Consider the following 60,948-nt stretch of genomic DNA (forward strand, 5'->3'; position numbering starts at 1 on the left):
GCCAAGGCACGCCGGGCGCAATTGTGAATTGCGCTAGGCGCGAGACCCTGGTAGGTCTCTGCCTTCCCCACGCTGGGCGCGGGTTAGGCTTCGCTGGGCGCACGAGACTCCTTGAGTCTCTGCCAGACAGGCGCTAAGCGCAATTTGGAATTGCGCCAGACGCGGGAGAGCCTTGGTGCTCTCGGGTTGAGTCGCGCTGGGCGCAACCTCGAGTGCGCCGGGCGCGCAAGGAGATGATAATCTATAGGATGTTGACTGTTGAGTTGTGCCGAAATTGTTAATCAATGATGTTATATGCTGAACCAAGCGAATTTGATAAATATGTTGTGATGATTATGGGATTAAGCTGAGATAAATATGTTAGTTGTATTAGAGGTGTATTGTTGAGCTGGAATCAATGGATTAATAAGAGAAATTATATAGTATAGCGGAATTATAGACCGTTGGGCTGAACTGTAGAAAGTAATAATTGTGTTGAATTGCTGTGCTGTGCTGTGCTGTACTGTGCTGAGATATGCTGGGTTGGGTGATATTATAGCCGCTAAGTCGGTGCTGTTGTTAGCCACACATGTGGTGCTGATTCTAACCGCTAAGGTGGTGCTGTTGTTGCCGCTTTGCGGTGCTGTTATAGCCACTAGAGTGGTGCTGTTGTTACCGCTTTGCGGTGCCGTTATAGCCACTAGAGTGGTGCTGTTGTTGCTGCTAAGCAGTGCTGATATTGCCGCATTGCGGTGCTGATATTGTTGAGTGGTATAAGCTGTACAAGTGTGCTGATAACTGTATCTGTTGTTATTTATATTGACATTTATATAATTGTATGCTGAATTTTAATTTCACTAGCTTACCCTTTTGTTGTTTTCCATGTTTTTGGACTGCGATGATCATACTGTGTATGGGAGCAGGGCAGGAATAGATGTGCGTCTTGTGGTGAGGTTGGTGGACCTTGCAGCTGTTTGCTTGGCGATGTTGTTTTGCTTGTGGCTACGTGGGATAGTAGCATTTGGTTGTATTTTTTCTTTAGTACACTTTAACTCTAGTCAGACTGGAACCTTGTATATCTATATATTCTAGATCCTATATTCATATACTTGTTCTATCTGTCTGGTGTTTCTAGTGTGCTATGCCGGGCGTAGTGACCAGTCGGGTCGTTACACTTTAGTGGTATCAGAGCAGTTCGAGTCTAGTGGACACTCTTTGGGGGTGGTCCCTTTAGGCTTTTTGCTGTGTTAGCTCTGTGCTGTGTTGTTTTGCTGTGATGTCTGCTGTGCTGAAAATTGCTGTGCTGAAATTGTTGTGGTGATTTGTTGTGCTGTTGATTTTGTGTGGTTTAGTTATTGTTTACTAAAGATGTTGTTACCTTTGTAGAAGATGACTAGGACAAATGAGCAGATAGCCCGTGCCCTAGAGATGTTGGCCATGGCTATGCAACAACAAAATGCCTATTTTGCTAGGATGGAGACTGAGAGAGCTGCAGCTGGTGCAGCAAGACCTGCAGGGTCACAGGAGAGCCGGGATCTTGCTGAGTTCCGGAAGTGTAATCCTCCACAGTTTGCAGGAGATGCGGATCCAGAAGTGGCTGACCGCTGGATCCGTGAATTAGAGAAGATCTTTACAGTACTGGGATGTCCTCCAGAGAGGAGGTTAGCATACGCTGTATACATGCTTGTTGGGGAGGCTGAGCATTGGTGGAGAGGCACCTATCAGATGCTTGCTGCTAGGGGAGTTACAGTTGATTGGGAGTGCTTCCGGACAGTGTTTATGGAGAAGTTCTTCCCAGAAAGCGTGAGGCATGCCAAGGAGGCAGAGTTTATGCGATTGCATCAGGGTGGGATGACAGTATCAGAGTATGCGATAAAATTCGAGCACCTAGCCCGTTTTTATTCGCAGGGTATGCCTGAGGCTTGGAAATGCAGGAAATTTGCAGATGGATTGAAATATGAGCTGAAGAGGATGGTGGTGCCTATGGCCATCACGGAGTTCCCAGCCTTAGTGGAGAAGGCGAAGGTAGTTGAGCAGTTGGAAGGTGGCAACCGTGCGGTGAGGACTATTGGGGGACCATCTGGGTCCAAGAAGGGTGAGAGTCAGATGAAACCATATGACAGGCCCCAACCACAGCAAGGGGGTTCTGTTTCTAGGCGATCTTCCAGTGCTGCTAGTGGAGGTAGACAGAGTGGAGGTGCTACTCTGAGATGTTTTAGGTGTGCTGGGCCCCACTTTATCAGGGACTGTCCGCACACGGAGAGCCGTTGCTTCAGATGTCATCAGATGGGCCACGAATCGGCAAATTGTCCTACGAGGGATAGACCAGAGAGGAGCACTCCGAGGAGTAATGTACAGAGGGCTGATACTCAGAGGAGTAGTGCACAGAGAGCTGATACACAGAGGGGTGACAGACCTACTACTGCTGGTAGGGTATTTGCTTTGACGGGTGCTGAGGCTTCGACTTCTTCTGATCTTGTGAAGGGGAAGGGCAAGGCCGCTGGTAAGGATGTGATGATTCTATTTGACTCTGGTGCTACGCATTCATTTATATCATATGCATGTGCTGCTTTGTTGGGTGTGCCTGTGTGTGAGTTGGGGTTGAGACTACTTGTGTCGACGCCCGCTTCTACTTCTGTGATTGCTTCTGAATTATGCGTGGGTTGTCCAGTTGTGGTGAATGAGAAGAAGTACAAGGTGAACTTGATTTGTTTACCTTTGGTGGATATTGACGTAATCTTAGGGATGGATTGGTTGTCTGCCAATCGCATCCTTATAGACTGTGCCAATAGGCAGTTAATCTTTCCTCAAGAGGAGGATGAGCTGTTGATCTCAGCTATCCAAGCTGAGTCCTTGCTGAGGGATGGGGCAGAGTGTTGTCTTCTGCTTGCTACCACGAGTGTGGAGACCGAGAGGATCTTAGCTGGTATCGATGTGGTGAGGGAGTATGCCGAGGTGTTCCCTAACGAGGTGCCTGGGTTGCCTCCTGTTAGGGAGATGGAGTTCAGCATTGACTTGGTTCCAAGTGCGGGACCAGTGTCAGTAGCTCCCTATAGGATGGCTCCTGCTGAGCTGGCTGAGCTGAAAGGTCAGTTGGAGGACTTATTGGAAAAGCAGTTGGTGCGACCGAGTGTTTCGCCGTGGGGTGCCCCTGTGTTGTTGGTAAAGAAGAAGGATGGGGGTAGTCGACTGTGTGTTGATTACCGGCAGCTGAACAAATTGACCATTAAGAACAAATATCCACTTCCCCGGATAGATGACTTAATGGATCAACTGAGGGGCGCGTCGGTGTTTTCTAAGATTGACTTGAGGTCAGGATATCACCAGATTAGGGTGAAGGAGGGTGACATACCGAAGACTGCTTTCAGGACTAGGTATGGTCACTATGAATATGTTGTGATGCCGTTCGGTGTGACCAACGCCCCCGCAGTGTTCATGGACTACATGAACAGGATCTTCCGGCCGTTCTTGGATAAATTCGTGGTAGTGTTTATTGATGATATCTTAATCTATTCAAGGACCCCGGAGGAACATGGAGAGCACTTGAGGACAGTGTTGGAGATTTTGAAAGCGAAGCAATTGTATGCTAAGCTTTCAAAATGTGAGTTCTGGTTGGATGAGGTGAAGTTCTTGGGCCACGTGATTTCAGCTGAGGGGATTGCTGTTGATCCGACTAAGGTGGAGTCGGTATTGCAGTGGGAGTGCCCGAGGACTGTCACGGATATACGGAGCTTTGTGGGCTTAGCGGGTTACTATCGGAGGTTCATTGAAGGGTTCTCTAGGATAGTAGCGCCTCTGACCCAGTTGACGAGGAAGGAGCAGCCGTTTATTTGGACAGATGCCTGTGAGCGGAGCTTTGAGGAGTTGAAGAGAAGGTTGACTACTTCTCCTGTGTTGGTGTTACCGGATTCTGGTGAGCCTTTTGACGTGTACTGTGATGCTTCTCATCAGGGTCTGGGGTGTGTGCTGATGCAAAACGGGAGAGTGGTGGCATATGCTTCAAGGCAACTGAAGATTCATGAGAGGAACTATCCCACTCATGACTTAGAGTTAGCAGCTGTGGTGTTTGCCTTGAAAATTTGGAGGCATTATTTATATGGTGCTCGGTTCAACGTTTTTAGTGATCACAAGAGTCTGAAGTACTTATTTGATCAGAAAGAGCTGAACATGAGGCAGAGGCGGTGGATGGAGTTTCTGAAGGATTATGATTTTCAGTTGATGTATCATCCGGGCAAGGCCAATGTGGTGGCAGATGCACTAAGTAGGAAATCCCTCCACATGTCGAGCATGATGGTGAGGGAGCTGGAGCTGGTTGAGAAGTTCAGAGATTTGAATCTCTGTGTGAAGTTAGCTCAGGATCACATTAGTTGTGGGGCAGTTACCATAACTAATGAGTTCTTGAGGCAGGTTGGACTCAAGCAGTTGCAGGATGAGGAATTGGTGAGACTTCTTGGTTTATTGGGCACCGAGAAAGCTGCTGGTTTTGAGCTGGGAGAAGATGGGATCTTGAGGTTTAGGGGCAGGATTTGCCTACCTCAGGATGCTGAGCTGAAGAGAGCTGTGCTGGAGGAGGGCCACAAAAGTAGACTTAGCATACACCCAGGTATGACTAAGATGTACCAAGACCTCAAGAAGACTTTCTGGTGGTCTGGTATGAAGAGGGAGATAGCTGAGTATGTGGCGGCCTGTTTGACCTGTCAGAAGGCAAAGGTTGAGCATCAGAAGCCGAGTGGGTTAATACAACTGATGGAAATTCCAGAATGGAAGTGGGATAGCATTACTATGGATTTCATTGTGGGGTTGCCTAGGTCGGCTAGGAATAGTGATGCTATCTGGGTAATTGTTGATCGGTTGACCAAGTGTGCGCATTTCTTGCCTGTCAACATGAAGTGGTCCTTGGAGAAGCTGACACAGTTATATGTGAGGGAGATAGTACGGTTGCACGGGGTGCCTTCCAGTATTATTTCTGACCGAGATCCGAGGTTCACTTCCAGATTCTGGCAGAGTCTACACCAAGCTTTAGGCACAAAGCTGAAGCTGAGTTCTGCTTATCATCCGCAGACGGATGGTCAGTCGGAGAGGACAATCCAGTCCTTGGAGGATCTGCTGAGGGCTTGTGTGTTAGATCACTTGGGTAGTTGGGAGGAAGTATTACCGCTTGTGGAGTTTACTTACAACAACAGTTTCCATGCTAGTATTGGGATGGCGCCGTTTGAAGCCTTATATGGCAGGAGATGTAGGACTCCTCTGTGCTGGTATCAGGATGGTGAGTCAGTGGTTGTGGGACCGGAGTTGATCCTACAGACTACTAAGAAGGTGAAGATGATTCAGGAGAAAATGAGGACTGCCCAGAGTAGGCAGAAATCATATGCTGACAAAAGGAGTAAGCCTTTGGAGTTTGCTGAGGGGGAACATGTGTTTCTGAAGATGACTCCGACTTCTGGTTTGGGTAGAGCGTTGAAGGCTCGGAAGTTAACACCAAGATTCGTGGGTCCCTATCAGATAATACAGCGTGTGGGTCCGGTTGCTTATCGGTTGGCTTTGCCACCGTCTCTTTCAAACCTACACGATGTGTTTCATGTATCCCAGCTGAGGAAGTATGTGCATGATTCGAATCATGTGGTGGAGCTGGACGATGTACAAGTGAAGCCGAACCTGACTTTTGAGAAGTTTCCAGTAGCTGTGGTGGATCATAAGCTGAAGGAGCTGAGGGGCAAGTCCATTGCTCTGGTAAAGGTACTATGGGATGCAACTACCGGTGAGGCTACTTGGGAGGTTGAGCAGCAGTGCCGAGAGCGTTACCCGTTTCTATTCCCAAGTAAGCCTGTTTTCGGGGACGAAAACTCTTGTTGTTTGGGAGATTGTGAGACCCTACCCTTAGCTGACCATACTCCCCTCCCAACTCTCACTCTAACTCTCCCTTTCACTCTCTTTTCTCCCTCCATTCTCATTTTGGCTGATTTCACTTTGGTTTCTTGGATTCAAGGTGGTGGTGTGGAGTGATTAAGGTTGTTAGCTGAACATTTGGGGGTTCCTCTTCTTCTCCAACTTTTCTCTCTTCTCCGTTCCTCAATCGTCTCTTCCTGGAAGCTCGGATTTCTTCACCGAGGTAAGGGAAGTTAGTATTTTGGCTGCATTTTTGGCTGGAAAATGGGTTTAGGAACTCATTTGGCTGCTGGTGATTGATTTTGTGTTTGGCTGAGTTGCTGGAAAAATTGGGGTTTTGGGGTTTTATGGTTTTGAGTCAAAATTTGAGATTTTCTTTGATCTGTTGTTGCATGCGCATAAAGCTGGTACTTTCGAGCTCCTTGATGAAAATGTGGCACTTTGAACCGTTTGCATGTGAGTTTTCTGTGAAATTTTGCAGGTTTTGGAAATTTTTCGAACTTGGGAGAGTTACTGATGAGTTCGCGCTGAGCGCTGTTCTTCGCGCCGGGCGCGCGACCACCAGGAGACTCTGTTTAGGCAAGCCCGCCGGGCGCAAGGCTGTGTGCGCTGGGCGAGCTTGCAAATGGGGGTCTCTGGTTGGCCCGCGCCGGGCGTGACTCGAGCTGCGCTGGGCGCGATATCAAGAGTAACATGTTTTTGGGATACTTGGACTGCGCTAGGCGCACTTTTGGACTCGCTGGGCGCGGAGGCTCCTTGGGAGTCTCTGCCAAGGCACGCCGGGCGCAATTGTGAATTGCGCTGGGCGCGAGACCCTGGTAGGTCTCTGCCTTCCCCACGCTGGGCGCGGGTTAGGCTCCGCTGGGCGCACGAGACTCCTTGAGTCTCTGCCAGACAGGCGCTAAGCGCAATTTGGAATTGCGCCAGGCGCGGGAGAGCCTTGGTGCTCTCGGGTTGAGTCGCGCTGGGCGCAACCTCGAGTGCGCCGGGCGCGCAAGGAGATGATAATCTATAGGATGTTGACTGTTGAGTTGTGCCGAAATTGTTAATCAATGATGTTATATGCTGAACCAAGCGAATTTGATAAATATGTTGTGATGATTAGGGGATTAAGCTGAGATAAATATGTTAGTTGTATTAGAGGTGTATTGTTGAGCTGGAATCAATGGATTAATAAGAGAAATTATATAGTATAGCGGAATTATAGACCGTTGGGCTGAATTGTAGAAAGTAATAATTGTGTTGAATTGCTGTGCTGTGCTGTGCTGTACTGTGCTGAGATATGCTGGGTTGGGTGATATTATAGCCGCTAAGTCGGTGCTGTTGTTAGCCACACATGTGGTGCTGATTCTAACCGCTAAGGCGGTGCTGTTGTTGCCGCTTTGCGGTGCTGTTATAGCCACTAGAGTGGTGCTGTTGTTGCCGCTTTGCGGTGCCGTTATAGCCACTAGAGTGGTGCTGTTGTTGCTGCTAAGCAGTGCTGATATTGCCGCATTGCGGTGCTGATATTGTTGAGTGGTATAAGCTGTACAAGTGTGCTGATAATTGTATCTGTTGTTATTTATATTGACATTTATATAATTGTATGCTGAATTTTAATTTCACTAGCTTACCCTTTTGTTGTTTTCCATGTTTTTGGACTGCGATGATCATACTGTGTATGGGAGCAGGGCAGGAATAGATGTGCGTCTTGTGGTGAGGTTGGTGGACCTTGCAGCTGTTTGCTTGGCGATGTTGTTTTGCTTGTGGCTACGTGGGATAGTAGCATTTGGTTGTATTTTTTCTTTAGTACACTTTAACTCTAGTCAGACTGGAACCTTGTATATCTATATATTCTAGATCCTATATTCATATACTTGTTCTATCTGTCTGGTGTTTCTAGTGTGCTATGCCGGGCGTAGTGACCAGTCGGGTCGTTACAAACATAATGATTAGGTTATTAAAAATATACATGTAAAAAAAAGGTTATTAAGAATATATGATTTGGAAGAAGAATCATAGGTGATTCATAGCATATGCATATAAGTTAAATAAGCTATTAACGACGTTGTAGATGGTGGACAACATCAAGTAGTCCACTTTTTGTCTCTTAAAGGTTTCTGTACTTGTTGATTTTTTACTTTTTCACTCCGTTTTCTCCTTTTTTTTACCCCTTTATGTTGACCCTCTGATCTTTGATTGTAGGTGGTTAACTGTAACTTCAAGAAGAGAAAAAGAAATAGTTGCATCTTGAAAATGTCAATTTTGTCTTTAATAAGTAAAAGTTTAGGAGTTTTTTTAGTATTCAACATTGTGTACAAAAATCACTGCTCCATCATTTATTATTAGGATTCATTAAACTAGTTTCTCATTAATTTTGAAATAAACATTTGTCTAACAATAACTCCATTTTTTTTCACATTTTTGTGAGTGCAGATAAATAAATAAAAAAATCATTTGAGAAAGCCAATTTTGTCACTCCCTCACCTCAAGGTCCATTAAGCTTTAGAGATTTTGTTAAGGATTTATCTTTGTGCACATATTGGTGGTGCTTTATTTCTCATATTTGGTTTTGAAAAATTTAGAAGATTGAAGACCGACCCTCGTTTGCTTCATCTTACAAATTCATTTACTCATCATTAACATTTTTCAAAATAAAAATAAAAATTACTACGCAGTTCAATTCTACAGTTAAGAAACACAACTTTTAATTTAGGGAAGAAACTACTCACCCACCTTAAATTATTTATCTTAAATACTAATCATTCATCAATGAATTTTTTTTAATAATTAGTTTTCAAGTATAATAAAAATAGGTTAAAAACCTATTTTAGTCCCTTATAATAATTGTTTGTTTCAATTTAGTCCCACTTTTATTTTTGGTCTCAATTTAGTCCCTAATAAATTAATTGGTTGCAATGTCGGACTTCCGTCCAAATTATTTAGACGGAGTTAACTGTTGGTCACGTGGATATTACGTGGATGCCACATGGAAGCCACTAGGATATCAAATCTTTGTCATGCATCTAGAACCAAAATGGCCCGTTCTGAAACTGAAACGACCCGTTCTGGTTTCACTCTTCGTGCGTTAATTTTGCATCCGGAACGACCCGTTCTGGATGCAAAAATAACGTAGGAAAAGTGAAACCAGAACGGGCCGTTCTAGTTTCAGAATGGGCCGTTCTGGTTCTAGAATGTCACACATGCAGTTAATGATTATATCCATAAATTTTAGATCGTGATGACAATACTTATTCATATATTTGTAATATTAAAGTTTTTATATATAATTTATTTAAGTATAAATATATGTTATAGTTATTTTTTACAAGTTTTTATATCTACAATTATGATTAAGGATGAAAATAAACTAGGTCAGATTATGTTATATTATAATTTAACATATTTAAACCTAATTTTTGTTAAAAATATATGTTATAAATATTATATATTTATCTGTCATAGATATTTTTTAAAATTTTTGATTACATAACAATCTTAAAAATTTACTTAATAATAATTTAACACTAATAAAAACATATAAATAAATATGTTAAATCTTATAAAAATTAAGTTTAATTTATTTATCATATAAAGATGTTTTTAATATGTGATATAAATTTTTACAAGGCTTAAATATGGTTTTAGTCCCTCAAATTTAGGGTAAATCTATTTTTGATCCCTCAAATTTAAAATTGTTGTTTTTAGTTCCTGTAATTTCAAAAACTCTTAATTTAATCCTTATATTCAAATTTTGTTAAGAAATTTATCAAACATTATTGCATAAAATCTACCTATTGGTGTTCCTATTTGTGAAAATATCACATTAAATCCAGCTGATATTACATAACTGTCTTAATTAGTCACTTTCAAATATGTTATTGGTGACCTAAGGGACTAAAACAAGGTTTTTGAAAATTACAGGAACTAAAAATAACAATTTAAAATTTGAGGGACCAAAAATAAATTTATCTTAAATTTGAGGGACTAAAAACATATTTAAGCCTTTTTACAATTTTAATTTTTTTTTTATCAACATAAACAATAAATAGAAAATACAAAAGTTTGACAAATATCAGATAAATGAATAACTCCTTGAAATTTATATTTTATACATACGATAATTTAAATATATATATATTAGAATATAATTTTAATTTTTTAAAATATATTATTTTTTAGATAAAAAAAATTGTGTATGTGTAAATGGTTTGCTTTTAATTTTTGAACTACACTGGTGCACTATGTTGGTTGGCATTCTACGGCTCGTTCTGAATCCAGAATGACCCATTTTGGATTTCAGAATGGCCCGTTCTGCTGCACGTGTTGGGGTTAAATAATGCATCTGGAACGGAACGTTCCAGATGCAAAATTTACACGCCATGAATGCAACCGGAACGGGCCGTTCCGGTTCCAGATGCATGACAAAATTTGACGTCCACGTGTCATGTACGTAACTTTCACGTGGCATCTACATAACTTCCACGTGGCATCCACGTGACCAATAGTTAACTCCGTCTAAATAATTTGGACGGAAGTCCGACATTGCAACTAATTAATTTATTAGGGACCAAATTGAGACAAAAATAAAAGTGGGACTAAATTGAAACAAACAATTATTATAAATGACTAAAATACTAGTTTAGCCATAAAAATAAGAGTTTAAAAAAAGAAAGAAAAAAGAGAAAAAAAGTCTTTATTTGACTTTTAAATTTTAAATTACATGATATTTTAATATATAAAAAGTGATATATAAAAATAAAACTAATATATATATATATATATTAGCTTAGATGAATGAATTAATCCACAAATAGGTCTTGATACCACCACGTACATTTATATCACATTCACATGTGCTTCAATATTAACGTTATAATAAATGAATTTAATAATTATATAAATCATATGAAAAAATCAATTAACATTAACTATAATACATTTCACGATAAATGAATTTATGATATATAAATTATTGCCATTTTTACATAATAAGATAATTTTGATTAATATAACGTAAATTATATTATGAAAGAATTATAAATCTAAATAAAATGCTATAAAAATGTTGTTGTAAATTATATTATTAAAAATTAACATTTATGATATATAAATTATTATTAGTTTTGCTTTTTATTATATATATATATATATATATATATTTTTTTTTTGATAGCTACTTAGAAATTTTTATTTTGAATTATAAATCTAAATAAAATGCTATAAAAATGTTAATTAATTTATTAAATTTAGATTAATCTATCCTTTTAACCTCTTCATTTTTATCAATCCACAGTTATGGTCATTTATTTTAAAATAAAGATATTTTAATTTCTCTAATTTTAAAAATTAAAATTTTAGTTTTACCATTAATTTGATATTTTTTGATTATTAAATGTTAACTTTAATGTTAACTAACTTGTCACTACTTAATTGACATAATATTTAAATGCATGACATATAGAGATAAAAATTAAAAAATAATATACAAAAAAGATATTTGTGTGTAAATATTTGAATGAGTAATTAGTATTTTTTATTAATAAATTTATTTTATATTTTTGTTTTTTTTATTTCTTAATGTTTATATTACTAAATGTTACATCACTTAAGTATGAATAAATATTAAAATTATATCAACTTGATAAAAGGACAAAAAAAATTGTATTTTTAAAATAAAAGAATTAAATATCTCTATTTTAGAGTTGAGATATTAAAATTGTATATTGACGAAAATAGAATGACCATAAGTATATTTTATCCTTAAATTAATTAATGTTATTATTTTTATAATCAAAGAATCAAAATGTTATATAAATAATTATTTAATGAATATTAATAAATTTAAAACTATACTATTAATTACATAACTAAATTTTGTTTTGATTCATAAAATATGTTATTATAGTAATTAAGATAATCACATTAAAATCTGGCAAGTGAAAGTGTGAAATAATTATTGAGAATAATTAGAAAGTTACCCTTTTTCCTACTAAAGTGTAACATATTTTCTCTTATTGATAAAATATACTAAATAAGAATAATAAAAGATAATTTCATTTTTTAGGTATGCTATTGTTATGAAGTATTCATAATCATAAATAATTATTAATTTTTGTTGAAGATCGTGAGATACATAAAATTAAAGTAAGAGATTATTAATAAAAAAAATTAAAAATTAGTTAAGATAAAATTGATATTAATGTATTTAGTTGCAAAAATGGTAAAGTTTGAAGATCAATTATAATAAAATTTAAGTTCACGGTGTCTATTCTTTAAACAAAACAAAGTTTAAGGAACAATTGAAGTAATATTAAAGTTTGTTCCATCTATTTTGCTATCAAATTTTTCTAAAATTATTAAAAGAATATTTTAGTTAATCAAGTAAATTTTATAAAATATTCCAAAGGTTTTTAATAATTAAAAATGTTTTTAATTAAATAATAAATGTTTGTAAAATTATTTTGTATAATATTTATTGTATAATATGTGTTTTAAGTTATAAGGCTTTATGTATCTTTGTTTTATGTATTATGTGGTATTTTATTTTATATGTGTTTTAGTTAAAATAGAAGGGAGGTAAGTTTTTAAAAGAGAGGTTTTCATGAGGGGTTAATGTTAATTTTTCTTTTCACGCTTCTTATTTTTCTTATGCTTCTTCTCTGTGCTATGAAGACCTGCTTGTGGATTCAGAAAGAGATCACTCAAGAGATTTACATTCATCTATAAGTGCTCATTGAGGTAAGGGAGATGAGTATTCTCTTTTTGGACATGAAATGTATGTTGGATAACAAGATTGACTTCAATCTCTTTCTCTATTATATGCATTATATGAGAGAGCAATCTCAATTTCTGACCTTAACTCATGTTTCTAGTTCCCATATGATTTTCCAACATTCTAATTATTATTGTTGACGTACATGTATGTTAAATTGTGTATATTAACAATTTTTATGGATTTTGGATTACTTATGGGTTCTCATGGGAACTCAAGGAACGTATATATTGAGTTAATATAGGATAATTGAGATGAGTATGTGGGAATGTGAAATTGATGTTGTATTTAAGTAATTAATAGTATAATAGAGTATTATTAAGTTTTAACCTCGATTTTTATCAATTGATTTGAAATTTTAGAGTTTTGGATTTATAATGTACAATTTTCGCACATCTTAAAATTTCTCACGAATTAAAATTTTTTGTAAATAATGTTATTTACGGATCGTTATCTACGAAAAATTTCGTAAGTAACGTTATCTACAGAATTACTTACGAAAAATTTTGTAGATAACGTTACCTTCGAAAAATTCCGTAAATAACGTTTTGTAGATAACGTTACTTACAAAAATTTTCGTAGATAACATTATCTACGACCTTATTATTTACGGATTTTTTTTTCATAGATAATCCATTGATAATTGATACTTATTTACGGATTTTTATGCTTATTTACAAATTTTTCTGTATATAATCTTAATTTTTCTTAATAGTGTGAGCATGTCTACAGTCACGAAGGCAATGTAGAATGTCTTCCTCATGATAGAGGCAACAAGGACAGGTTGGAGAACTTCCTAAATGCCGATTGAACCTGAGATTATTTGTAGGCAAAGCACCTCTAAGCACAAGCCAAAGAAATAGTTTGACTTTCTCTGGGATAGCAAGCTTCCAAAGAATTTTTCACCTTCCACTGTCAAACATGTCCAAATTGTCACATAACAACCACTTATATGTGGAGGCTACAGAATAAGTGCCACTCCCATTCACCCTCCAACACCAATTATCATGAATGTTTGGAATAACCTGAGGATGAACAGAGGCAATGCGCAGTCTCACATCAATGGGCAAAGTTGTATACAGTGAATTCAGATTCCACTCACCATGGGAAATAATATCCTTCAAAGTAAGGTGAACATCAGAACAATGAATCAAGCCAAGGTGAGTGGACAGAGGACCCATCCCCAACCAATCAACAAACCAAACAGAGCTATCACCATTGTCAATCCTAAAACAAAAACCTTCTTGAATAGAGTGCATGGTTTTGACCTATGATGCACCGATACGATACGCGTATCGGATACGACACGTATCCGATACGGCGATACGATTATTTAAAAATATATAGGATACGATACTTGTAAGATACGTGTCATCATATGTATTAATGTTCATACAATATAATAAATGTATACTTGTAATTTTGATCAAAATTCATAAATATTAAATATATAATTACTCTTTTACAAATCCAAATTAAAAACATACTTATTGTACATTACTAAAAGTAAATAAATTATAAATCATTTCATCATAAATTACTTTTTATTATTTACAAATAGAAATAATATTACCAATTTCATTCCTTTCTTAAAATTATCTACATAGAAGACAATTTTCATTTACAGTTCATCAAAGACCAATAGTTCTATGTTTCTATATTAAACATGTTTATATATCTTATTTAGCTATAATGGATATTTCATAATTTTTCAAAAATTTGAACACTTTATTAATATGTATCATTAATAAATATCAGTGAAGTATATGAAAGTATCAAAATTGAATAAAATTTTTATAATATTTTTAAAGGCAAGAATACTTCATTGACAAGTATCGGTGAAGTATCCAAGAGTATCGTGTCGGATACGTATCGGATACGGATACGTGAAACAAATTGAAGTATCCGTGCTTCATAGGTTTTGACAATACTTCTCCAGATACAGGAGTCTCCAGGCCCAATCTTAACATTGAACATAGACTTTCCATTCAGATATTTATTTCTAAAGATTTGCACCCAAAAGCTTTTATCATCTGATAACATTCTCCAAACTAATTTTCCCAAAAGAGCTGTATTCATTAGAGGATCTCTAATAGAGGTTGCTTATAAGCAACCCCTGTAACACATCATGTCACATCAGCTTTTTTTTTATTTTATTGATTGTTTAAATTTTAGCATTGGAGTTTCTATAAACAACTTTACTAAAATTTAAGTAATCTATATAGTGAAAAAGAGCTAATATAGCATGATATGATACAAGAGATTATTTATAAGCAACTCCCACCGCATATGTTCTTAAGTCTGCCCTCCTAACTTCCGAGCCACCTAAGAGCTTGGAAAGAGTAATCATTTCCCAATTAACAAAATGTCAGGCCCTTGATTGCCTACTATTAGACAACCAACCAAAATGTGAAATTTTTACTTAAATAATATTTTTTTTTAAAAAAATTACAAAAATATCAACTGTGCAGGTTTATTTACCAATGTAGAACTGTTTACTGTTCATGCTCAGAATTCGGTTCCCCGGGAACCGAATTCTGAGCTTCAAAATCTTATTTTTTTTGTTTTTTCAACTCAGAATTCGGTTCCCGGGGAACCGAATTCTGAGTTACTTTAATTTTTTTTTTTTTTCGTGTTTCTGGCCCATTTTGGGCAAATTTTGGAAGTGGAACGGCCCGTTCCAAAAGCAGAACGGGCCGTTCTGCTTAAAGACACAGAGGCCTTTTTACGGCCATGCAACGGCCCGTTCCGGAGGACGTTTTCAGGAAGTAGACCTTGGTTTGGAACGGGCCGTTCTGGTTTTGGAACGGCCCGTTCTGGGCAAACAGTAAAAAAAAGATTAAATTTTTTTTTTAAAATAAAAATAATAAAATTAACATAAAAATTATAATAATATCAATTAATCAGGATTCATGAAATAATATTTAATATTAATGTTTAGAAGTTAAGAAACATTTAATATCAGCTATAAATAATATATTTAGACAATCACTTAAGATAATATCTGGCGTTTAAAACGTACAATTATCCCTGAACTATAGGGAATATATTCTCTCTGACTATAATTATCGGATAAAATTTTAACTATTCAATCAATTTTATTAAAATAATATATTTAGACAATCACTTAAGATAATATCTTGCGTTTAAAACGTACAATTATCCCTAAATTATAGGGAATATATTCTCTCCGACTATAATTATCTGATAAAATTTTAACTATTCAATCAATTTTATTAAAATAATATATTTAGACAATCACTTAAGATAATATCTTGCGTTTAAAACGTACAATTATCCCTAAATTATAGGGAATATATTCTCTCCGACTATAATTATCGGATAAAATTTTAACTATTCAATCAATTTTATTAAAATAATATATTTAGACAATCACTTAAGATAATATCTTGCGTTTAAAACGTACAATTATCCCTAAATTATAGGGAATATATTCTCTCCGACTATAATTATCGGATAAAATTTTAACTATTCAATCAATTTTATTAAAATAATATATTTAGACAATCACTTAAGATAATATCTTGCGTTTAAAACGTACAATTATCCCTAAATTATAGGGAATATATTCTCTCCGACTATAATTATCGGATAAAATTTTAACTATTCAATCAATTTTATTAAAATAATATATTTAGACAATCACTTAAGATAATATCTTGCGTTTAAAACGTACAATTATCCCTAAATTATAGGGAATATATTCTCTCCGACTATAATTATCGGATAAAATTTTAACTATTCAATCAATTTTATTAAAATAATATATTTAAACAATCACTTAAGATAATATCTTGCGTTTAAAACGTACAATTATCCCTGAACTATAGGGAATATATTCTTTTCGACAATATAATTATCGGATAAAATTTTAACTATTCAATCAATTTTATTAAAATAATATATTTAAACAATCACTTAAGATAATATCTTGCGCTTAAAACGTACAATTATCTCTGAACTATAGGGAATATATTCTCTCCAACAATATAATTATGGGATAAAATTTTAACTATTCAATCAATTTTATTTAAATAATATATTTTGTTATAAATTAAATTTAAAAAATTAAGGGTCAAATTATCACATTTCACTATCAAATTGAATCCTGATTAATTGATATTATTATAATTTTTGTTAACTTTATTATTATTATATTTTAAATAAAAAATAAAAAATTTAATCTTTTTTTACTGTTTGCTCAGAACGGGCCGTTCCAAAACCAGAACGGCCCGTTCCAAACCAAGGTTTACTTCCTGAAAACGTCCTCCGGAACGGGCCGTTTCATGGCCGTTCCAGATTCAAAAACATGTTAAAATTTTGCCTCTGGAACAGGCCGTTCTGGGCCCGTTTTAATTTAAAAAAAAGGCCTCTGTGTCTTTAAGCAGAACGGCCCGTTCGGATTTCGGAACGGGCCGTTCCACTTCCAAAATTTGCCCAAAATGGGCCAGAAACACGAAAAAAAAAAAGAAAAAAAATTTAAAGTAACTCAGAATTCGGTTCCCGGGAACCGAATTCTGAGCATGAACAGTAATCAGTTCTACATTGGTAAATAAACCTGCAAAGTTGATACTTTTGTAATTTTTTTAAAAAAAAATATTATTTAAGTAAAAATTTCCCAAAATGTCTAGTGACTTTATCAATCTCTGAGCAAATGGTCGAGGGAAAGTTATGGGCCTGCATAGCATATATCGGGATGGAGGAAAGCACTGACTTTGCTAGGCAAAGCCTCCCTGCCCTATTAAGTATTGCTGATTTCCAAGAGTTGAGTCTACTCCGGATTTTATCCAAAACATGAGTGAAGTGGTGTTTGGAAACTCTGCCCTTAATCAAAGGAAAACCCAAATAATTGCCTAGATCAGACACCAAAGGGATGGAAGACATGGAAGCCAATTGATTCTTAATAACCACAGGAAGACATGGATAGTCTTAAAATAAATAAAATTAAATAAACAAAATTAAAAGAGAAGAAAGTATTATTTTTATTTCAAAAAAAAATCATTAATCATTTTATACTGAAATTGTAAAGACATAATAAAATATTAATTATTAATATGAACAATTTTTGAAAAATATAAATAAAAAATTTACTTCAAAATTTCTTTCACAATTCACATTAATAAAATTTCACACATAGAACACTGTAACGAAAATTCACATAAAAAAATTGTTATGCAACATTTCCTCTAAAATTTCACACCCAAAATACTATTTCTATACTATTTAGAACTATATTAATTATTGGTGTAAAATAAACTATATCGATTATAAATTGTGTTACGTTGTGCATTAATCAATAAAAAAAACAAGTATCTTAATATTATTATAGAAAATGGTAAAGATATAATAAAATATTAATTATATTAATTTTGGATTGTTTTAAAATAAACGTAGATAAAAAACATTCAAATATGTAAATATTTTTATTTTTATTTAATATACATACACACACACATATATATATATATATATATATATATATTATTTGAACCACTATATACTATATTAATATAACAAAAATTTTCAAGCATTTATATATTTTTATTAGTTTGTTGTATTTATTTGTTTGGTAATAGACTTTAATAAGTTTTACGATATAATTTTATTGGTTATGCAACAATTTTTTTTTCTTCACATTTTTCACCCAAATTATGTATTTATTATTGAATCTAAAAAAATCATAATTTTTTTTCTTCATATTTGTCGTATTGTCTTACAATCATTAATGAGAGAATTTATTTGTTGTCCATTTAATAACAACCTTTAATAATCACAAACTACTCTTCTGCAATGCACATAAATACATAATACCTCATGTTTTATAAAAAAAAAAAAAATTGTTACAAAAGATTACAAAGAAAAACTAAAAAGAAAAATGGACAAAAATTAACAGTCCAGCCAAGTCCTTAAACCTGAGCCACTACATTGCTTACCACATCCAAAATTATCTCGATCTTAACTCGACCGATGCTTCCTTTAACAAATGAAACTCCGCCGAAGACTTCCCACCCTTTTTTGCCAGAAAATTTGCACAAGAGTTCCTTCTCGGAGTACATGCATGAGAACACATGACCAATTTTGTGTCATTAACTCGCTTAATATGCTCAATATAAACTACATATATGTAATGGACATGGTTCCCCTTGAATCAACTTATCAAATAAAGATAATTTGATTGACATTTCACTTGCAAGTACCCTCGTTTCCAACCTCTAAACCTTTCACAAGGGCCATAAACTCAACATAAATATTATTACTAATTCCTAAACTTCCAAAGTATATATCCCAAAACAAAAGCTCCCAAATGATCACAAACTAAACCAGTAAACCTCGTTGACCCTAGGTTATTAAAAGCATTTCCTTTCACGTTCAAAGTTACCCAAGGTTGCGATGTGGGCACCCAAGGCCCCCCATGAATCAAAGCACCTTGTTTCCCTCCTATAAGAGAGCAGTAAGCTTGGGAAATATAAGAATGCCATGCAATTACCTCAGTTATAATGAGGCCAAGTTCTCCCCCAATCCTTCAAGAAAGAACCGATTTTGAATCTTCCATATTGTCCAAAAAAGTATCACCATTATGTAACCCCTATGAGCACCAATACTTCATAACCATATACTCATTGATTGGTGTGCTTGTGGTGGCTGAGGGGGGCATCTGACCTAGCTGCCACCAGTTGGGATACATGAGAACAAGCCACCAAACAATGGTATCTTGTTTCATCATACTCATTGCAAACTAGACAAACATTGTTTTGAATTATCCTCTTGTTCTTCAAAGTAACTTGAGTAGGAAAAACATCCCAACAAACCTGCCAAAGAAAAAATTAGATGTTCGTAGGGAGTGAAGTTTTCCAAATTCACTTCTAATCTTGCTCCATTGGTCCATCCTCCTGTGATTGTAAGAGCCATTGATACATAGTGCTAATAACGATGTACGTCCCATCCATTTCATGGGATCAAACCCATACATCTGGCACCTGGTCCACTAGAAACATGGAATAGTCCAAGATCTTCATCTGAATGTCATCAAGGAGTATATATTAGCAAGTCCCTCCAAATGCCAAACCCTATTTCTCCAAATATTTGCTACCTTAAGATTAGTATCATTGATATTAATTATTGGTATACGGGAACCAAAAGGTTCCCTTGAAAGCCAAAGGTCAAACCAAAGTCGATTAGAGCCATTCCCCAACTTAAGATGAAAACCCTCCTGTAGCTAGGGAAGTTCCTTCCTCAACAAATTCCATACAGGTGTGTTAAAATGTGATACAAACTTCTAGAATAAGCTAGATCATTATAGAAAATACATAGATGTATGCTAGTAACTACTAGATGATACAAACTTTAGAATTATGTAGATAATTACTGTTCCTGCGTAGAAACACTCCTTCTATTAATCCTTCCTGATAGTCTTCAAATCCTCGGAACCGACCGAATACTGTCTCCGCTGGGTGGGGAGGGTACCTGCAAAGGCACTTCAACGATCAAGTAAGTATTCGATATGGAGCAATGAATGCTTTTATATGGAATAAATCGTACCTCATTTATGTCCCATCACCTGTGTATTTATAGTGACATGTTTGGGCCTGGTGGGCCTTCCGTCTTGGGAGATGGATAATACCTTGATTAGCCTTAATCCTTCTTAATCAGGTGTGATAATTCATGTATAATAGATATCTTAATCTGTTATGTATTTCATGTGGCTTGTCTCTTCTGGATCTTCGTTCAAGTATAAGGCCGAAGGGGGGTTTGGCCAAGCTTGAGGCCAAAAGGGTATTCGGCCAGGCTTGGGGCCGAGGAGGTATTCGGCCAAGCTTGGGGCCGAAGAGGTATTCGGCCAAGCTTGGGGCCGAAGAGGTATTCGGCCAGGCTTGGGGCCGAGGAGGTGTTCTTGGATATTCTTTATTCTTCCGCTAGGGTTCTTCCTTCTTTTACTGTCAAGGGGATGCTAAGTCATTTTTGTGTAGAAACCGAGGGGGTGTTCGGCTAAGTTTAGGACCGAGGGGGTGTTTGGCTAAGTTTAGGACCGAGGGGTTTGTTACATGTTTTACTCCACCTTTCGAGGTAGAGGGGATTCAGCAATCTCTTTTCGGCCACCTCCTCGGGCGAAGGGATAGGGTATGAGCGGGGTCCCCAATGGTTTAGGTGCCTTTATCGTCCTATCGTCCGACCGAGGGGTGTATCCTAGTACAATTACATATAGATAGAAAACTCTAGAATAGATATTTCTAGAGTTTTCTACATAAAACATGAATGATGTGTTGAGGCCTATAAATAGGCCATGTACTCAACATTTGTACCAAGCAACTAGTAAGTCATTTCCACTACTCAAATCTATTCCAACTATTTCTCTAAACTAGTTTTCCTCTCAACTAAGCCTATCATTATAAATTTGCCTCCCCATTCCTTCTACCAATAAAATAAGTTTTTACTATTTGATAATTCATAAACTAATAGTGGTACCAAAGTTACGTTCGGTCATCTACTGGGCGTAGAAATATTACCCCACTACTTCCAAAAAATTTTTTCCCAATATTCTACCCACTTTAAAAAAAAAATTCTAATCCATGGCTAACACCATTCAACCATCATCTATCCCTATTCCCATTTTTAATGGTGAAAATTATGATTTTTGGAGTACAAAAATGAAGACATATTTCACCTTCCAAGATTTATGGGACTGTTATAATTGCAAATGAGTGAAAACAAATTAGAACAACACAATAAAATAAACGTAGTAAGAACAATGATTAAGAAACAAGGATTGGTTCAGGAGCACTTGCTAACTCGTAGATCTTCTTATGATAAATGCGATTCTAATTTCATTATTTTCACGTTCATTAAGTAATTCAACAAGATTCCTCAAGGTTGAATCCTAAAGTCATTAAGCTCAAAACATGATTCCTCTATGTTTTAAGTTTAACACTTCGCATTAAGAACAATGACTTGAACAATGTGACTAACCAAATCAAGTCTATTCCTAGAACAAGAAATGATTAGGTGCAAGATTCAGTTCGGGTTTTCGAAAACGTTTTCCAACTGGATTCAAAAGCCAAAAATCATACAACGGGTGATCAAGCCGATATAAGCATTAAGGGAAGAATCAAGCACAAATAATGAGATCAAAATGCACTTAAGAAAATGCATCTATTTTTTAAAATACAAAATTTTAGTTCTTCCATCAACTTATTGTTAAAATTTTGACATTATTTGATGATGTGTCACCACTTAAGAAATCTGATATTTAGTAACGTGACATATAGAGATAAAAAATAAAAACAACATTCTAAAATTTTTTGTTTGTATATATATTTACAATAATTAATATTTATTTTATTAATAAAAATTTATTTGTATATATTTTTTTATTTCTAAATGTCATGTTACTAAATGTTATATTACTTAAACATGAGTAAACGTTAAAACTTAGTTATTAGTAATAGATGTTAATTTGATAGAAAAATTAAAATTTTGTATTTTTAAAATTAAAGGACCAAATAACTCTATTTTAAAATAGAGAAACCGAAATTATAGATTGATAAAATCAGAAGAACCAAAATGAAAATTAGTCCAATTTTTTCAGCTAAATATGCCATTAATAATACAATAAATAAAATTAATATATAAATCATGTTACCACAACATCAATTAACATTAATCATAATATATTTTTTATTATAAATAATATATAATTTTACTATAATTTTTCTTTTATAGATATCAAAATTTGAATCCAAGGTTATATATATATATATATATATATACTACTTTAACCTCTTCAATGATTCTTATAACTTTACTATAATTAATTTACATTATTATTATTAAATTAAAATTAATGTGTATATTTTTATTATAACAACACATTATTACGATTATTTAGGACAAATTGATATTAAATAATTTTTAATTGATATAAAAAACCCATTAGAAGCCTCATTTGCCTTTTTTATTAGAAGCTTTACAATTGCTTAAAGGAAAACTTTCTCTAGTTTGTTTTGCCCTCTGACAAACATCACAAGCTTTATTCCCTATCATATTGCTCTTATTGCTAGCATTCAAGATCATCTAAGTAATTTGCAATGAAGGATGCCCCATCTGTTTGTGCCAAAAATCAAACATAGAAACTTCTTCCACCTTGAAAACTTTCTCACGATGAATCCCTCTAAAATAATAGAGCCCATTTCTTTGTTCACCCACTCCAATCAGCATCCTCAAAGTGCAATCTTGCATAACACATAAAGAGTTAGTGAACTGGACTACACAATTTGTATCATCTATTAATTGCGACACTGATATCAAATTGCAATTCAAACTAGGCACATATAAAACTTTGCTAATTTTCTATCCTCTTTCAAGGATCACATCTCCTTCTTTAGTTACAACAACGTCCTTTCCGTTTGGCAATCCCACAGGACATTCCTGCACAATTTTTGTTCTATGCAGAAGCCCTATATCAATAATCCATGTTGTTTCTTTACCTGACATTCTTTCAGTTGTGTTTCCCTTGTGATTGTTCAAGATATCTACCAAAGTTTGCCACTATTCATTGCTCAAACCCATTAGCCCTCCTTTATTTGCATATGTTATATTCATGGATGTCCCTCCATTGGAATTTTGAGCATCATTGGCACGTATAGTCATGCCTTCCCCACGACCTTGATGTCCACTTCATGTTTGGTGTTTTTGTCCTTTCCCACGTCCAATTATCTTTGTTTCATGGCAAGGCCTCTCTCCCCACCAATCTGGATACCCAACCAACTAGAAACAATTCGTTGCATCATGTCCTGCTTTATTACAGTTTAAATAGAACATGACTTTCTCTCTTCCATCACCTCGTCCCTTCGTTCTCCCTGCTGTTTGTACTGCCAATTCAACAACTTCTGCTCGCTCATCTTTGCTTCTTGCAATAGTCTTCATTTGTTCTTCTTGAACCAATGTAGTGTACACCTGATGCAAAGATGGAAATGGGTCAGTAGCCAGAAGATTTGAACGTACTATGCCATAAAGAGAGTCATCTAATCTTTTCTTCTTCTCTATGCTTCTCCAATTTTGTTGCAATATCACATTTGCAGTTCCCACATGTGCAGGTCAATATCTGTTGATAGTTTGTTAGTTCATCCCACAGTGTTTTGAGTAGGCATGACAATCTAACCCGCCCCGATTTGGACGGGGAAAACCCGTGTATTGGGTTTGGGTTCGGGTTCGAGTTTTCCTTGATTGATAAAATCAGGGGCGGGGGCGGGGACGGGAATATTAATATCCGCTCCGCCCCCGCCCCCGCCTCGCTTAATAATATATTTAAAAAATTATTTGTATATAAATATAAAATAAAATTAGAAATATTTATATGTAAAAATTTATTATTTTACTTTTATTTTATTTTATTTTTAAAATTTGTTCATATTTATTTAAAAGAAAAAAAAGGAAGAAAAAAAATAAGAGCGAGGGCGGGGGCGGGGTAGGGAAAATCGAACGGCGGGGATGGGTATACAGATTTTACCCCCAGCGGGTATCGAGGGCGGGGGCAGGGATGGGGAACGTAAAATGTAACGACCCGCTATGGTCTCTACACTTAGTAGAATCGCACTACTGCTAGTGAAACTAAGAGAAATATTAAGCTGGATAACTCATACATACATGTACAAATAAAAATGAAATAACTAAGTTTCTGGTTATAAAATAGAACTCCATATATGTACAGTGATCCCAAAAATAATATTCCCTAGTGCCGGTCAAGCACAGACCAAACCGTTACCCAAAATGGTAACTCTAACACAAGGATCAAAACTTCCCGTCTTGCAGCGAACACCTCAACTCCAAGCTAGCCCTGACCAGCTCCCATACCAAGTATGATCATCGCAGTTCCACCACATGGAAACAGAAGGGTAAGCTAGAGTTCAAAACCAATCATACAAGTACAGAATAAAATCTATACTACACATCATCCAACTATCAATCATATTCATAGAGTCACACCATACACTCTATCCAATACTACTCATGCATAAAACAATCCACCAATCATGAAGTCAAACACCACACTTCATCATATTAATAATCATGCAATAAATGCATCTCATGAAAGATATCAATGCATATCAATCATCTAATGCATCGTCACGCATACACCTAGGAGATCTCCATAACAATAGAGCTGTATAAGTAACATTCCATCCTACCGAAACCACCTCAACCGTTTTCACGCCCAATGCGCCCGCTCGGTCACAGCTAAACAGGATATAATCCTCACTCAGGTTTACTCGGATGATGTCACTTACACACTTGGAAGTCCAGATCCACCGTCAGGTATAGCACAGCTGGGTACAGGCTTACCACGACCTTGACATGCATAACCAAGTCAATTGTGGAGTTCACCCACCGACTATCCGCAAGGATCCACGCACCTTCCCGAGTACTTGGTTAAGGGAATAACCCTCGACCTCATACCCCGCTCCAACACTAGCTAAGGACTTAGAGGAGACTCACTCAACCCAGTGGCCTATCTGAGCACCACTCTCCCAAATCCAGTGGCCTCCCTGAGCACCACTCTCATATATCAGTGGCCTATCCAAGCACCACTCTCAAGAGACTCTATGTGAGCTCTTCCAGTTCGAAAATATTTTTCCTCTCCTCAAGTCCTAGGATAGACTCATGCCATAAGGCATCACATGCAATCATGCATCATACATCATACATGGTCTACCCACCATCATGATCAACAATCATACACATGTCATAAGACATCACATGCAATAATTCATCATACATCATACATGGTCTACCACATTATGATCAATAAACATACCTATATGAACATATACACATGTCATATCATATTCAACCATTCATACGTATCATCACAAGCATACATATGAATCATACCTCACCATACATCATATATCATACATACATGATCTAAAACTTTGACTTTAAACATGCATAAACATCAATTTAAATCAATTATTTATAAATATAATCACGCTCGGCACAGTCAGCTCGCGCCTGGCCTAACACCAACCCAAGAGCTCTAAGCTCTTCCACGCTCGGCCTAATCCCAGTCAGAGAGTTTCAAAAATCTCATCCAAACCAACACATCCAGCCACATGCAAACACAAAACACAATGCATAGGCTCCATACAACTCAAAATAAACTTAAGTCTCACATGCATCCAACCTATGCATCAAAATCATCAAAATCTTCCTTTTTCTCAAAACCCCAAAAAAATGAGATTTTCTTCAATCCATCTATGGATTCTCAACATTCATGCATCAATTGAGTTTCCAAACTCACATGCAACCTAAACAACAAACATTCTAGCTTCCCTCACCTGAAGATTGGCTCAAAATAGCCAATAACTGAGAAGAAGTAGAATTCCCTTCCGAAGCTCAACCCGGAACTTCAATCCTCCCAAAGCAAGCTTCCTAATCTAAATTTCAAGAAAAGATAGAAGACATTAGTGATCTAGAGAAAAAAAGGAATCATACAGAGAAATTCGAGAGAGAAAGGAGCTCACAGACCCAGAGTCCTTCTCTCTAAAACTTCTCTCTAAAAACCTCGTTTTCTCCTCAACCACAAACCCCTATTTAGAGAAGTTCCGGAGTGGCCAAAAAGGTCTGTTCCGAATCTGGAACGGCCCGTTTTGCACCCTCGCATCACATACAAAAATCACATGCAGAGCAGCCTGTTTTGAAATTAGAACAGGTCATTCTGGGACTCATCCAGAACGGCCCGTTCTCCATCCAGAACGGCCCGTACTCCCTTCGGAACGGCCCGTTTTGGGGTTTGGAACGAACCGTTCTCCCTCCAGAACGGCCTGTTCTCAGCTACGTTTTATAGATCAATTCAGTAGCTTGGAACGGCCCGTTCCAGTTTAGGAACGGCCAGTTCTAGGCTACTGAATCACCCATATTTTTTTAAAGCTTACTATGTTACATAAAACCCGCCCCTGCCCCGCCCCGTTGCCATGCCTAGTCTTAGACGCTTGTTTTTCGAAAATATAATTTTAATGAAGACTTTGTCACAATCTTTTGTCTTATAATTTTAATATTTTTAGTTATTATCAAAATAATATCTAGGGGTGTGGATGTTTTAAGCCTTTAGTTATTACAATTCACCTGCTCAATTTTTAGACCTTTATAATGTTTACAAACTCATATTTATAAACCATTAATTAAATATATAAGTATTACTATAAAATTTATCAAATAATAGATGATATTACCTTACTGTTAATGTAACACTAAGCCCTTTCTTTTTCTCCTCTGAACTTTGAGAGTGTTTAAGAGTGTGGAGGTGGCTAGAGCATTCTTTTTCCTTCCTTCTCTATGGATTACCTGTGAAAAAGGGGGAAACAAGTTATGGTGGCTCGTGATTTCTTTCAACTTTGGAGCTATGTCATTTGGGGCTTAGAAAATTTTCTCTCTTATTCCTTTTCTCTTTTGCTTTCAAAAAGCTTAAACCCTATTTTCTTCTTCTTTCTCAGAGAGTTTGGAATTGAGGTAAGAAAAACTAGAACTCAAATTGTTGTTATATTTTAAATTGAATGTGGTTGAATCATTATGAAAGATGTGATTCGTGACTAAGTTGGTTGAATTTAAGTAGATTGCTTGTTTAGTTGGGGTTGTGGATGTTCTTGAATGAGTTGGGAAAAAATGGGTGATCTTGGTATCCTTGATGGTTGCCCGTGGTATTATATGAAATTTTTTAGTTGCATTTGTAACACCCTAATTTTTATAAAATTATATTAATATTATGTAGTATTTATTTTAATGTTTTAATGTGTTTATTATAAGGATTTTTAATATTATTTAACTATTTGATATGAACTTTATTTTTATATAAAACATATGTTATGTTTACTAAAAAGGATAAGTATATTTTATATTATATATCTGTTTTGTGTGACCTCTATTTTAATATAAGACATGATTTTTAATTAATATTTGGATTATTTTCTATAAGACTATTTTTATGAAAATATGTTTTTATCAAGAATTATAGTTATGTTATTTTTTTAAAAGAAGGAAATATGTTTAATTATTTTAATTATTTTATGAGAAGGGAAGGAGGGATGTAGTGATTTTTGCTAAATATTATTATTATTATTATTGTAGACACCCAATTTTGTCCGGGGCATACAAACAACAAGATAGGATATTAGAGGGCCCAAAAGCCCAAATCAACTATTTTTAGTGGCCCGGAACGGGCCGTTCTAAAATCGGAACGGGCCGTTTCCAAGTCCAGAACGGGTCGTTCTTGAATTGCAATAGGCCGTTTCGAGGCTCCAAAAAGGCTTAAAAGTTGTAGGTTGGAACGGGCCGTTCTAGACCAGAACAGGCCGTTCCAAACCAACCAAAGGGCCTAAAAACTTGGTTTAGAACAGGCCGTTCCTAAACCAGAACGGGCCGTTCCAAGAGGTTAAAAAGGCCTAACAAACCTAGTTTGGAACGGACCATTCTGGGAAGGGAATTTAGTGTTAATTTGTACTCCAGAACGGGTCGTTCTCATTTCAGAACGGGCCGTTCTGGTTTCCTGAACGGACCGTTTTGATTTCAGAACGGGCCGTTCTAGGGTACAAAATTAACACATAATGTTTGGATCCGAAACGGGCCGTTTCCAATCCAGAACGGGTTGTTCCGGCCCACATCTGATGCCTATAAATAGAAATATCGGGCACAGTTCTCAAGGCTCTCAAAAATTTCGTTCAAGACTCGTTAGAGCTCAAAATTTCTCTCTCTCTCTCTCTTATTATATTTCTTGAGATTTGTGAGGCATTTGTGTAGTGTGAAAGGTTGTCACAAAGCACCTAGAATTTCCATATCGGAAGATTTAACAAAGCTTGCTACGAGGTATTTCAATCAATCTTCTTCTCTCTCTTTTATTTCTTTTTTCTAATAAGTATTGTTATAATAAAAGCAATCATGTAGATATTTTAGAGTCAATTGTTTAATTTAAATTTCAAGAATGTAAATAATCATTAATAAAAGGGATCTAATATTTAATTTATTAATTCTTATCTCATTAACTTCATCATAGGATACCGATTGAGGGCGTTGTAGGAGTGCTTAATACCTTCCCTACACGCAACCGACCTTCGAACCCAATTCTGGTTATCAAGGCCATTATTGAATTTTTAAAAACCTTTTCTTTTTCCAATATTTTGAGTAAAACATTGGTGGCGACTACATAGAATCTATTGTCAAAACCATTGATTAAGGATTAGTCTGGTGTCCGGACATTCCTTAATTGATGAGATCTTTAAAAGGATGTCAAAATCATTAGTTGCGGAATCGAAAATTTTCGGGTTGCGACAGATGGCGACTCCATTGGGGAAGTTTTAAGAGGGTCAAGCCCAAATAAATGATGAAGTTAATAAAATAAGAATAATAATTTAAATATTTTTCCCCTTTACTTTGTTTGTTTTATTTGCTTGGCTTTAATATCTGTTTGCCTGTTTAAATTTTGCACTTGTTGGAATACAAATTGTACACAAAACCTTTGCACACAACAGTTCCCCTTACACCCGGGGGCATGAGGGTATTAAACATAGGGAGTGGTTGACGTACGACCGACCCAAGTTTGGCCTTGGAGCCTGCGAGCCTTGTTGAAAATCACACTCAAGGTGATAACCGGTTACTCTAGCCTGAAATACTACGACATACCTTAGAGTTTGCCAGGTGACGGCGACAGAGATACTGTGTCCCTATAATAGAGGCACCTTGAGGGCCTTAAGACCGGTGAGATTAGAACTGTCCTATACAACGCACTTTTCTTGACATGGACCACAAACCAAGGATTTAAACATGATTGTTTGTGGGTGTAGGTTGATTGAGCATATGTGTGCATTTGTTTGTATTATTTGGTCTAATAAGAGTGGATTGAAATTTTAAAACAAGCAAACTAATAATAAAAAATAAAAAAAATAGAGAAATTTATACCCCTTTTTTACATTCTTAGGTCATCATATCGTAACATCATATAAGTAGTTTCCTTTCCAAAAAAATATATGTATAATAGCTTTTAAAAAAAAATATTCTTATCATGCATCATATCCCATAGTTAATCAAAACATGATAAAGTTTAGGCAAAAAAAATGGCATGCATTCTAGGTTAAGATTAGGTAGTAGCAACATGTAGAGAAAGTTAAGAAAAGTGAATGCTCTAATAAATGACAAAGCCCAAATCAATTTAAAAAAAAAAATTACTACGGTTGGGCCCTTGCTTTGATATGTTCGTTAAAGTAAGTCCTCTTAGAATCTAATATAGATTCTAGCTTAATACTATCAAAATCTATTTGAGCATTCACAAATAAACAAATCAATGAGACTGATATTTATTATTCTCAACTTTCTCTTCATTCTGCATTGCATTCATTTAGAACATAACCTTCTTATAAGAGAATAAATGAGAATAAAAAAGGGAAATCAACCTATGTGCGTTAGTCGGAAGTAATGGAAAGTAAGTCGCCAGTAGCCAAGCCCACACGATGGAACGGGGCACGCTCAATGGTGAAACTAGTTATTATCCAAGGGGGCAAAGGGAAAGGAATGCCAAAATTAACTATCAAGACGTCGGGCCTTTCCCCATACAACAAGGATGAAGCTGTGTTGGGGGCCCACAAGAATCCAAGCATCATTATCAAATGACCCATTCAACATTACTAAGGAGGAGACAAATCTCAAACGTGTAGGGCAAGTGGATGGAATTTTCTTATCAAGATAATTTCAATATGGAAAAGGATATCATGTTTGAAGACATTGTTTTTCAAAAGCCCGCTAGGACGAAAACCCGCAAAGGGCGTCCTAGGAAAAAATTAGGGTTCAAAGAAAAAATAAAAAAATAAAGAAAATCAAAAGTCCCGATAGGATACGTCTTATGCAAAAGTTAGGGATACAAAAAAGATAATGTCTTTCAGAGTTGAAATTCGAAAGTTAGTATTCCTTTCAAGAAAAAAAGAGAAACAAGACTCCATGAAAATTCTATGCCAAAACTCTATTGTCGCTCCTACCTACAGTCACCTCCTATGAAGGGCCATAGATACATCAAGAAAGTGGAGGACTAGCTCTATAGTCAAATCACCTAGGCCTCTCTAAGGGGCAACCTCCTTCTACTTCTCTGTGTGTGAATCACGAACTCAGGGCATGCTCGGGCCTTTGAGCTACATTAAAAGGGCACGTGTAAATCAAAAAATATTATCTTTAATATGCCATATATCTTTTTACTTCAATTCTTTTCCTCCTTTAACATTTTGAGCCTTGTCAACAAACCTTAAATGAACAAGCACATTTGAAATAGGGATGTCGCTAAAAACAATGGCTTAATACCCGATAAGGAACACATAAAGATCAATCAATTTTGGCATGACTTGTGGATAGAGGTCCAAACGAAATCAGTGCAAGGGGCATCCCCTTTAATGAAGGAATGAAAAATGATCACAAATGTTGTAGAAAAATAAAAAGCCTGGCAGGAAACCCACTAAGGGGGCTGCACAAAAATTAGGGCAAGGTCCGCTAGGAGACTCACAAACAAAAAGGGTAACCTAGGCAAAAGTGAGGATCGAAAAGAAAATGTCTGCTAGGAAACACATCCCAAGCTACCTAGGCAAAAGTTAGGACAAAGCAGCATCCTGAACTGAAAACCGAGAGGCAGTTTGGGAAGATCATTTAACCAATAAGCAATCTCAAGTCATCCTTTAACTTTGAAAGGAATACTAAGTTAATGTGGAAAATGCTTTCCTTACTTTGAATGTGCTTGTTCATCAGCCTAAACCACGTAGCCTACCTTTGCCAGCCATTTTTTCTAAAATACATCTTTTTAAAAACAATCCTTTCTAACAAAACTTCTGCAAAAAATATATATGTATATATCCCCTTCCTCTCTTTCCTCTTGACCTATATGGCATTAAGATAAATTTGAGAGATACATGGAATATGCACAGTGAACACTTACAGGAAAAAGTTGGAGGTGTCCTAGAACAGAGTCTAGGTACACCTGATCTAAGGGCTAACATATCATATCCGGTACAAGCGAGAGGGCTGAACTACACAAACCTCAGGTTCAAGAAGCAACAATGAATTCGACAAGGCTAAAGGCTAACAATCCATGTCATTGATCAATGCGCATAGATTAATTTCTTGAAAGTAAGAATAACTTTGCATTTTAAGCATTAGCATAGAAGCATCATTGCATAGCATGCATATGGCCCAAGTGTGCATAAAAGGGTATAAGCTCAAAAACAAAAATAAAATTGAAAAAACCAATCCATTCCTACTTTGCATTTTCTTTTGCATTCTTTGTGTGTGTCTATCCATCACTTGCTGGAGGAATCAAGAGGCCGAAGCACTCATAAAAAAAAAAGATCAACTATATAGTGCCTTAAGAGTCGAGATCATGTCAAAAAGCATAGCCCCAACAAGGGCATTCCATACAAGTGGTTTCATATAGCCACCAAGAAAAAAAACACATCAACAACAAGACGGGATAGGACCGAAGTTGACCGAATAAGCAAGCCCATAAGCATGAAGAGGCCATCGCGCCCTACTCCTCAACTGAATGAAGGATGATCTAAAAGAATGCTAAGACCAAGAATGATTTCCTCACCAAAGCCAGGAGTGGCTTCCAAAATAATACTCATTCAGCAAATAACATCATGGGAATAGATCCGTCCACCAATGATGACAATAAAAAAACAAAAACAACATGAGAAAAAGGCAAGTTTCATAAATGTTGAAAAAGCCGAAGCATTTAGAAAAATAGCAAAAAAGGAAACCTTCAAACATGAAAGAGTCAAAGCTAAACAAAAAATGAAATTAAAAAAAAAAAAACCTACCACAAGCAGACGCCTGGAGAGGCATCACAATACTCACATGGCAGGGGCAACACCAGAATCTCTATCAACCATCTACTCCTTTGCCTACCAACACAAAGGAACCACTTATCAACAATCCTCGTCAAGGGGCAATCACATCATCAGCACCAGCAGACAGCCTGGAGAGGCTATGAAAATACTACGGCCTGGAGAGGTTATGAAAATACTACGGCCTGGAGAGGCTATGAAAATATTACGGCCTGGAGAGGCTGCGAAAATACTACGGTCTGGAGAGGCTACAAAAATACTATGGCTTGGAGAGGCTATGAAAATACTATGGCCTGGAGAGGCTACGAAAATACTACAACAACAAAGAGGGTTACCTACCTTTAGAATGGGCCGGCTGAAGCCCTAAATACCAGTCCAGCCTGGAGAGGCTGAGCTTAGAATATACTCCCTCTTTAACAAGCTACAAATAAAAGGAACACACTATCATGAAGCAAGCATAAGTAGTAGGATGCATCGACATCAAAGCCAGAAGCCTAGATGGTACAATTTTACCATCCTTATCACCCGATGGAGCATATAAACCAACACTCATTTGCTCTTAGGGACAAGGATACAGGTAAACACCATCTACCCAAAGGAAATGGTGTTGGGGGCATCTACACTATTGAAGCAAAAATGAAGATTCAGACCCAACAACAAAAGAAGTGACATGGAGTATTCACATGGATCCCGAAGCCTAGGCGGTACAAGTTTACCATCCTTGAACACCCAACGGGGCATACAACTCGACATTCAACTACCCTTAAGGGCAAGGATACCGGTAAGCACTGTCTACCCGAAGGAAACAATGTGAAGATATCTATTGTAAAAAAAAAAGCGAAGACCCAGATCTCCACCTCACTATCACATGAAAAAAACAGAGCATCTACTCGAAGACTGAAGATCAGGTGTATAGTTTGTCACCTGTGTTACCCCATAGAGTATGCAACCCAACACTCGGTTGCTCTAAAGGGTAATCATACGAGCAAATACAGCTATCCAAGGGAAGCAACGTAGAAGCATCAACACAGAGACGATAAGAAGACTCAGACGAAATGTCTACGTCTTTACTTGCCTTTGGAAAAGCAACATAGCTATTTCAAAGGACAAGTAAAGAGGGGAAGCTATAGACACCCAATTTCGTCCGGGAGCATACAAACAACAAGATAGGACATCAGAGGGCCCAAAAGCCCAAATCAACTATTTTTAGTGGCCCAGAACGGGCCGTTCCAAAATCGGAATGGGTCGTTCCCAAGTCTAGAACGAGTCGTTCTTGAATTACAACGGGTCGTTCCAAGGCTCCTAAAAGGCTTAAAAATCGTAGGTTGGAACGGTTCGTTCCAGACCAGAACAGGCTGTTCCAAACCAACCAAAGGGCCTAAAAACTTGGTTTGGAACGGGCCGTTCCTAAACCAGAACGGGCAGTTCCAAGAGGTTAAAAAGGCCTAACAAACCTAGTTTGGAACGGGCCATTCTGGGAAGGGAATTTAGTGTTAATTTGTACTCTGGAACGGGCTGTTCTCATTTCAGAACGACCCGTTCTGGTCTCCTGAATGGACCGTTCTGATTTTAGAACGGGCCATTCTAGGGTACAAAATTAACACATAACGTTCAGATCTGGAATGGGCCGTTCCAAATCCAGAATGGGCCGTTCCGGCCCACATCTGATGCCTATAAATAGAAATCTCGGGCATAGTTCTCAGGGCCCTCAAAAATTTCGTCCAAGACTCCTTAAAGCTCGAAATTTCTCTCTCTCTCCTATTGTATTTCTTGAGATTTGTGAGGCATTTGTGTAGTGTGAAAGGTTTCCACAAAGCACCTATAATTTCCATATCGAAAGATTTAACAAAGCTTGCTACGAGGTATTTCAATCAATCTTCTTCTCTCTCTTTTATTTCTTATTTTTTAATAAGTATTGTTATAATAAAAGCAATCATGTAGATATTTTAGAGTCAATTTTTTAATTTAAATTTCAAGAATATAAATAATCATTAATAAAGGGGATCTAGTATTTAATTTATTAATTCTTATCTCATTAACTTCATCATAAGGTACCGATTGAGGGCGTTGTAGGGTGCTTAATACCTTCCCTACACGTAACCGACCCCCGAACCCAATTTTGGTTATCAAGGCCATTATTGGATTGTTAAAAACCTTTTCTTTTTCCAATGTTTTGAGTAAAACATTGGTGGGGACTCCATATAATCTATTGTCAAAACCATTGATTAAGGATTAGTCTGGTGTCCGAGCATTCCTTAATTGATGAGATCTTTAAAAGGATGTCAAAATCATTAGTCGCGGGATCGAAAATTTTCGGGTTGCGACAATTATTATTATTATTATTTATTTTTATTATTTTTAAGAAAGGAGGTTGTTAGGAGTTATTTTCACGCTTCTCACTTTCTCCTTCTTTTCTATGCGTGTGCTTTTAAGACTCAAGAGAAACATGAAGAGGAGGTCACTGGAGAACCGTATGTGATAGCTCAGTCGTATCACTATCAAACAATTCTAGGTTCCTCAACAAATTTCTGTAATATAGAGGACTTAACCTAGGTCATCTCTCAAGGACACAAGCACATTATATTTTGAATTTAATCATGTATGTAAATCAATTTAGAACTCAGGGGGAAAAGATTTTCCAGCAAACAATTAGAGCAAAGCATTAAGAAAGCAAAGAAATCAAATCAACACAAAATTTCAGTAGAATAGAAATTCGGTTCAAGGTTTCAATTCCTACGGTATAATCATCATTGTTCACAACAAATACGAATTATTAATCCATCTAATTCAATCCGAAATTAATCCAAACAGTAATCTAAATCTAGATTGTGAATTTTATTAAAACAGAAACTACAATCGCACATTCCAAATTTCAACAAAATTCAAGAAAGTAACCGATTGAATTAGGGATTTAGGTTATTTCTAATTAGAAAATACTTCTTCTCATTTTCATTTAGGGTTCAAAACAGAGATTCAATATCATGAAAAACAGAATTTACACTAAACAAAAAAAAGAGAAGAAGAAAGAATTCGTTCGGTAAAAATTAGAAACTCAAATTTACCGTAGTTCTTGAAACCTTAACCCGATTAAGGAATTAGCCGTGCCTCATTATCATGTTGCAGCAAATTCCAATTGAGAGAAGAAATTCCGTGAGAGAGAAAAGGATTCGTGTAAAGAGAGAGTGAGGGAGAAGATGAGAAGTTTCTAAAGAGAGAAGAGAGACTTTTGAGAGAAACTTCTTGAGGAAGTTATCTCAAATCTGAAAATCTAAAAAAATGAATTGTCCAAGACCCAACTCCTGAGTCATTACATGCTTTTAAAGACAAAATAATGGGTCTAAAACCAAAGGTCCAGTCCACTAATTACAATTCAAAAGCCTAATTAACTAAACAAAACAGTTTCATGACAAGCTGAACAATCAAGTGCAGCGCCGCGACCTTAAAGCACAATTTTGGGTCTGAAAATGTCCAAACTGGGCTTTTCGTCCAACATGTGAATTGTAGATCTCCGTCTTATCTTTACAGGGACACCAAGTTTGCCAAATTCCGAGTTGAATAGCTCTAGATATGGCTTGTACAAGAAACTGTGTCAAAACAGGAAATTCTTACGGAAAATTAGTAAAATTTATAACTAATTCCTAAATGATTCACTAATGCAAATCTGAACTAAAACATGAATAAAGGCTACTAAAAAGAATCAAACAAGGTAAAATCACATAAAGAAAGATATACTAAAATATGACTATCAGTATGCGCTTTGTCTTCTACTCATCAAGGTAAAGGGGGAGTGAGAAACCTCACTCGGGGGTGTGGGAATAACTGTTGGGTAGCAAGATTAGCCTCTAATCCCTTGCTTGATGTATGCCTATAGGAACAGACACTTTATGAAAGTTTCTGTTTTATTTTCTGATTGTTCTGTTGTGTTCCTTGTGTGATTCTAAGTGTGAATATGTGTTCAATTTCAATAATAGATAAGTTTTGATATGGATTAGAGTGTTCTATGGGTTCTTACGAAAAACCTTATGAGAAACAGACAAATTTTGAATATTTTCTGTTGTGTTCTCTGATGAGTATTAAGCATGAATGTATGTTTAATTTTGAGTTTAAATATGCTTTGATATGGATTAAAGTGCCTTTTGGGTTCCTATGAGAAACCCTATGAGAAACAGACAAATTTTGAACGCTTTCTATTTTTGCTTCTGAGTTTTCTGTTGTGTTCCTTGATGTTTGCTGAGTGTAAATGTGTTTAATTTCAAAAATAGACAAGTTTTGATATGAATTAGAGTGTTCTGTGGGTTCTTGTGGGAAACCCTATGAAGTGAAATTAGGATATGATCTTTGGATGAATTTTGAGGCATTATATGTAAAATTGATGATGGATTCATGTTTTGGATAATATTTAAAGTGTTTTGACCAATTAAAATATTATATTAACTAGTTGGTTGTACAAAATACATGAAATCATGAAGTTGAATCTATGGCCTTTATGTTTCGTATATTATGAATTTCGAATTGAATGGGTATGATGTTGGATAATTTCTTGGTATGGTTTATGTGCTATTGTGATGTATATGACTACGAGAAGTTCCTTGTATGAGACTATGTGAATATGACGTGAAAATGTGAAAAGTGAACATATGATCTATGATATGATATTATGAGATATTGTGACATGAGGTATGATGAGATGTGATAAGTAAAATGTTGAATCAATGAAATAGTGAATGTGTGACATGCATCATGTGCATATATGACTTCAGGTGTGCCGCTTAGGCTGCATGCCAGTGATGTATTGAGTTATTTTAGGTGTACCTTGGGTCACCAGTGATGTATTGAGTTATTCCAAGTGTGCTGCTTAGGCCGCATGCCAATGATGTATTGAGCTATTTTAGGTGTACCTTGGGTCACCAGTGATGTATTGAGCTATTCCAGGTGTGCTGCTTAGGTCGCATGCTAGAGATGTATTGAGCTAGTCTATGTGTACCTTTGGTCACCAATGATGTATTCATGAATGAACGTGCCCCCAAATATGTTGTTGTAGCAGCATACCAGTAATGAGAAATGTGAAACTTTCATATGGCGCCACATGCATGCATTTATGAGTCAAGTTCATGACATTATTGCATGATAAGTGAATGTATATGTATTAATGTATCTATAACTTGAGAGTTATGCTTGGTTATGTGTAACTTGTGTGGTATTTGTTATGATTGTGTGTGTGTTGCCTAACATTTATTTCTACATCTGAACTAGAGTGAGATGTTTCTCACTCCCTTGTTGCTTTATGTGTATTTTTATTGTGTTGTAGATGATCATCAGCATGAGGATATTGGTGATGAGATTTAAGTCTCATTGTGGGATGTGCTCTGATAGGACATATGACATCGAGGCTTAATTAGGATTAACATTGAAGTTTCATTACTGTTATTGTGTTTTGGAAAGATTAATGTTTTATTTTGTCATCATTTTTGCATTTGACTATGATTTGCGAAATATAAATGTGAACTTTTTATCTATGTGTTTTGGAACCTTGTTTCGATTAAGAAAGTTTTATTTACCCAGGAATGTACTTTATATTTATTGTGTATTATGTATGTGGGGTAGAGGGTGTCACAACATGTATGAATTTGGTGACGAGAAAGAGTTGTAGAGGGTGTTTAGGAAGAAAATTTGTAAAGTATAGTTGAGAAAGAAAAGAGAAACCATGAATATGCAGAAAAAATTCTACACTCAACGTTGAAGCATTGGTTTTGGCATTGGAAATACCTCAAATAAGAGGTTCAAATTGAGATCCAACATTGCAATGGTGAAATGAGTGTTACAACGGTGAAGAAGGAGGTTTGCAGAGATCCAACGCAATAGTGGTAGTTGAGTGCTGCAGCGATGGGAAAAAAATTAGGCTGACAAAAATCTAACGTTGAAGCATCAGATTGAGCACTATAACAACTGAAGTAAATAATCGAATTTGGTCTTAGGCCCTTCATAAAAATTGTATCCTTGGATGTTAGCTTTCCAATAACTTCGGAATCACCTAAAAAGGAAGTAGTCAGCATTTAGGCTAACTGTTGTGATTTTCAACATGGGAGATAATGGAATTAGAACTTGAGGTCTTCATGAAAGTTGTATAAAAACTTATTGTCTTTCATATGAGATAAGGATGAGCGTGATAGGAGTAATAGAACATCCTATGCATTATTTTATGTGAAGGTTGTCATTGTATGATAATTGATTTTTGATAAGTTGTATGTTGATACATGTTGTATGATGGGTGAATTTGGTGAACATGAATAGAATGCTTATGTCTATTGCATGTTGTATGATGCAGGATGATGATAATAAGCATTGGTATGCTATATGTGTAGAAATGGTGATGAGCATTAATATGCCATATATGATTGATATGTTATCATTGAATGAATTTTTAAGCATTGGTATGCTATTATTGGTTGAGGTGTTAACCATTGGTATGTTATACATGATTGAAGTTGTTGATCTCTATATGCATTAAGTGGATGTGATGTACATAGTAGATGTATGGTAAGGTGTAGATGCTTAGAATGTGGTGTGACATTAAAGCATGTTGGTTAACTTAGGACTTGAGGAGAGAAGATTATTTTGAAAATTGAAGATCTCACATAGGGTATTTTGAAGTGGTGCTCAGGTAGGCCATTGTTGTAAAACGCTCCTTGAGTAGGTGTATCTCTTGGAGTGGGTTTTTAAGGTGTGTTAAGTCTCCTTTAAGTCCTTAGTTAGTAGTTGAGTAAGGTAGGAGGTTGAGGGCTACAACCCTTAATCAATTGGAAAAGTTGTGTGGTTCCTTGAAGATAGTAAATGGGGTAACTCCACATGTGACTTGGTAATGCATGTTAAAGTCATGGTACACCTTGTACCACTCCTAATTGTGGAACCGAACTTTCCTAGTGTAAGTGATTGGACTTTAGAAACTAGAGGAGGGATTGGTATCCCATTTTGTTGTGATTGAGCCAATGCTTTGGGTATGAAAACGATTGGATTGGTTTGGTAGGGTGAAAATCACTTAAATTGCTTATGTTATTAGGAGATCTCCACAGGTGAATGCGTTACGCATTAGTTGAAGTGTTTGTATATAATGTATTTTATGGTGTTTCATGTGTATTGTTGGATGTCTTGTGTGACATGACTTATATGAGATACATGTTTGTTTGAATTGTTGTAATTTTCATATATGGTTGTGATGCGATGTAGTATATTATAGGATTATTTTCTACATGTACATGTTTTTGAACTTTAGTTTGCCCTTTCTATTTCCATGGTTATTTAGACTATGATAAACATACGCTACATGGAAGTAAATCAAGACTAGACTTGAGGAGCTATTGTGGACAGATGATGTGATTTTTTGTTGATGGTGATGTTACTATGTGTAATTTGTATAGATGTGTTTGACTGACACTAAGACATATGATTATTTGGGATTATTGTATACATGTATTTATATCTTGTTTATTGGTTGCTTTACTTATATATGCATGATATATATATATATATATATATTATATATATATATATATATATATATATATATATATTATGTTTCTTCCTTTAATCTTGTATGTTCTAATAATATGATTTATGTTGTTAGAAGTAATGATTTCATTAAGTGTAACGATAATGACGAGTCGTTACAATTAATATTGATATCACCATCTTTCAATAATATCAAAAAATGGTATTTCAAGAACTTTTTAACTAAGGGCTAAAAAAATATTTTAGTATATTATATGATTAAGTGGCAAAATATTATTTTTCGATCAATCTCACTATAATAAGGTTTATATGAAAATTTTGAAAACTTAAGTAATTCACATCATAAAAATCATCAACGGTAGATAAAAAGACAAAAACCATCAACGATTAACATTGATAGTAGTTATTAGAATTTATGGATAGTTATAATTTCTACCCCATAATACTTATAAATTCGTTCTAATTGATAAAAGTTGAAACTTGTAATCACCTTTTATTTATTTATATATATATATATATATATATATATATATATATATATATATATATATATATTAAGTTTTATGACTCTCACAAATCAACAAGATGTTTCCAACCATTTCAATTCTAATTATTTACATTTTTTTTTCAATCTCTTTCATGCCTCCTTCTTTATTCTTTCTATGACTCACTCTTATTTGTTCTATATTATGTTCTCAATTTAATTTATATAAAAACCTGAAAAACAACCAAAATGATTAAACAAATAAAATATAAAATTATGATATGTTTATATAATGTTTCATTAAGTTATATATATATATATATATATATATATATATATATATTATGTATATTAATATAAAATAAAAAATAATTAAAATTGCTTTCATATAATTTTGACTATTCTCTTGTTTACAATTTGTTCTCATAACCAATCTTTTGAGATTGATTAAAAATTTAACCATAAACCTAGGATAAACATAAGTATTCAAGGAAGGAAACAATATGTTCTCATAATCAACATCCTAAGGAAGTAATTATTCCCTTCCTCAAATACCTGAGATTATTTTTTTTTTTTATGAAAAAAATGTAAAATTTCATGTACCGTCAACACTTACATATATAAACACACTTACATATATAAACACTTATTGTCATAGTATGACTAAAAAAATCATATTTTAGCAACCACCAAAATCCTTCGTTATTTAGTCTATTTCGATTGCTATTACGCTTAACGATCGAATTAGAGATAAAGAAATTTCGTCGCTAAAACACTGGTCACTATTACTAATTGCGACCAAAATTGTTTTCGTCACAAGTTAGCGACCAAATACAGGCGTCGCTAGAACTACAAAATCAGTCGCTGTAATATTGATCGCCTAATTTTCAGAGACCAATCTTGCAATCAAATTTTGTGGTTGCAATTTCTGTCGCTAACAAATTTTTTATTTTTTAAAAAAATCATTTAAATTCGGTCTCTAATTCAGTCGCAAAATACAATTGGTATTTCGGTACTAAATGAAACAAATATTTTAATATTTTTTCGTTGTCATATAATTTTGGTCACTAAATCAGTCGCAAAAAAAAAACTTAAAATGACTACGAAATGATTTGGTCGCTATTTCGGTCACTAATTTTAGCCATTATTTTTAATTTTTTTAAAATTATAAATTTAAACCTGTTAATAAATATAAAATTAACAATATATTGATTACATAATTTATAATAATGAACTAGAACATCCTAAAAATACTTACATGATCTCATTGATGTAAACTTATAGTGTATATTGAAAACTAAATAAAATACAACTAGGTCAATATGATATGCTAGAAAGACAATAACTTCTTTCACAGTCCTGAAAGTTTTACATTTGCATTTAGCACAAGGGCATCTCATGACATTGCCTTGACTATGAAATTCTTCCGGACTAGTAACAAACTCTAGGAACTCAGGCGCCACTCCATTTACAAACTCAACCTTCAAACATTTAATAGCATCCAATCTATCATACATCCACATTCGATTCTTGGAAATCTCCATTGATATCATAGGCTGAAACTTAATAATAAAGTAAAAATAATGAGTTTAAACCCTATGTACTTGAAATTCAAGCATGCAAAGCAAATAAAATCTCCATTGACTACTAAAATTGGCAAAACTAACATATAATCTTTAAATAATATATAGGAAATTTTTTTCTCTCCAAAACTTTTTTCTGACAATTCCCTTTAACAATTATTTATAGATAAATTATCATAAATGTTATTATAAGAAAAATAAAGATATAAAAGATAATTTTAAAAAATAATATATAAAAATAATTATTAATTTAATAATTAATAAAGATGTTTTAAATTTCATATTAATATTATTAATAACATTTATAATTATTAGTGATCATATTAAATCGAAAATATAATAGAATTAACTATTATGATAATTAAAATGGAAATTTAATACTCAAATCGAATTTTAATATGTTAACATATTTACATAAAATTTAATACGTTGATTTTTAATATAGCTGTCCTTAATTTTACACATAATAATTTATTATAATATTTTTATCTAGTTTTTTCTTCTAATTTTGCAGATATAATTTTTATAATATATAACACTTGGATTTTGTAGAACTTTAATAACGATTAGTATGTATTAAAAATATATTTTTTAAATTTTTATTTATTTTGTGATTTTTTTAATAATGTATAATGATTAAATTTTGCAAAAAATTAATAATTATTAGTAATTTTAAAAATATTTTCCCCCAATTTTTCCCTTTTAATTTGTCGGATTAAATTTCATAATGTACAATAATTGGATTTTGTGGAAATCTAATAATTATGAAAATAATTTTATCCAAATTTTCCCCTTATTTTGCAAAAATTATTTTTATTAAAATTTTTTTATCCAAATTTCTTTTGTGAAAATCTTTTTATAATGTATAACCTAATTATTAAGGTGGAATCTAGTTTTTTTTATTAATTATTTTTATATATTTATCTACTTTTAATTATTTTTCGGTAGTAATTTATTTTATAATAATATTTATTTTTAATTTATATTTAAATATATTTCTACAGGGAGTTGTCATAAGGATGTTTTGAATAAAAGAAGTTGTTCCCTCTACATTATTTATTTTCTGCAATATAAATGAATTAAATTAAATACAAATAAATATTTAGACAAAAATGTATAATTACTACTTGATTTAAATTTAAATAAAAATATAAATCATAAAAATATTAATTAAACCAGATTAAGAAAAATTTTCACAAAATTAATAAAAATAAATTGAATTGAATATATAATTAATTTTTTTACAAATAATTGATTTGACAATTAAAATTAAAATTCCTAATTAATTTAGTGTATTGATTGTTACGTTTCTTATATTTTGATTTATAAATATAATTTAAAAATTAGCATTTTTAAATTTAAGCTAAAACGTGACCATAAAGTTCAGTCAAGTAATATTATATTCATTATATTTGAACATTTACGGGGATTTTAATTTTTATATTTACATATGCTATTTAACCAGTATTATTCATTATAACGTTTAATATATTGAATCTTGGGATTAGTTAGTATTATCAGTATTTTAGAATTTTAAAATAAATAATTGATAAATTTAGTAAAAATAATGTATTGAAGTTATTCACTACAAACTAAAAAGACATTTCTTTCATAGTGATGTAAATATGAAATGGAAATAAAATATATTTTTTTAAGAAAATAAGAATACTTTCTCATTGGTAATTAGTACATATCCTAAAAATTATGCACTTATTATCCATTTTTCTAATCATTTTCTAACTTTTTAATTTTCTAAAATTAAGGAAACATTACTTATTCATATGAGATTTATTTTAAATGGTAAATCAAACATTGCTTATTCATATGCTTCATGGGTAACAAAAAATAACAACAAATTATTAATTACTAACTTCAACTATTAGAAGAAAAAAACACATAACTTAAAAACCAACAAAAAAAATAATTGTTGACATATAATATTCACCTATTGTTCACACAACAAACAAGACCATTAAAAGACAAACAATATTAATAATTAATATTCATTAGAAGAGAGAAATCTTGGTTGATTAAATAATTTTTTTAGTTAATTACAATTTTTTGCACAATTAATTCATTTTTTATTCTTGTTAGATATTTTGAACGGTTCAGTTTTAGTAATAAAGTATGTAATCTTACCATTTATCAAATAAATTAATTAATGATTTTTAACTGAAAATTAATGATCTCTTAAAATAAATGCATTAACATGTTATAAAAAAAATCAAACATTTTCAATTTAAAAACTTTATAATGTCACATCCATTCAATTATTAGTAAAATAATTATATATGTTAATTATTGAGTTAATTGATTAATTTAAATATATTAAGCTATAGTTACCTAAGTAACTCATATTTCATGTCAAATTTCAATGATTCAATCATTGAATTAAATGTTCTTAATATATAAATTAAATATGCATAATTTTTTAAAATTTGAAAACTATTTGATGTTTATTTTTAAATTAAAATTAATGTATAAAATATTTTTATAATTAACCGTCAATTTGAATTAATGAAACAAAGTATCAAATTTTTTTTAAATTATTTAAAATTTACAAACTTAATATATGCATTAAGAACCTTTAAAACTCAATAGTTAAAATTTTAAAAATTAATGTAAAATTTAATTATTGAATTATTAAGTGGAGCAAGTTTAAGCAAATATGTAGGAGGGACCCACTTACTCCAAAAGTAAGTTTATTTATACTTATTTCATTCAATAATTCAATAATTCATTCTACATCAAAATTTAATGATCTAACTATTAAATTAAAAGTTCTTAGTGTATAGATTAATTCTGCAATTTTCTTAAAAATTTGTAAACTATGTGATGTTCTGCTTCATTAATTCAAATTGACGGTTAATAATAAAAATATTTATACATTGATTCAATTTAATGAAATGAAGTATTAAATAGTTTTCAAATTTTTTTAAAATTTGCAAGCTTCATCATGCATTAATAATTTTAAATTCAAAAGGTATTGAATCATTAAAACTTGGTATAAAATATGAGTTATTGAATGGAGTAAGTGAAAGTATATTTACTCTCATGTAAGTGGATTTCTCCTTTTATATATATATATATATATATATATATATATATATATATATATATATATATATATATATATATATATATATATATATATATATATATATATATATATATATATATACATAAACACATTACGCATCTTTAATTAATGGTTGGATTTTTGAAATACAATATTGTAGACCATTAATTATCGTTAAAATTAAATTACAACACAAACTTAATTATAATTTTTGATAAAAATTATTAAATTTAATTTATAAATATATATCATAAATATGAATTGAAATAAATAAGAAAGTTAAAAAAATTCATATACTTTAATTAGAAAAATGCCTAAAAATGTAATTGTCAAAAAAGAAACCTCTAAAAATTTATTGCGTAGGATAGATATATACTGGTATTAATTAATTTGTAAAAGTGCATATGAATATTTTTTATTATAAATTAATAAAATCATCGGTTAATGGTTTAATATCTTGTTCTTACCAAAAAAGAAAATAGAATTGATACTCACCAACATTATTATCATCACTTTTAACCAATTTATATTATATTTTTTTTTAATTTATATTTAGCGACTGAATATAATTCGGTCGTTAAATTTAAATAATATTTTGCAATCGAATACAATTCAATCACTATATGTGTGGGTTGTTTTGTGTTTGTTAGCAACCGAAATTTAATCGGTGGCTATTTAGCATTAAAAAATTTATTCAACGACCAAATTTTGATTCGATCACAACTTTTTGACAATTCAGTAGTAGATTGGTCGTTGATTCCGTCGTAAACTATGTTCATGAAACACAATCAAACAACAACAAATTTTCTAGCAATTACCTATTTTGATCGTTAAATCGATTGTTATTTTTCACTTTTTTTTTGTAGTGGTAACTTTTTAATGTTTTTCTAAAAGTAATAATAGAATAAAATAGAAACAAAATGTTTTTAATATGTATTTTAATATATATATATATATATATATATATATATATTATTTAAAGTTTTATACTTTTAAATATGTGTATTTAGATATTTAATTTTCTAACAATTATTCTTTACTCGATAACTTCAAAAATCATATTAAAAGTTATATATTACTTTTGATAAATATATTATATTGTGAAATGTAATATTTAATAATACTATTTTAATTAATTATACATTATATTTAATAGATGAAATAATTTATAATATACAGGGATAAATACATTTTATATATTCATATAAACATCACATTAATATTTGTGCTTAAATATACTATAATTTGACCACTTTAAAATATGTTTTATGAACATTGGTAAATAAAACATGTCAAGAGGACAAGTTTATCGATTACTCACTGTTCCTATCGACTATTCAACTTGAGTAAGATTCCATAGAAGGTACATGTGATTTTATACCAAATAACAAAGATTTTCTTACCGGAAAAATAAAAGATATTAAATAAGGACAAAGATGGATGGCGATGTAGATAAAAATATATAGATAAATAATAAATTATTGATCATATTTTAGTACTTCCAATTTTCAAAAATATTATATGTAATAAAACTTGATTTCATTCTTTTTTAACTCCCGATTCATTCTATACCCTTATGTTATTATTATTAAGATGAATTATAATTCTTTTTGTCTTCTTATCTTATTTTTAAAATTCATTTTAGTCATTTAAATTTTAAAATGTTTATTTTGTTCTTTTATCTTTTAAATTAGAATTGATTTAGTCTTTATAAATTTAATAAGATAAGTTTTAATTTTTTTTAGACAAATTTTACATCTTAAATTGATAAAAAAATAAATAATTTAAAATCATGTTTCAAAATAAAAAAATAAAAAAAAAACTTCTATTTTCATAAAGATTAAATCAACCAAAATTTAAAAGATAAATAACTATAATAAATATTTTAAAAGGTAAAGGGTCAAAATTAATCTTAAAAATAAACAAAAGTATGATTTTACCTTATTATTAATACTATAATAATAATAATAATTATTATTATATAAAATAATTAATGTCCATTATTTCACATGATTTCTTACCTTAGCAAAATTGATTATTCATTCAATTTCTTATTGTAACATAATACTTGACTAATAAAGCATTGAATGAATTTAGACCATTTTGAATGCACAATCGCAAGGAGGTTGATTTGGCTTCATAAGTTGTCTCATAACAGTTATATAAATATATATATATATATATTCATAAGGTTGATTTCATTTCATAAGCAAGGGAAAGCATAGACACCTTGCACATTACTCGAATTTATTGTGTAAAACAAACACATTCATGAGAGAAACAATGTTACCATCCATTTCTCACGTGTTATTGTCACTTATTCTTTGCGTTCTGCTGCTAGATCCCATCCTAGCAATCAAACAGGCATGTTTTGCCTCAAATTTCACTCGTTTTATTCACTAATTTTCTAGTTTTTAATATTGAAAATGGGTACAATTTTCTTGCGAGGGTGCGAAGCTTGTTATACTTTTAAAGGAGTTACTCATCATAGTTGGTTGACGTTTTACAATAATTTTCATATTTGAATATTATTAATCAATTAATAATGTTTTCGTTTTTCAGTCCTATATTGTATACTTGGGATCACATTCTTTTGGTCCAAATCCTTCCGCCATTGATGCTGAATTTGTCACCGACTCTCACTATGATTTGCTTGGATCATTCGTTGGAAGGTATAGAATTTAATTAATCCCAATTAAGTTCATGAATTTCTCTTCTCTGGTGGCTAAACCATTATAAACTGATTGGATTTTTTTTTTCTTACGCAGCACTGAAAAGGCCAAAGAAGCAATCTTTTATTCTTATAATAGATATATTAATGGCTTTGCTGCAGTACTTGATGAAGATGAAGCAGCCAACGTTGCAAGTATGTAATTCAATTTCATGAGTTTAACCTATGCAAAATGTATAATATGGATAATTTGACAAATATTTACTTTAATATTCTAACTGCTGTTATTTTTATTGGCTTGTGTAGAGCATCCGAGTGTAGTATCAGTTTTGTTAAACAAAAAACGGAATTTGGACACAACACGTTCATGGGATTTCCTTGGGTTAGAGAGAAATGGTGAATTTCCAGAAGCCTCAGTATGGCGGAAGACAAAGGGTGAAGATATCATTATTGGAAACATAGACACAGGTAATGGAGAATGAAGAGTTTCTTTTTTGCATTTGACTTCCTTATTACGTAAGATTTTATTTGAAAGATACATTATTGTTTTACACAACTATGCCTATTGATTAATAAAGGTTAGAACCATCATGATTTGAGATTTTTTTTTGTAAAATACAGTGTTTATAGGCACAAGTAATCAAAGGATAATATATATAGAGAGAGAGAGAGACGTACGTATGTACATGTGATAACAATAAAGTCTTTTTGTTGAAATTTATTTTGTCTTGAGATAAACATTTTATTTTGTCTCATGACCAAACTAGTCAACATGCTTTAATCCGTAAAATTTGAATTTTGTCAGTTGGGTTAATTTGCGTCATCCGGGGTATCAGATTTTGATTCAAAGTAGATTTGTTTGTCATGTACTATATTAACGTTGATGTGGCGAAATCAAAGCAATCAAAATAACAGTAATGCTGCACTAATTGAAAACTTTGACAAAATTTGGTTAAAATTTGCTTGATAGTGACACTTTGGTATGTTAAAATATTGAATTTTTTTATTTATTTAACAGAACGGAACTTAATACCAAAGAGTTTATAACAACTTAGTACTCAGTCAACTATACTATATGATATCACAAAATATAGAACTTTTAATAATTTTGCAAAAAAAAAATTAAATTTAGTTACTAATGAAGTCTAACTCCATTGATTAAGTAGGATACACTGTGTTATAAATTCATATAAGTTGAATTCTTATATATATTAAAAATAAAAAAAAAGTAAATCACATTAATACTTTTTGGAGATTTTATGAAATTACGCCTAGCCCCCTAATTTTTTAATGTTGTGTAATTTACTATACAAAAAATCAAATTTAGTTAGAAACTATCATGTCTGCATAAATTATTGTTTTCATATACTGGCTTATTCATTTTGGACCACTAAATAATCAAAGGCAAGAAGATATCATATTATTTGTAATAATTTATTTTTCCTTTGCCTGATTACATTTTTTGTCTTCTGATCGATCATACCTTTTATCAAATAGATTGACATTTTGCTCTTAGTACTTAATACGATACTTCTAATGAGTCTCTGATCAATGTTCTTCCATATATTGCTAGCTTAATTTAATCAATTTTCACCTGTGGTAGGTGTTTGGCCTGAATCCAAGAGTTTTAGTGATGAAGGGTTCGGACCCATCCCAAAAAGGTGGCGTGGAATCTGTAAAACAGAAGATAAAGTTCGGTGCAACAGGTTCATTCTTTTTACTCTTGCTAGTTTCCCAAACTATATATCCCACTCAGTAATACACAAAAAATACGGTACTATTTAACCTGACAGACATATTAATATATGAAGATTCATTTTGGTACTCGTGTTAACATGAATTGTATTAGCTTCAGTTATAAACAGATTTTTGGGTGCAAGGAATTAACTTGCATCATGTTAAAATTCATCGAGTTTTAACTTGATATTTGAATTAATTTGAGTTTTGTAATATATGTAGGAAGCTTATTGGAACAAGATATTTTGCCAAAGGTTTAGAGGCAAGTATTGGTAGAAAACTTAATGGCTCGATACTTAGTGCACGTGACTATGAAGGTCATGGTTCACATACTTTATCAACAGCTGGTGGCAACTTTGTTCATGGAGCCAATGCATTTGGCAATGGCAATGGAACTGCAAGTGGTGGATCACCAAAAGCTCGAGTTGCAGCATATAAGGCGTGCTGGCCACAAGATATCTTCGGTGGTGGATGTTTTGAGGCTGACATTTTGGCTGCTCTTGAGGCTGCCATAAGTGATGGCGTGGATGTGATTTCCATGTCTTTGGGTTCAGATTCACCCCCAGAATTTTATCAAAGTGCTATATCCATAGGGTCCTTCCATGCAGTTGCCAACGGCATAACAGTAGTTGCTTCAGCAGGAAATTCAGGACCTTCTCCAGCAACTATAGGCAACAATGAACCTTGGATTCTCACAGTTGCTGCAAGCACAATTGATAGAAACTTCGCTAGTTATGTCACACTCGGTGACAAGAAAACTTTTAAGGTATATATATTGTTTATATTTATAACCGTGTCTTGTTTGTTATATGAAACCATGTCATTTTAGTTGTTGTTATTGTTATCGTTAGGGAGCTAGCCTTTCAGAGCATGGCTTACCATCTAATAAGATGTACCCGTTGATCGGTGCTTTCGATGCCAGTCTTGATAAAGAAGTTGCTATGGCAGCGTAAGAATACTCATAATCAGTATATACCAACTTCAACTTCTAAATTGACTTTATATTGGGCATGTTCTCTCTTGTAATATTCTTGTCCATTCTTGTAGTCCTTATTGCCTGAATGGAACTCTTGATGCTAAGAAGGTGAAGGGGAAAATATTGGTATGTCTTCGAGGTGGTGGTTTTGGTAGAACTGCGAAGGGTGAGGTGGCTGCTAGTGTTGGGGCTGTTGGAATGATTTTGGCTAATGACGAGGAGTCAGGGAATGAGATCATATCCGATCCTCATGTGCTTCCTACTACACAGGTTGACTTCACCAGTGGCACTTACATTTATAATTACATCAACCGCACCAAGTAAATATAATTTCCTTCCTCAACCTTCATGCTTCAGGCTTGTCAAATTTGTTAGTTTTTATTTATTGGTTTGGTTGACCTTATCATGACATGTTATATTATCAGGTATCCTGTGGCTTACATTTCAAGAGTGGAAACACAATTGGGAGTGAAGCCAAATCCATTTGTGGCTTCATTTTCATCAAGGGGTCCCAATCAACTTGAGGCAGCAATCCTCAAGGTTCTATTATTTACTTTCCTGATCACCCCATCACTCACCCTTTAGGACTAAAATATGAAGTGATCATTAATTTATGCTGTGTTTCAGCCTGATGTAACTGCACCAGGAGTCAACATTATTGCTGCTTTTAGTGAAGCTATATCTCCCACAGAACTAGATTCGGACAAAAGAAGAACTCCTTTCATTACTATGTCTGGAACTTCAATGTCATGTCCTCACGTTGCTGGCCTTGTTGGGCTAGTCAAATCCGTTCATCCTGATTGGAGTCCAGCTGCTATTAAGTCAGCAATCATTACCACAGGTAAAGTATAAAGTACATGTTTTACACTTTAGATAGCTATATGAATTATTTGACATTCAATTATTTGTACACTCTAATTAAAAAGGTTCATGCATTTTGCAGCAACCACACAAGATAACTCTAGAAAGCCTATCCTGGATGCATCATTGAACAAGTCAACTCCATTTGACTACGGTGCAGGGCACATTAGACCTAATCGTGCTGTGAACCCTGGACTTGTATATGACCAGAATATTACTGATCATTTGAACTTTTTGTGTGCTCGTGGCTACAACAGTTCCCTGCTTAGGTTGTTCTATGGCAAGCCTTACACTTGTCCAAAGTCGTTCAATCTTGCAGATTACAACTATCCAGCAATCACAATTCCAGAATTTGGCCCTGGACATTCTATTAGTGTTACTCGAACTGTTACCAATGTTGGGTCCCCAAGAACTTATAGAGCGCACATCAAGGCACCACCACAAGTTCTAGTTACGGTTGAGCCTAGGGAATTGAAGTTCAAGGCAAAGGGTGAAAAGAAGGAGTTCAGAGTTACATTGAAATTGAAACCGCAAAATGTGAACACAAGTGATTATGTATTCGGGTGGTTGACGTGGAGTGATGGCAATCACCAACGTGTCAGGAGTCCTGTTTCAGTTAACCTTGCACATTAAGTGAGGTTTATGTTGATGCTGCATTTAGATCCTTTTTTACTCTTGTAACAAACATTTTGTCGAACAGTATAAGTTCTCTGGAAATTTGGAAGAGAATATATCAATATTAATAATATTCATCTAGTGTTTTGGCTCAATTGCTCAAATATTGCTTAAATTTAAAACAATAAGAGGTAAAAGACAATAGATGTATTAGGCTTAAGAACTGCTATGAGAACACTTATGTTCAGGGATGATAAAATAGGTTCAATTCATTGGAGGGACCTGTTTAATCTATTAAACAAGTCAGGTTGGCTATATTTTTTTTATCTATATTTATAAATTAGTTTAAATCTAACCCACTTTATTTTGGGACATTTTTGTTTATACTCTCATATTTCTCTTCATACACCAATTTGATTTTTTTTTTTATAAAAATACTTTTCTTGGAAAATATTTTTTGAAAACATATAGTTAGAAATTTATAAATGTTTATAAAAAAAATCTTGTGAAATGGATTAAATACATTTTAGAAACTAAATCTGGAAATTTAAAAAAGAAAAATCAACTCATAGGAAAACTAAAATTATAAGTATTAAAATCTTTTACATTTTTAATACCAAAAAAAAAAAACAACCAAACATTCTCTCCGTTGGCAGTGTTGTTCATCACTTCTTCCATATGATGCTGCTAAAGGCAATTCCAGACGTGGGTTAAAAATTTTGTGTCCTTCCTACCCAATTTGTGAACCTTAGCTTTTTTTTTTTTTTTTTAAGTTTAAGGACATTTTGTAGATGCTTTTCTAGTAAAGATATATAGCTTCTAGAATGAATTTTTTTAAACATGTTCATAATTTAGTTTTTAGATGTGTTAATTTTTTTTTATATTTCTAAATATATTAAATATATGCTTAAATTAGAGGTTTAAAAATTGGACTAATCATCGAATTAGTTAAAATATTAGGTCAGTAAGTTAGAGTCGAACTAGTAGATTATTAATGAATCACATAACCCAATCTTTATTAATTTTTTTTAAAAAAATATTTATTTCATATATATTTCATACTTATAAATTTTAATAAATTCATATCATGTTTTAAAGAAGTTCCCAAAAAATATAAGGTGTTAAATATTCACATTTACCCGGATTCAATTCTCATCTTATTCGAAATTATCTTTGCCTTTTGGTGTCAAAAAAATTCTTTTATTTTTATTTTGTATGAAGAAATAAATGAGAAAGTTGCATGTTGAACGGTGTAAATTAGTACAAATTAAAAATAAAGAAAATATATATTTGTAATTGATATCTCAAAATAATATATATAATATGCATATATGTATTATATTGTTAAATATTAAATATATAACTTAAAATCAATAACATACTACAAAGATTATTTAAGTTGCATATATTAAAAGTAAACATGTTGGTACGTACATTGGCTATTAAGGTTCTTACTATTCACATGAGCATGGGTTTGATTCTTGTTTGTTGCACTTTTTTTTTATTTAAAAAAAGTAGTAGATGAGCATCTCCACTGTTGAATATCAGTCCAAGTTTTGTGGCTATATTAAGGTTCTTACTATTCACATGAGTATGGGTTTGATTCTTGTTTGTTGCACTTTTTTTTTAAAGTAGTAGATGAGCATCTCCAGGGTTGAATCAGTCCAAGTTTTGACCCATCAATTCACTAGTTCATCTAGAAAATCTATCAATTTATAATGAGTCAAATATATGAATGATTAAATTCAGTGCTTAGATAATTGATTTGGTCAAACTCATTAATTTGAACCAGTTTTTAAAACTTTACCTAAAACTAACTTTAAAACAAATATATATAAAGCTTGTGTGAGAAGTAATTGCGAGTTCTTTATTTTCAAAACAAAATATGTTTGAAAAAAATGGAGTTGAAATGCTTTAACTCAATTTTAAAAACTTTTAACTCTGTTTTCAAAACAAAAGAACACATTTTTTTTGTTTTTTTAGTTTTAAAAATCAAACTTTCACTATATTTAATTATGGTCTTTTTCACTGTTATTATTAGTATCCACATTATCATCATCATTATTTTCATCGTTATTGTCATCATTATTATAATCTTAACTATCATCATTACTATTACCACTTTCACTAGCACCTCTACCACCATTGATATATTAGTATTATTATTATCATTGTCACTACTACTATAATTGTCATTACACCATCATTATTGACATCATTATTGTCATCACTATTAGTATCATTATCATCACCATTGTCAGTACTATGAATATCATTGTTAACCACCACCACTAGTAGTACTTTCACCATAACTATTATTCACCCAACACCACTAACGACAATGTCACCCACACTATTACCTTCAACAACTAGGATTTTTGTATGATTTTGGGTTTAAGGGTGAGCATGGAAAAGTTGCATGCATTTGTGAGGAAGGCTATTCCAAGAGATCAATTTAATAAGTTGGCAAAAATTACAAATGTAAGGTTCATCGGCAAGCTTGAGAATATTTGGACTTTTCTATGACGAATGGTTGTTGGAGGAGGGAGAATTATGCACAAGTGGTGGATAGGATAACATCTTGCTTGTCATCATGGAAGGGAAAGTTGTTGAACAAGTCGAGTAGGGTCACAATGGTTAATGCAGTTCTGAATGCAACTCCGACATATCAAATGCAGATTCATTGGATGCCACAACATGTGCTTGTTTTTGGATAGGGTTGGTTGTAACTTCATATGGAAGTGGTGCAAGGATCACAAACTTTATACGGTAGGGTGGACATCCCCTGACCTCTGCTAAATCTCTCCCCTCCTGAGAGACCACCGGTCTAGCTGCATCAGCCGCAGCTCTAGCTGCCTCAGCCGCAGCTCTACCTGCCTCCATATGAGCAAAGTGAGCACTCTGCTGCTGCATCGCCATGGCTATCATCTCCATGGCCCTAGCAATCTGGTCATACTGGGGTCTCACCATACTACAAGAATTCAAACATCCTATTAGTAACATAATACCCCCACAATTCACCAAAGGCTAACACATATCAGAGATATGACACAACAGAAACCTAGAAGGATCACTCCCCACATAGTATCCTAAAAGACTCGACCGGCTCTGATACCATAAAAGTGTAACGACCCGCCACGGTCTCTACACTTAGTGGAATCGCACTACAACTAGTTAACTAAGAGAATATTAAACTGGATAACACATACATACAGGCATAAATATAAAGATCGAAATAATTAAGTTTCTGTATATAAAATATAGCACCATATATGTACAGTCATCCCAAAATATTCCTTAGTGCCGGTCAAGCACTGACAAAAAAAATGTTACCCAGAATGGTAACTCAAAACACGAGACTCAGCTCCTCGTCTCACAACGATCATCTCTACTCCCAAGCTATCCCTGACCTGCTCCCATACCAAGTATGATCATCGCAGTTCCACCACATGGAAAACAGAAGGGTAAGCTAGAATTCAAAGATCAATAATACAAGTACAGAATAAAAATTCTATACTACACATGCATCCCAAATCCTGTCCCTAAGGAACCTTTCATCTCAATCAATCATTCATTCACCAAACATGAAGTCAAACACCACACTTCATCATATTAATAATCATGCAATGAATGCAACTCATGACAGATATGCATACATATCAATCATCTAATGCATCGTCACGCATACACCTAGGAGATCTCCATAACAATAGAGCTATATAAGTGACATTCCATCCTACCGAAACCACCCCAACCGTTTTCACGCCCAAAGCGCCCGCTCGGTCACAGCTAAACAGGATATAATCCTCCCTCGGGTTTACTCGGATGATGTCACTTACACACTTGGAAGTCCAGATCCACCGTCAGGTATAGCACAGCTGGGTACGGGCTTACCACGACCTTGGCATGCATTAACCAAGTCAATTGTGGAGTTCGCCCACCGACTATCCGCAAGGATCCACGCACCTTCCCGAGTACTTGGTTAAGGGAAAAACCCTCGACCTCATACCCTGCTCCAACACTAGCTAAGGACTTAGAGGAGACTCACCCAACCCAGTGGCCTATCTGAGCACCACTCTCCCAAATCCAGTGGCCTCCCAGAGCACCACTCTCATATATTAGTGGCCTATCCAAGCACCACTCTCAAGAGACTCTATGTGAGCTCTTCCAGTTCGAAATATTTTTCCTCTCCTCAAGTCCTAGGCTAGACTCATGCCATAGGCATCACATGCAATCATGCATCATACATCATAATGGTCTGCCCACCATCATGATCAACAACCATACACATGTCATAAGACATCACATGCAATAATGCATCATACATCATAAATGGTCTACCTACCATTATGATCAATACATACCATATGAACGTATCATATTCAAACATTCATATATATCATCACAAAGCATACATATGAATCACACCTCACCATACATCATATATCATACATACATGATCTAAAACTTCAACTTTAAACATGCATAAGCATCAATTCATTCATAAATATATTCAGGCACAGTGCCGTCAACTCGCGCCTGGCCTAACACCAACCCAAGAGCTCTAAGCTCTTCCACGCCTGATACGCTCAACCTGCGCCCGGCCTAAAACTATTCAGAGAGTTCAAAATTCTCATCCAAACTAACAAATTCAGCCACATACAAACAATCTAGCTTCCCTTACCTGAAGATTGGCTCAGATAGCCAAAGACTGAATCAAAAGTATAATTTCCCCTCGAGGCTCAACTCGAAACTTCAGTCCTCCCAAAACAAGCTTTCTAATCTGAAATTCAAGAAAAGACAGAAGGAGTTATTGATCTAGAGGAGAAAAGGAGTTAAACAGAGAAATTTGGGAGAGAAAGGAGCTCACTGACCCAGAGACCTTCTCTCTAAAACTTCTCTCTAGAACCATAACTCCTCACGGCCCCCCCTTCACCCCTATTTATAGGCAATCCGGAGTGGCCAGAACGGCCCGTACCGATACCGGAACGGCCCGTTCTGAACTCCCAGATCACGCACAAAATCCACGCCCAGAACGACCCGTTCTGAAAACAGAACGGCCCGTTCCGGGACTCATCCAGAACGGCCCGTTCTCCCTCAGGAACAGCCCGTTCTCCCTCCGGAACGGCCCATTCTCCCTCCGGAACGGCCCGTTCTCCTTCCTAGAATGACCCGTTCTCCTTGCCGGAACGGCCCGTTCTCAACTACAATATGTAGTTCAATTCAGTAGTGTGGAACGGCCCGTTCCAGTTTGGGAACGGCCCGTTCTGGGCTACTGAATCAGCCTCTTTTTTTTTTTTTTTTTTTTTTTTACAATGTTACAGATGAAGTGATATTTAATTGCAATGTGTTTTGTCCTGCTGTGATGTACTGGATTTTTTGTCATTGCAATTGTTGATTTATTGTCGCAGTAGATTGTAGTAGGTCCATCTTGTTGTTCTCCCATTTCTACAAGTATTCTTCGTAGCCAAATTACTTGACTTGTAGCTTCAGCCGCTGCAACATATTCTGCCTCTGTAGTTGATTATGCAACTGTTGCTTGCTTTTTTGATGCCCAAGAAAATATTCCTGATCCAAGTGAGAAGGCATAACCAGAGGTGCTCTTCATGTCATCTACCGATCCTGCCCAATCACTGTCGATGTATCCGAGCAAACTTGAGTTGGTCATTGTTTTGTACCAAATACCAAACTCCTTCGTGCCTTGTAGGTATCTTAGAATTCTTTTAGCTGCTCCAAAGTGAATTTGGCTTGGTTTTTGCATAAACCTTGATAAAAGGCTTACAGCATACATTATGTCTGGTCGTGTGGCTGTTAAATATAGTAAGTTTTCAATCAAACTTCTGTAGCGAGATGCATCAGCATCTAGTGCTCCATCATCTTTCTGTAGCTTCTCCTTTGTCACAAGCGGAGTAGTGACAGTCTTGCAACCACTCATCTTAAACTTTTTCAAGAGAGCTTCAGTGTATTTCTTTTGACAAATGAATATCCCTTTCTTCTTTTGACTTACCTCAATACCAAGGAAGTAGTTCATCAAGCCAAGGTTCGTCATTTCAAATGTCTTCATCATGTCCTCTTTGAATTCTGTCATCATCTTCATATTGTTCCCTGTGTAGATAAGATCATCTACGTATAAGGATACAATGAGAGTGTCATACTGACCTTGGGTCTTGATGTATAGTGTTGGCTCACTCTTACTCCTCCTGAATCCATGATCGGTGAAGTATTGATCTATTCTGCTATACCATGCTCGAGGAGCTTGCTTCAAACCATATAAAGCTTTTTTGAGCCTTAGTACTTTGTCTTCATTGCCCTTGCTTATGAAACCTTGTGGTTGCTTTACATAGATCTCTTCTTGTAGTACTCCATTAAGAAAAGCGGACTTGACATCTAACTGGAAGATATTCCATCCTTTTTCTGCCGCAAGAGCTATTAGAGCTCTAATTGTATCTAGGCGTGCTATTGGGGCAAATGTCTCATTGTAGTCGACTCCAGGTTGTTGTGAATAGCCCTTAGCTACCAACCTTGCCTTGTGCTTTTGTATGGTGCCGTCCGAATTGAGCTTTGTCTTGTAAACCTATTTTACCCCGATGATATCTTTGCCTTTTGAATAGTCTACTAGATCCCATGTGTTATTTTTCTCAATCATTTTTATCTCTTCTTCCATAGCCTTGACCCATACTTGTTTCTTTGATGCTGCTTCAAAGCTTTCAGGTTCAAGTATGGCCAAGTTGCAAGTTTCATATATATCCTCCAAGGATCTAACTCGTCTTGGAGTAGACTCTGGTGATGGAGTTTGTTGTTGTGGAGGAGAATGAGGCTCACCTGGAACTTCTGTAGTTTCTTCTTCTGGTTATTGAATTGAGATAGGAATGTTTTTCTCTACTTTCTCATCGTTCCAATTCCAAGCCGCATTTTCATCAACTTCAACATCTCGGCTAATAATTAGCTTCTTAGTTTGCAAGTTGTAGACTCGGTAGCCTTTTGAATGTGTGCTATATCCAAGGAAGATACCTCGTACTGTCTTGTCTTCTAGCTTGTGCCTTTTCTCTTCTGGAACGTGTATGTAGCAAATAGATCCAAATACCCTTAGGTGCTTTGATGATGGTTTTATTCCGTTCCAAGCTTCAATCGGAGTCTTATCTTGGACTACCTTATTTGGGCATCTATTAAGTATGTAGACAGCAGTATAAACTGCTTCAGCCCAAAACGTGTTTGGTAATCCTTTCTCCTTGAGCATTGATCTGGCCATCTCCATTACTGTGTGGTTTTTCCTTTCCGATACTCCATTTTTTTGTGGAGAATATGTAACTGTAAGTTGTCGCTCAATGCCTTCATCTTCGCAAAATTTATCAAACTCATGGGAAGTGTATTCTTTGCCACGATTACTTCTAAGTACTTTTATTTGTTTGCCACTTTGCTTTTCGACAAGGGTCTTAAACTTCTTGAAAATACCAAAGACTTCTGATTTTGCTTTTATGAAGTAGACCCAAGTCATTCTAGAAAAATCATCTATGAAGAGAATGAAATACTTGTTGTTATGGAGTGACGACGTCCGCATTGGTCCACATATATTTGTATGGATCAGCTCCAATAAGTCATTTGCTCTCCATGCTTTGCCTGTTGAAAACGGCAGTCGGTGTTGCTTGCCAAGGAGACATCCTTCACAAGATTCATTATTCTCCTTTAGGAATGGGAGATCTCTCATCATATTTTTTTGGTATAATATCTTTAAGGCATGCGTATTAAAGTGACCAAATCTTCGATGCCAAAGCCATGAGTCGTCTACTTCTACTTTCATGGCAATGTTAGGGCCTTGTCTCAAGCTTATAGGGAAACTTCTATTCCTCTTCTCCATTTTTACTCGGCCAATCTCTATTTTTTTATTGTCATATATTTTACATGTGTCTCCTTCGAAATGGAGAGTATAACCTTTCTCCATCATTTGGCCAATGCTCAAGAGTTTTCTTTAAGATTGGGAACTAGTAGAACATCAGTAATAAGTCTCGTACCTTTCTTCGTCTCCACCATAACTGTGCCTTTGCCTTTTGATTCAACGACAATGTCGTTCCCCATTCGAACTTTCACCTTGACGGATTCATCAATATCCTTGAAGATGCTTGCATCTTTGGCCATGTGATTGTTGCAACCGCTATCCAAGTACCAATTTCCACTTGTTTCACTATTGGAATCTTGGGTAGCATAGAAAAGATGTTGCTCACCATTTTTCTCTTCAGCAAAATTTGCTTGATGCTTATTTTTATTGCGACAATACTTCTCCACATGTCCAACTTTGTTACAGTGGCGGCATTGTGGCTTTCCATGATATCGACAGTCTTGTTCGGCATGATTGGTCCTCTTGCAAATGCCGCATGGAGGATACTCATTCTGATAATTTCTAGAGAAATTTCTAGAATTCTCTTTATTTCTAGAAGTTTCTCCATTATTCCTTTTATCTTTATTTTGAGACCGTAATTTGAGCTTTGATTGAAAGGCATTTTCAGTTGAGTCTTCATCATGCCTATTCAACCTTTGCTCGTAAGCTTCAAGTAACCCCATCAACTCTATTACTGATAAGGTAGATAGATCTTTTGTTTGCTCAATTGTTGTCACGATTGGATCATATTTACGGGAAACACTAATTAGAATTTTCTCCACAATTTTCTTGTCAAGAATATTTTCCTCGTACGCTCTCATTTAGTTAACTATTTATTTTATCTTAGAATAGTAGTCATTTACAGTCTCAGATTCCTTCATATTTAACCATTCAAAGTTACGCCGTAGAGTTTGTAATTTTATGGCACGTACCTTTTCACTTCCTTCGAACTCCTCCTGCAGCGTAGTCCATGCTTCTTTGGCGGTTGTTGCACCCATTATTCTCGGCAAAATTGTGTCAGTCACAGCTTGTTGCAAAATGAATAACACCTTTGAATTCTTTTG

General features: G+C 34.1%; 2 protein-coding genes across 2 annotated transcripts; one reads left to right on the top strand and one right to left on the bottom strand.

The window, feature by feature from the left end:
- The first annotated feature begins 47,339 nt into the window (after nucleotides 1-47,339).
- LOC109792858 (subtilisin-like protease SBT5.4) lies at nucleotides 47,340-52,237 on the top strand. Its single transcript, XM_020352307.3, has 11 exons — nucleotides 47,340-47,515; nucleotides 47,714-47,823; nucleotides 47,920-48,017; nucleotides 48,129-48,290; nucleotides 49,426-49,528; nucleotides 49,782-50,325; nucleotides 50,411-50,508; nucleotides 50,607-50,855; nucleotides 50,961-51,075; nucleotides 51,163-51,376; nucleotides 51,479-52,237. Exons 1-11 carry the CDS (start codon nucleotides 47,423-47,425, stop codon nucleotides 52,027-52,029), a joined length of 2,337 nt encoding a protein of 778 aa, XP_020207896.1. The 5' UTR covers nucleotides 47,340-47,422; the 3' UTR covers nucleotides 52,030-52,237.
- Nucleotides 52,238-59,964: 7,727 nt separating this feature from the next.
- LOC145958100 (uncharacterized) lies at nucleotides 59,965-60,705 on the bottom strand. Its single transcript, XM_083074571.1, has one exon. The coding sequence runs from the start codon at nucleotides 60,703-60,705 to the stop codon at nucleotides 59,965-59,967; it is 741 nt and encodes a 246-aa protein (XP_082930697.1).
- Between the last annotated feature and the right edge of the window lie 243 nt (nucleotides 60,706-60,948).

The sequence above is a fragment of the Cajanus cajan genome, chromosome 5, assembly GCF_000230855.2.
Source record: "Cajanus cajan strain Asha chromosome 5, NIPB_CcT2T_4, whole genome shotgun sequence".
Taxonomy (NCBI): domain Eukaryota; kingdom Viridiplantae; phylum Streptophyta; class Magnoliopsida; order Fabales; family Fabaceae; genus Cajanus; species Cajanus cajan.

Bases quoted from the DNA above. Each gene is read 5' to 3' on its own strand.
- LOC109792858 (XM_020352307.3), top strand. From the start codon at position 47,423: ATGAGAGAAACAATGTTACCATCCATTTCTCACGTGTTATTGTCACTT. The intron at 48,291-49,425 runs GTAATGGAGAAT...CACCTGTGGTAG, and splicing joins TATTGGAAACATAGACACAG to GTGTTTGGCCTGAATCCAAG. The intron at 49,529-49,781 runs GTTCATTCTTTT...TAATATATGTAG, and splicing joins GATAAAGTTCGGTGCAACAG to GAAGCTTATTGGAACAAGAT.
- LOC145958100 (XM_083074571.1), bottom strand. From the start codon at position 60,705: ATGAGAGCGTACGAGGAAAATATTCTTGACAAGAAAATTGTGGAGAAA.